Genomic DNA, 60948 nt, shown 5'->3' on the forward strand with positions numbered 1-60948 from the left:
GGTGAGTTTTCGAAAAAATCAGAGCCTCTTAATAACTTACAAGCAAACTCGGGAGAGCACGCAATAACCAAATAAGTAATCACATGTATTCTAGGCAAATAATACTTCTGGGTTCACTTGAAAATGTATGCATGTTAATAATTCTAACTGTAAGTGTATTATACTTGGGGCCTAAAGAGATTAAATAAGCATGAGACTAGTCAAATGTTGTAAGACAAAATTGACCAAAATGTTGCACGGAGAGGTGAATAAGAAAACTGAGAAACAAAATTTTCAAGTTGCTTCAAGAATTAACAAAGGATGAAAGGAACTCATTTTTTAAACTGGTGACTGGTCTGGATACCTTCTCCCAAGGAGTGATTCTTATCTCAAAGGAAAACAAAGTTACATCTAAGTGGGGATGTCCCTTACTAATTTCTTGAAATAATTAATATTAATGCCTACAAAAGTGATCTTCTAGGAGAATTTTTAGTACATTCTCATTTCAATGATGATGACTTGAGTTCTTTCCTGATCCCAGGATAATCCTTTTAAAGAGGGGAAGATGATATGGATCATGGTGTTCCAAATGATCCAATTGGACTTATTACACGATCCAATGCCAAGAATATTCAACAAACATTTATTCTTCATCTACAAAATTGGATAGGCTCGATTCAACATCCATTTCTTGTGTTACAAGCTGATCCTATTAAGGAATGACCATTTGGAGCTTCAAAAGTGAATATTTGCCCGGACCATATAGACGAGGTTGTTATAAATAACACTTATTTATTTATTATTTTACTTCCATAAGTTTTTTTTAGTGGGCAAAGGTGGAAAGTTTCTGTCAAAATGACCGTAACTTTTTTGAGTGCATATTTGAAGGGCAGTGGGGAGTAACTTTCCAATCATGACCACCAACTTCTTTTTTAGTTGGAATTTGAAGAGTTGAATTTCCTTTCTGATGAGTCTATAAATACCCACGTATAAGTATGTAAAAGCAATTTTTTTTTTAAATGAATAAAATTGAGCTCACAATTTCAAGCTTTCACCCTTTGAGTATCATTTATTTCATTTTTATGTTTCAACCAATTCTTGTTGTAGATTGTATCTGAGTCATTCAATTAAGTCGTGATCAAATTTGATTTTGGAATGACTCAATTTAGAATAAGGTTTCAAACAGGGGTGTATATGGTTCGGGTTGGGTTGGGTTGAGGGATTTATTTGACTCAACCCAAAAGTTCGGGTTGGTTGGATTGGTAACCCAACCCAACCCGAAACTTTTCACAACCCGATCGAACCCAACCCTCTATTTTCGGGTTGGGTCCAGGTTGGGTTGTTAATTTTTTTTTAAAGTTTTATTTATCCACAATTTATAATTTTTCGGATTCAATTTTATATAAAATATTTTAAAAATTTACAAACAAACACAAATCAATTCATATTTATTCAAAAAAAAAAATTCAATAAAAAACAACGAGCGAAAATTGTAACATATTAACATCGTTCGAGTGAAAATTGTGACATATTAATATAGTTCAACATGTCATAAAACTAAAGAATGCTAAGTACCGATATTTCTTGAAAATGAAAAAATAGAAAAAATATAAAGATATATCATGAAATTAAATAAAGAATAAAAATGATTAGTTTAAAGATATTGTATATAACCAAAAAAAAATATAAAAATATTTTAATTGAAATATATTTACTTATACGTGATTTGATAAAGATAGATAGCCCTAAACTATTAGAAAAATTATATATATATATATATATATATATATAAATTGTGATATAATAACTTAGTACAAATAGAAAATAAATATATTAGAACATAATTCGTGAACATTCAACTAACCAACTAACCAGGTATAAAATTATTGGTTTATTTTAAATATATTTAAACTAAAATTTAGAATTACTTGTTTATCTTTAATCCTCATCCTCAGTTATATATATAATTTATGAACATATAATGGTTTGTTAATAAGGTATTTTTAAAATATATATATATATATATATATATATATATATATATATATAAAAGAAAAAAAAATGTTTTTGTATATATATAAATTATGAAAATATAATCCTTCATTAGTAAGGTATTTTTTAAAAATATATATAATATAAAAGAAAAAAAACATGTATTTGCATATATAATATATATAATATAAAAGAAAAAAAACATTTATTTGCATATATATAATTTATGAAAATATAACTGTTTGTTAGTAAGGTATTTTTAAAAAATATATATAATATAAAAGAAAAAAAAATATTTATTTGCGTATATAGTTTATTAAAATATAATTATTGGTTAGTAAGGTATTTTTAAAAAATATATAACATAAAAGAAAAAAAAACGTATATATATAATTTATGAAAATATAATTGTTTGTAAGTAAGGTATTTTTAAAAAATATATATAATATAAAAGAAAAAAAAAACATTTATTTGCATATATATAATTTATGAATATATAATTAGTAAGTTATTTAAAAAAAATATATATATATATATATAAAAGGAAAAATAACATATATTTAACTAGATTCCAAACTCAAGCGTGAGTTTTTTAGACCAGCCAAAGTACCACTCTAGCAAACTTATTATAAATAAATTTTCTTAATATATTTTATATATTTAAATTTTGCTCGAGTCAACTCGAGGGTTTTACCCACGAACCCGAAATCGAACCGATTCAGTTCGGGTTCAGAAAAATGAACTCAACCCTATCCGAAATGCTAATCCACCCAACCCAACCCTTGTAGTTCGGGTTGGGTTGGTCCGGGTTGTCGGGTTGCCGGGTTGAATACCCCTAGTTTCAAATATTGTTTCTAGATCTTTGATGTTATGAGGAAATTTAATTCTACTCTTATCTCTTAGTTGATCCGAATATTGTATAAGGAGGTGTTAGTTTCTTTGATTCAAAGGTTCTTTCTTCAACAAACTCTTAGATAGTTGGGCTGAGAATTAGAATTGTCTTATCAATAGGCCATGTTATGGTTTTAGAGGATAGGTCTCATCACTATATTGTGTGATTGCATTACTAACCCCAATAGTGGGGTGACTAACTGAGTATTTTTTATGATACTCGAGCCATGTGCTACTCTTGTTTTTTGGGTAAAGGCAAAGCTCCCTTGCATGGATGACAGTGAGTGCTAAAACAACCATGGAAGTCAAGATAAGGCAATAGTATACCTTAATTTTCATTTAATAGTTAATAGGTGGATCTTCAATTTCGTATTCAAAGACTGTTATTTTTATTTTCTTGTTTTAAATTAAATGTGTAAGTCCATGGCTTCATTTTGAAATGTTTTATTTTAATTTTTTTGTATATGTTATTTAAGTCATGCATGTGGTGACGTCTCAAATTTAGACAAGAAAATTAAGGGCATTATAGTTGGTATGAGAGCCCTAGGTTTTTAGGTCCTTTAGACCGGCCTACGATGTAGGCCAAGCATACTTCCATGATCCTCCAAAAGACATATCGTCACTATGTTTATTATTTTTAAGATAATAGTTTGTTTAGTTAAATGATGCATGTTGTTGATTGGTTATGATAATGCAAAGTTAGACGTGTTATGTCAAGTATGTTAATATGATTATGATAATGCAAAGTTGTCATGACTTGTTTGATGTATTTATGAGATTGAGAAGAAGAGTATGTAATGTATGTAAGTTGAGTATTATAGACTTAGTACATTATGTGCTGTATATAGATTATGTCATCTAGAGGTCGGGAAATAAGGCATAGAGGATGACCCCCTACTAGAGGTAAAGGTAGGGATAGAAGAAGTCTGGTCTATAAGGGATCAATCAATCAACCTGATGAAATGGGGCCACCCCATTGCCCGTGGCACCCCAGGCTGCACCAAATCCCACTGGGGAATTATTGCAAGCAGTTATGCAAACAATAGTAACAATTCAACAGGGTAACACTTCACCGTCAACCAGAAAGGCAATATACATATGAGACTTCAGGGGGAATGACACTCATATCTGTAGTGGGACTATGGAGGATCCATAGTGGCACAGTTTTAGTTGTCGTCAATAGATACAGTGTTCGAGTTGATGAATTGCTCAAATGATCAGAAGATACGATGTGCAGTTGTGATGTCCCACATTGGTTGGGGAGGAGAACAAACCACAATTTATAAGGGTGTGGAAACCTTCCCCTAGCAGACGCGTTTTAAAGCCTTAAGGGGAAGCCCAAAAGGGAAAGCCCAAAGAGGACAATATCTGCTAGCGGTGGATCTGGGTCGTTACAGCAGTATTCATGTTGTGAGGCAACATAGAGTTATGGCAGGAGTTTACCTACGAGTTTCTTAGTTGTGAGGGAGGTGTAATCTCGTGGATGGACTTCAAGAATGCCTTTTCGGAAGAACATTACTCGGAAAATTCTCAACTCCACAAATAGCAAGAGTTCACACAACTGATTCAAAAAGGACGTTCAATCACTACGTATGCAAGGGACATTATGAGAACGAAACGATTCGCTCCAGAGTTGGGACAAAAATGACGTTATGACCAGATTGACCCTCATGACCAACCTCAGGCCTGAAATTGCGCTGGATAATCTTGGTAACTAGGAAAGGGGTCCAACCAACGTTATGACCAGATTGACCCTCATGACCAACCTCAGGCCTGAAATTGCGCTGGATAATCTTGGTAACTTGGAAAGGGGTCCAACCAGCATGAATCTTGGGGAAATAGCTCAAAGAAACTTCTTGACAATGGAGCTCTCCTCCACCATGTCGCCTAATTAACAGATCCTTGACATGTTCCACACCCATATGCATTGTCGAGTCCTTCTCTACAAACATGAGAAGGACGTACTCTAAGACTGTTTGGCAGATGGCGGTCATGCTGCGTAGTTACTCTTCGTGAGTAATGGGTACTGGATAGTTACATCCCTTCCTTCCCATATGCATTGTCGAGTCCTTCTCTACAAACATGAGAAGGACGTACTCTAAGACTGTTTGGCAGATGGCGGTCATGCTGCGTAGTTACTCTTCGTGAGTAATGGGTACTGGATAGTTACATCCCTTCCTTTCCGCTCCTTATCATTGTCAAATCTCTCCCGTGACTTTGTCTGTGTTAAGAATCATGGATCGCCACAATGGTATGATATTGTCCACTTTGAGCATAAGTTCTCATCGCTTTGCTTTTTGTTTCCCCAAAAAGCCTCATACCAATGAAGATGTATTCCTTACTTATAAACTCATGATCAATCCCTTAATTAACCAATGTGGGACTCCTCTCCCAACAAGCCTCAATAGGAGCCCTCGAACAAAGTACACCCCCTTTCTTCTACACTTGAGTCACTTTTCACTGCACTTTTGAGACTCACAACTTCTTTGTTTGAAATTTAAGGATTCTCTCCTCTCCCAACAAGACTCAATAGGAGCCCTCGAACAAAGTACACCCCCTTTCTTCTACACTTGAGTCACTTTTCACTGCAGTTTTGAGACTCACAACTTCTTTGTTTGAAATTTAAGGATTTTACAGACTTGGCTAAGTTAAGGGCATAACTCTGCTACCATGTTAGAAATCATGGACCATCACAGTGTATGATATTGTCCACTTTGTGTATAAGCTCTCATGGCTTTGTTTTTTGTTTCTCGAAGATGCCTCATACCAATAGAGATTTATTCCTTGCTTATAAACCCTTGATCAATCCCATAATTAGCCGATGTGGTACTCCTCTCCCAACAAACCTCAAGATGTGTAACCCTTCAACGCTCTTGGCAATCCTACTATAAAATTCATGGTTATATTCTCCCATTTCCATTTTGGCACACTAGGGGTTGCAACAATCCCATCATTCTTTGTCTAAGTGCTTTGATTTGCTGACATACCAGACATTTAAATCTTGATACAAGTTGGTACCACAAGGGTGCAGGACGAACGAGAAATTATGTGCCCCACCTAGTATCTCATTTTTCAGTTCTTCCACTATCGGCAGGAACAAACATCATTGGCACAGTAATCCTCCATTAAACGATGTGGAGAAGCCATCCACGGATCATGTCGTTACCTCATTAAGTATTTTTCCTAACCCAGGGTCTCCTACTTGTTGAACTGTGCGTTGGATTGTCAGTTTGACTAGTTGCGCTCTGATTCCTTCCACCACCATCGTTATCCCAACTTGTTCAAAATTTATCTGTACCCGAGGCTCTATAGTGATTAAAGCCAATGAATGAGTTTTTTTTCTACGTAGGTCATCTGTGACTACATTAGCCTTTTCGAGGTGGTATTGGATGTCGATGTCATAGTCTATCACTAGCTCCAACCACCTTCGTTGTCTTATGTTCAATTATTTCTGAGTGAATAAATACTTTAAACTTTTGTGGTCAATGTAAATCTAAGTTTTCTCTTCATACAATGTGTCACCAGATCTTTAACGCAAATACTATCGCCACTAACTCCAAGTCATGCGTGGCATAGTTCTATTCATAATCCTTCAATGGTCATGATGCTTGTACAATGACATTTCTGTGTTTCATTAACACACATCCTAGTCCCTTCTTGAAAGCATCACTGTAAATTACTGTAAATTACATAGTTTCTCCTGTCGTCGAGCATCGTGAGTACTGGTGTAGTCATTAGTCTACCCTTCATATCTTGAAAGTTCTCTTCTCCCAAAAGTTAAACAAGTTTTTAAGAATTACAAATAGCTTGATTTAATTCAATTGTAACTTACGTTATAAGTTTTGATATGATTAAAACATAAAATATTTTTATTTTTCTTCATAAATTTACTAATAGAGAAGATAAATATTTGACAAAATAATGATATGTAACTTGATCTTAATCTTAAGTGACTTGTGTATTCCTACTCATGAGAGCATACATTTGGGTTGCATGGGTAAAATGTTGAATCAAGAAACCTAGTACTAATGATGTTTTTTAAAACATGCCCACGTTCCAAGCTCCTTTGATCAGCAACCAATGTTTTTTTAGAATATGGAATTGAAATCATTGTATTTAACCTCATTTTCCTTCAACTTACCCCTTTAAACCTCAAACAACTCACCAATGAAGTACGTTGGTTTTGACTCTTGCACGGAAACAAATAATTTAAATATAAAGAATAACTTGAGGGGAGAGTTTCTTTCTATTCAAGAATCTTAAGCACAATGTTTCCCATTCTTTTTGTGGTTAAAAGGAAGAATCAACCGTATCTTTTTTTTTTTTGTCTGTCTGAGCCACTCATTGTGTGTGAGTAAGAGGTGTTTCTTCTAATCTCTATCGCCGTTGCCATGAAGCCTCTCCTCATGAACCTTAAGATGACCAATAACCTCATCAATTGACATGTTCTTAAGGTCACCAAACTGTTTGATGGAGGTAACAATCTACATGAATTTCGGGGGACAACTTGAAGCAACCTCTAGATTTTGGTGATCTCCTCAACCTTGTTGCCAAGAAAATGGATGTTGATGATGATCAGTTCATGGCAAAGTATTCTACCAACTCACCATCCTTCAGGCGGATAACCTTGAACTTACTCTTTAGGGTTTTCACCTTGGCTTCTTTGACCCGTTCCACACCCATATGCATTGTTTACTATGTCTCCCAACACTTTCTTTGTTGAATAGTTTTCTACCTATATGAGAAGGACGTTCTCATGGATTGCATGGTACTCCTTAATGTTGTCACCATTCTCGATGGGTCCCACATGCCTTATGGCTATAAGTTAACAGCATTTTTATGGACCATGTTGGGTAGGTACGAGTAATTGGCATTGGAGAGTTATACTCCCCTCCCCTCTTTTCTGCTCTTTATCCTTGCCACATCTCTTCCGGTGGCTTTTTGTGGTGAAGACATTTGTTATGATATGTTGGTTTTGATGGTTGATCCAAGTACACTAAAACAAATAACTAAAATAAAAAAGAACAATTTGAGGGAGAGTTTCACAACACTACCTAATTTCCTAAACTTTCTCCACTTAATATTTACTAATAATTCTCCTAAGAAAAAACACTTACCATTTTTCTGAACATGCTCGAGTTAATAACTACTCACCATTCTCCTAAAATTGTTCCAAGTTAATAACTTATTTTACTAAACTAAGCTTATTGGCTCACAAAATCTACCTAATTGATTTCTTACTTACCCACGTGTATCTGAAGATTCCTTCACCATAGCTTCACCATAGCTACTGCCATAACTGTTTTTTTCATTTTTCGATTTTTTAGAATATGCATGATTTAGACTTTACAAGGGTAATTTGTATGAGAATGCAATTTATGATGTGAAAAATGATTGAAATGGCCTTAGTATGAGAATTTTAAAATGTATGTTTTCTCAATTATTTCCATTATGTTTTAGGTGGTTGATGGTTATTATCTCTTCAGTGAGCTTGCATGTATGCTTTTCGAGGATGCGTTATGTGCTCTAGATTATTGATGGACATTATTGCCTAACTTAGTTAGCTTATATACTTTAGAGAATGAATTCTTTATTATAAATGATTGATAGCATTATCTCCCTAAGAAAGCTTACATGAATATACTGAGTTAAGGATAGAGAACTAGAACTAGGATGGTTTTACCTTTGACCTAGGTGAAAAGTTTTTCAGTAGACTTAGAACCCTAGGATCGTGAGCAGCAATCAGTGGTAAAGACCTTAATGTTCCCAAAAACTAGACTAGCTCGTCTAGAATGTCCTAATTATGTGAGTTGAAGAATTAAACCATCTAGATGCCCTAAGAAACAAGTAAATCTCCATGTCATCCAAGAAAAGTTAAGAAAGTTTACAATGCTAGCAGCATGAAGGGTACATTGGAACCCAATTTCCTTCTATTTCCATCGATACCTTTAGTAGCACTACTCAGTGACCTAAGTCAAACCTAGTAGTGCTCCTGCCACGCGGTAGGTATCTATAAACACATACTATCGAGCTTGACCAAAATCACATAAGATGATGACATGTGTGGCAACATGAGGGGTTACAGTCGTGTGGAGAAACCGGTCAAGAACCAAAACCATAATTCCATAAATCCGTCATGAGAATGGAAGAGGGTCTATCTACCAAGTATTAACTAAATTCTTAACAAAAATTAATGATAGAATAAAATAAATGATTTTCAAACTTGTAGGGTCTAGAGTCCCTGGACTTTTCTTTTATAGGCTTATATTTCTTTGTTTTATTTTTAAAATTAGGTCACATTGTTTTATCTTTATCAACTTTTCTTTCTTCTAACATTATTTCCTTCTATTCATTTTTTTTCTTTAATCATAAAAATCTTCAAAATCTTCAAAATTATTTGATTTCAAATAAAACAAAAGGATTTTCTAAATTGAAAATAATAAAAAAGGAAGCCTTGGATTTTCTTCCTTATTGAAATGGCCCATCTAATTTAAGGAAAAACCAAGAATTAAAGGCAAGAGAAAGGAAGTTGTTTGCCAAAAGCAGAGCCCTTCACATTGTGACAAATAGAAGTTGGTTGGCCACCACCATTGAAGGTGAGGTTAATGTCTTGCAACAGTATGCCTTGGCATGGAAAAACTTGGCTGCATTCAAAATTTACTGCTACTTGGGTTGCTGAAGTCCCCCATATATCTTCATATCTCACATCTTGAATCTGCACTTTTGAGTTACTCTGTCGACCACAAACAACATTCATTGTAATACCATTTTCAGTTTTACTAAAACCTACTGATATCAAATTTGAATATATATACCATTTTATGTTTGTCACAGTCAAGACAATATTTTTGATCAATGATGATAGGATTTTTTACGTCTTTCATTTGGAGATTGATAAAAGTGATCTTGCTAACCACGCTAGAAAATGAAGATGACCATGTTTTGATCCTCACACCGTTAGTCGTGCCAACAAATGTGGAGTTTCTCACTGTGACTTCAGAGACATCTTCTTCATTTGGGTACTTCCCGAGGCTACCGATGCTAATTCCATGACCTGGACCACACTGGACGTCTGTTATGTTGATGAATTTACTTCCATGGTCAAGAGAGATGCAATCGTCTCCAGTGCCAATCATTGAATGCATAATGTTGACACCACTTGAGTTTGAAACGTGAATTCCATCTGTATTGGGGCTGTCTGCTGGAGCTATCACTGTAACGTGATCAAACGTGACATTACGACATCCATGCACAGCAAAATGGAACAACTTGCTATTGGACGATGTTATCTTTGCAATTCTCGCCGTGTTGACATTAAAAAGTTTCATAGTCTACATTGAACCAAACATTATATCATGCACAAGTATATTTTGGTGTACATTTAAAATAAATGTAAAATGATTGCATCGAGCAACCTAACAAATCTAACTTTTTTTTTATTATTATTTAAACCTCAAAATAGACTTACAATTGGACGTTTAGAAGTTTTGGATGACCAAGTTGAAGAACCACCGCCGTTCAAGTTGTCAGGACCGTCAACAAAAAAGTTGTCGACTTGATAAATACTCAGCCAATATTCACCGATGGGCGAAATTCTTGGCAACTGGAGCCAACAATTCACCTTTAATATTCAGACCAATGGATCCTTTACATGGACCTTCAAGCACCAACGGCAAAACCAGAAACCTCCCTTCAGGTACTAAAACTACACCACCTCCGTTATGTCGACAAGCTTCCCTCCATGCCCTACTTAATGCCTGTACAAACCAAATAATCTAATCTACTTTCAACAAAATACCTTAAATTTTAAATTTTATTATTTGAAAATTTAAAAAAAGAATTTAAGGCTGAATTTACCATAAATAATATAAAAATTATATTTACACATGAATAATCCAAAAAAAAAAAAAAAAAAAAAAATTGTTTTAAAAAATTGTTTTATAATAGCCGTGTTTCCAAGAATTGTATTCCATTTCGAAAATGGTATTTTTAAAATAATGTTTCTAATGCTTTTAATTTTCAAAAACTTTTAAAAAAATATAAAATGAAAAATAAAAATGTTACAAAGGTATGAAACATATACTAATATTGTAAATATGAACAAAAAGTTGTTTGAATCGAGCATACACTTTTACCTTCGTGTTATCCGTTTTTCCATCACGAGTTGCACCAAATTGGATGATATCGAACACTTTAGGTTGGGAATAACATTTAGGAATGAAAAGTAAGATGATAATGAACACTAAACATCCCATCTCCGATAATTTCAAATCCATTTTCTCTCTTTTCTCTAAGGTAATTGATTTTTTGTGTTTACTTTTCTTTATTTTTATAACAATATTTTAACAGCCAAAAAAAGAAATCTCTCACAATTGAGATTTTATTCTTCTATTGCAAAATTATGACTGTGTAATTAATGTCAATGAAGTTTTTAAGGAAAAATATCACTCTTTGTCTTCCTCAAATTCTCATCACGAGATTACTAACTTGTCTAGCTAAGTCAAGAAATCGCAGCCATAGCAACAACATTGGAAATACATAGAACCTCTAAAACTAGAGCACCTCCATTATTTGTATATTCGGCTCCATGTCATACTTAAAGCCTTACAAAATAAATGTCACGGCCTAAGTTTCGAGGTTTTGATTCATAGATCGTGATATGACTTACAAATTAAAAGTTTGAAAACAAACATCAAAACATTTAAAAGATGAAACAAAACATTTACCAACTAAACTGTTGTTAAAAGTTTATTATAAAATAAAGACCAAGGAGCTGTACACAAAAAAATAAAGGACAATAACCCCTAACACATAGGACAACGCCCCACGATGAATCTTTTTGTGACCGCATAGCTCCTGAACATTTTCCCACCTTTGCTATCAATTTGTAGTCCCCTAAAAAAGAATAGAGAGTTTTTAGTTAGTATAAACATACTAAGTTAATATACTACTTGTAGACTCTAATCACATCCTTGACCTAGTAAGTTATCACGATCTTTCATCTAGACTTTAGAAAGTTAGGGCCTAGGTTCTACAACTATGTGGGAGGCCTTAAAGTTTCAAACAAATGCTCTTGCTTGACACAAACCAAATCCAGGTCTGAACATCATTTTCTTTCTTTCATCAAACCCAATTGGGGTCGGAAAGTTATTCATCTTTTATGGCATCATGGATCTACTATACCATATATCTAAGTTCTTTAAACTTAGCTAGCTTACATTTACATGAGAGTGAATCATCGTTATCCTAGATCTGGGAGACGAGACCTCATCATAATCATCATCAAGCAAGAGAAGTCACAAGATGAGATGAAGAGGATTCGAATTGAGGTTGTAGCCAAAGGTGGTACCGCGTAGATAGCACAGATGACCGTGCAACCCACCCTACAAAAACGAGTTATTGATGCCCAGAAGTCTAACGAGCACCTCAGCAAAGGGTGGAATCAGACAGAAACAGAGAGACAATGGGGTATTCAATCTCTTCAAACACGTGCTTGTTGTGGCAAAACAGCTTGTGTGTTCCCCGAGATGAGAAAATGCTTAAAGACATCATGACTAAAGCCCATGATACCTCTTATATGTTCCACACAGGAAGTACGAAAATGTATCAAGATCTGAAAGGATGCTATTGGTTGTCAGGGATGAAGAAAGACATAGTGGATTTCATAAGTCGATACTTGACTTCTCAGTAGGTGAAGGCCCCAAGACAGTGCCCAACAGGATTGCTACAACCCTTTAATGTTCCTCAGTGAAAATGGGAAGCAGTTTGTATGGATTTCATCTCGGGTTTGCTAAAGACCAAGCATGGTTCCAACATAATTTGGGTAGTTGTAGACCAACTAACCAAGACATCTCACCTTATTTCAGGAAAGTTCACGTATCGAATGGATCGGTGGGCTCAGTTATATGCCAGAGAGATAGTACGTCTACAAGGAGTACCATTCTCTATAGTGTCAAACTAGGATACCAGGTTCACCTCACAATTTTGGTAAAGTCTTCAGAAAGTGCTAGAAACTCAGCTAAGGTTTAGTACAACATTTCATCCTCCGTTGGACAAACAGGCTGAAAGGCTGAATTAGATCTCAGAGGACATGTTGCAAGCCTATCTCATGGATTTCTCTGGATGCTGGGACGAACATCCACCTCTTATGAAATTTTCCTACAATAACAGTTATTAAGCAACCATCCAGATGGCCCCTTCCAAGGAACTATATAGGCATAGGTGTCGAACACCAATATTTTTGGGATAGGTAAACACGCTGCAATTATTGGGACCAGAGTTGGTTCATGTCACCAACGCAACGGTGTAGAAAATTAAGCAGAGAATACTTACACCGCACAGAGTCAACAGAAGAGCTATGCAAATTTGAGTAGAAGAGACCTCAAGTTCAAATTGGGTGACCATGTGTTCCTGAAAGTAGCTCTTATGAGGGAGGTGTTGAGGTTTGGGAAGAAGGGAAAGTTGAGCCCAAAATTTATATACCCTTTTAAGATTCTAGAAAGATTTAGGTCCGTGGTTTATAGGCCTACCACCAAACCTCGCCGTTGTGCACATTGTGTTCCACTTGTCCATATTGCGAAAGTACATGCCAGACCCTACCCATGTGGTAAGGCATGAAACGATTTCCCTTCTGAAAAACTTCTTTGAATTCCCTGATGATGTACAGTGAAGAGACTGTTTGCTCGTTACTGCAGTCTGTCACACTGGCTAAGAATGTGCATGGACCACTGCGAATCATCTTCCTAGCCTTTAACGTTGTGATGACACTTGTGGTTTTCTTAGAATTGGTTCCCTTGTACGTAAAGCTCTCCCCTAACGGGAGTTTGAGATTCACCATCCGATCCTCACAATCTATAAGAGTGTGATTCTCACTTAACCAGTCCATACCTAATATAACATCAAAGTCTTACATGCTTAATACTATTAGTGTAGCATCTATAACTCAGCACAATAGTGCGACACTACCTTCCTAAGGGTTCAAACTTTAAGTGGGCTAGCTCAATAAATCCCTCCTAGATAAATGAGTGCTTAGAACCAAAGTCAAATAGTATCAAAGCCAAATGACCAAAGACGAGTAATGTACCTGTCACAATTGCGTCAGGTTTGTCGGCTCTCTTGGTTGTGGTTGCATGGGCTACAGCTTGCCTCTATTGTTGTTGGGCTCTCTGACCCCTCTGATTCTGTCCAGCAAGTCGATTGCCAATCTGCTGCAAAGCCCTCAACTTGGCCACCTTTGTAACGTACCTCTGTTCCTGCTCAACATTCCTCCTTGTAAGGGCGCTGACACTTGAGACAATTAGTTCTGCCCAACACTGGGGCTCTTCCTCAGTTATCAGGATGGTTTTGATCTATCCTCTTCCCCTCGACTGAGGTGTTGGGTGTCTGTGCTGATCCTGACAATATTTTTTCAATGTGAGACATGTGAATGAGGATCGCCACTCAGAGAGCTTCAACATAATCGAAAGATATCTGGGCTACCACATGACCCTTTAGTTCTTCCCCTAAACCAATAATAAATTACTCAACCTTCAACATCTCTGTGACATATTATGGAGCAAACCTTGCCAGCCCGTTGAACTCTAGATCATATTATTCCATAGGCTTGTCTCCCTATTTCAGTTCTAGGAATGCTGCTTGCATCTTCATCCTGGCGACAACAGGGTAATATTTCAGAGATACACTTCTTTGAACTGACACCAAGTGATTGATTCTCTATGAGGTGCAATAATCCTTTGAGCGCCTTTCCACAAGAAGTGCGTCTCTCCTTTCAGCATATAATTGCCACAAGGAAGCTGATACTGAGCTGGACAGTTCATGTACAGGAAGACGTTTTCTACTGCCTCGAGCCAATTTTCTCCTGTTATAGGGTCTACCTTTCCGTCATCGAAGAAATGTGTGATTGTAACTTTAGTCCCTTAGGTACCGAGATTCTACTGTCGTGCCCTCTGACTCTTTGGGCTAAATGTTGAAGTCTGATGGGCAGCTAGGGCTGTAGCATTAGGCTAGTGTGAGCCTTGTTCTCCATGGAGGTCTTCATGAGCACATCCAAGGTAATGGTCGTTGTCCGTTGGTTGGGCGGCACTTCAATGCATGTGGCTGGCACTCGTGGGATAACCTCAAGAATGAATATATCATGACGTAAAAGTTATTACATTGTTCCCATATCATAATACATACATAACATATCATAGTCATATTGATTCATAAACAATTTACACATATGAAATTTATGACACGCGTAGAACCACAGAGCACGTGTCAACATCAGATATAACCATATCGATAGTAAAATCACTTACTTGCTTAGCTTCGGCTAGTGTCACCAATTTATCCATAATACTAGTTCGGTTTTGTACTTTGTATCCAAGTCAACTTATATGAATCCATGACATCAATATATTTTCGATGAGTAGAATCTTATTATTATGATTTTAAAAAGAATTTTCTGTTTTACCGGTTGTTCAACAAATATTCTCTCTCCCCCTCTATCTTTACTCCTGCTCTATGTTATTTGGTTTGTTTTATCTCACAAAATCAGTTTGTTTTATCTCACAAAATCAAACAAATATTCTTGAAAATTTATCTTCCCTCTTACTCTAAATTCGGTAAACAATATATTTTGGCCAATTTTTTTAATTGTTCTTATTTCCACATCTTAATTTTTTTTTCCTTTGTGTATTCATTTATTTTTCTTTTAATTTGGTTAATAGTCTCATCATTGATATTCTTGGTTGTTACATGCTTAACTTAATTTATTATAATTCATATAAAATTATTGGCCCTTAATTTCTAATCCAAACTAAATAATTGTAATATTTAAGAAAGATTTAAAATATAATCAATTGTGATTTCCTAGAATCAGTTGTGATTTCCTAAAAGAGAAATTTGGATAAAGAAAGAAGATCTCATATATACCTTAATTGTAAGGACCCAAAATTTTCTACTTAATTTAAGGTCGCTACCATATACGTACCATAAATCTTGAATGCGGAAGACTTCATTTAAATTCCATAAAACATAACCTTTGACTTAAAACACAGCCATGGACTTACGTGTTTCGAAAACATCTTTAAAACGACACAACAAAAGACTAAATAAAATGAACAAGGGTTCAAGTTAAAAACATCCTAGTCTAGCCTAAGTCTAAGAAAACAAATACTACTCCCCTATGCATGTGCCATGATCTCGAGTTGCGATGTCGTCGTTAGCCGTACAGGAATGCCTTGCCTTAACCTGAAAAAGTAAAGTAGCACGAGGCTTGAGTATTTCTAGAATACTCAGTAAGTGACCCTCTATCGGGGTTATGCAACAATCACATGCAATGAAATGATGGGACCTATCTTTCGTTTTGTTTCATTTCGTTTCGTTTTCCCTACGGTGTAATCCTAACAGGTAATCGTGGACGTGTACCATATACTCTACACGCAGCCCATATGTGCGAGTATGGGCTCACCAGCTAGTTCGCACACCGTTGGGCCACTGTCCCTAGCCGGTGGGCATGCTCTGGGAGCCCTTATACCGGGACCCGTTAAAACTAGAACCGTCACGGCAGCGCTATGCAAAGCATAACGATCGTTGTCCTGCCATTGGATGTACGCGTCCGTACCCTCGTGATGGGATAGGGGTATCCCCCCAAATGCATGAGCACACAATATGCATGAGGTCCCACTAGTCCTACAGTTATCATTAATGAACATAACCCCTGTCACGTTTTCATGCTTACATGTCATTCTCATTCTCATTTCCTTACATATCATACATATTCCTAACGGGGTTATGTTTCATGCAATTTACCGTATTTCATGTCATACAATTCATGCAATTTACCGTATTTCATGTCATACAATTCATGCAGTTACATTCAAATATTCATACAAACAAGCCATAATCGTTCAAGGACCACACATCGTTACATGCATTACAATCACATCAGACTAAAAGCATACATTCACGTTCACATAACTACGTACTTAAGCACAATAATCTAGCATACAATGCATCATATCATAAACAAGTCATAACGTAAACACTTCATAGTCATATCGTTCTCTAACTTACCATAGCCTTAACGTTCTTATACCTACCACAGACATATCATTACGTAACGTACCTTAGTCATGTCATCACCAGAACGTATCCTAACGCCATCGTTCTATCAATCTATCACAAACCTATCCCTTTCTACCCGTAACCTAACCGTATTCTTTCATCAATCTCTCCTATCCATAGCACTCCGGTATGTAACCTAACCTTAACGTTTCATGAACGTATCTTACTCCTATCGTTACATTTTGTTTTGTGCATCCTTCTCATATCCTATCTCAAACATCTCCTAGAGCACATCGTACCATAATTATTATCATACAATCCACATATTATAACATAACATAACATATAGGAAACATATCGATCCACAGACAATTCACACATATCAACATATATGACACGTGCAGAACCACAGGGCACGTGTCAACATAAAAAATAACCATGCCGAAAGTAAGGTCACTTACCTAGCTCGCTTAAGTCATTGTCACAAATATATCTTTAAAGAAAGTTCGATTCCGTCCTTTGAAATCCGAGTCAACCTATATGAGCTCATGACACCAGTTTCAAGTTTGAATTCTATATAATTATTTCCCTCATTTACTTTGGCCTCTGATATTTTCTGTTAGACAAAATTGAAAGAGCTCACTACCCTCTAATAAAAGTTCTGGTCTTTTCTATTAGACAAAATTTAAAAGAGCTCACTACCATATTTTGTTTTATTGTTAAATACTGTTTAACAAATCTTTCCTCAATCTCCCTCTCTCTCTCATTTTTTTGGATTCTGTAAATAGGTTTTTCAATTGTGTAAACAGATATTACCGCGGACAATTTTAGTTTATAGATCTACCACCTAAAATTTTATTGAATCTAACCTTATAACCTTATTTTGTATAACTAAAATGCTAACAAAAATCTAATAATTGTTGGTTTATAGATCTGCCACTTAAAATTTTATTGAATCTAACCTTATAACCTTATTTTGTATAACTAAAATGCTAGCAAAAATCTAGTAATTGTATATGAGATTTGATTATTACATACGGTAGGATAGGAAAGAATATTTGATCCTAAATTAATTTCTTATAACCATAACTAAATTAATTTCTTATAACCATAGGAGAAGAAAATCTGATATAGGATTTTACCGTAATAACTGACAAACTCTGAATCTGCAATCTGTTGAAAGCCATTCTCAAATCTAACCATTTTTTTTTTCAATTAGCGTAAGATGGGAGGAGAGATAATTGTGGGAAGAGATGAGAGGTTAGTGGAGAGAGGTGGGATTTTTTTTTTTTTTTTTTAATTTAAATTTAAATTAATTAATTAATTAATATTATTATTATTATTTTAACTATTTTTTTTTATAATTTTTTATTTCTTTATTTTTGGGCTATTATATTAATAAACAATCTCTTTTCACTAGATCTTTTCACTAGATAAATCTGAGCAACTGCGTAAACAACATTTTAGTTTTTATCCGTGTACTCTGACATTTTTATTTTCTCCCATTTTATTTTTGTTTTCTTTGTTATTTTTGCTTTTATTAATCACTTATTTTTACTTATCAATAAGTAATATCTTTTTAATTTTTCAGTTATTTAGATTTAATAATTTTGAGTACAAATTAAGTGATTATTTTAATGTCGACCAAAGGAAGGGAAAGAAATCTAATTTTTATTTAGAAATAAAAATCTAATGAATTCAAACGTGTATTTTGACCAATAATTTGTCATTTTCTTTACCAAAATCACTATAAACGAGAATGAAAATTTATTCTATTTAAAGAAATTTGTGATAAATATTTTTCTATCACATAAAATTTTATTGTTATTTTTTTCTTTGTTTAATTGAATTTTAAATTTTTTAATTTTTTATTTAATAGATACTTGATTAAAAATAAAAGTTAAATATTTATTAGATGCACAATAAAAACATATATCTTATAAAATATTTATTTTTAAAAAAGAAAAAAAAATCTTATATGAATTTGTGCAGTTTCTGTATTTGTCTCATGTATTTTTGAAAATATATATATTTCTCTTTTTATTTATTTATTTTTATTTTTATTTTTATTTTTTGGTAATTTGACTTTGAAAATTGTCAAATTACAAATTTGAAGTCATCTCTAATTTTATGTTTTATTTATTATATTAAAATCTATAGTATATTGTGAAACAATATGTATAATATGAACAAAATTTAGTGTTTTATTCGAATTTCGAGGTACAATTGAATGTAGATATCATGAACGTGAGGTGCTATATATCAGGCTGAAAAACCCGAGCAACCACTCCCCTATGGCATCCAGCGGAGTTGGAAGATAAGTATTTGACAAAATAATGATATGTGACTCAATCTTAATTTTTAGTGACTTGTGAATTCCTACTCATGAGGGCATATCATTTGAGTTGCATGGGTAACAATGAGTTCTATTGTTGAATCAATAAACCTACTATTGATTTTTTTTTAAAACATACCCTCGTTTCAAGCTCCTTTGATCAGTAACCGATGTTTTTTAGAATTTGGGATTGAAATCATTGTATTTAACCTCGTCTTCTTTCAACTCACCCCTTTAAACCTCAAATAACTCAGGAATGAAGTAGGTTGGTTTTGACCTTACACCAAAACAAATAATTTAAATATAAAGAATAATTTGATGGGAGAGTAGGAATCTTGAGCAATGGTTTCAGTTATTTTTGTTGTTGTGAATGTAGAGTGTATTTAAAGACTATTGTAGGGATAAAACACTAACAAATTTCGGAGACTTTTCCTTTAATAACTACACCTAATTCTCCTAAAATTTCAATTATGCATTATGCAATTTCTTCCACTACTCTCTTGTGCACATAAACTTATCCTTATCATCGGATGTTTTTAAGTAATACAAGTTCTTTAGAATTTTTTGGGACACCGTCCCAAGTAAGTTGGATGAACCAACTAGGTATTCAATAGAAAGGGTCTGAAGAAGTTGTAATTGTCACCATTGTTATCATTGGATTGTTCTTTCTTTTTATGCTTGCCTCTAGGTCTCTTTGGTTGAGATGACAAGTTTGACGCTATTTTTCTTATGCCCTAGTGACCTTCTTCTAGGTCTCCTTTGTTGAGATGATAAATATGATAAAGCACATTGACTTGTAGATTACTCTTCCTTGACTAAAGTAGCCTTCGAATTCTTCATAGCTCTGTTCTTTGATTCTTTCTTCTCCTAAACCGCTGGTTTCTTCTTCCATTTCTTTGCTACCAATGCTAATGGAGGGTTATGAAAGATGTTAATGGTCTTTCATTAATATCTTATATAGACAGCTTTTTGTCGGTTTTAGGACTCTGTTTCTGTTGAACATCTTGAGGAACAAGTCAACTAACTTCACTCTCCTGTCTTCTTCTGTCATTTGGCCAAGGCTAATAATATTAGTCTTCAAGTTTGTGATGTAATATACTTTGGTTACTAGACATTGATCTCCATTCTTGCATTGGACCAAGATGGATCCTTTGCCTTAGATCGGTGCAATTGATCTGTTGCCAAACTTCATATTTCAATGAGTTTCTTATAAAGCTCTTTGAACTTTGCTCAACCTCTGGTCATGTCAATGTTTGCTTCATTGTCTAGGTACCACATGTTGGTCTCCTCTCGATATTTTCCATCTCCAAGGATGTTCACGATAATCTTCTCTTCATTGAGCATCAAGAGGTTGACATCTTCTCAGTCAATATTAGTGCAAGCTCTTTGTCATGCATGAATATGAGGTTTGCTTCTTCATTGCGCTCCTTGTTGCAGCGTCCGCTACATAATGCCTGCATTTTCCACAAGAGTAACACTTGATCATGTCTTGTCCATCAAGGAGTTGATATTGTCATGAGCATGGGAGATATTATCACAACCTCTTGTGCCACCACGTCCGTTGCCACGAATGTAACCACACCCACAACCTCTATTTTCCTCATGTGGCCGCTGCTCCCTTTATACTGAAAAGGAAGAATCAACCAAATCTTTTTTGTTTTTTTGTTTGTGTGAGTAAGAGGTGTTTCTCCTAATCTTTGTCACTATATCCATGAAGTCTCTCCTCATGAACCTTAAGATAACCAAGGACCTCCTCAATTGACATGTTCTTGAGGTCATCAAACTGCTCGATGAAGGTAACAATTTTCATGAATCTCGGTGGGGACAACTTGAAACAACCTCTTGATGATGGAGATTTCCTCAACCTTGTTTTCTAGCGAATGGATGTTGATGAGGATTGTTGTCTAGTTCATGGCAAATTATTCTACCAACTCACCGTCCGTCGTGCGGATAACCTTGAACTTACTCTTTAGGGTTTGCAACTTTGCTTCTGTGACCCATTCCAAACCCATACGCGTTGCTTGCTACATCTCCAATGCTGCCTTTGTCAAATCCTTCTCTACCAACATGAGAAGAACGTTCTCATGGACTGGTTGGTAGATGGTAGCAAGAGGTATCCTATCCTTACGCAAGATGTCCTAGGTCAGAAAAAATAATTGTCACCACTATTTAGGAAGTTATGATCTCTCTACGGGCGGAAGCATATACTCTCAAGCGAGAGCAGCTCTGTGTTGCCCTTCCTGATTTGCTTGGCCATCTTAGTTGGTTAGTTGGGTTCTCAATGCTCTTTCTTGGACAGTAAGCCATGTGGCCCTCTTGGTCACACTTGAATTATGCTCAAGTCCTCTAGGTTTCATGATCTACAACCCATATAAACAAAACATACATGTCATTATATTACAAGGTGTTTGGGTCGCAATTGAGTCACCCGAAATAGTAAATAATTGCAAAAATAAGATGGCTTTAGCAGCTATTTATCAAAGTATTGGAGAAGATACGTTGCTACAGTTGAGTGCCAAGAAAACGGCCAAAGAAGCCTGGATCATGTTGAAAAATATGAATCTAGGTGCGGAAAGAGTGAAAGAAGTTAGAACGCAGACTCTATGGCGGGAGTTTGAAGCGTTGAGGATGGGTGATTCAGAAAGTATTGATGAGTATTCTGGAAAACTCACCATTATTGTCAAAAAATTGAGAGGCCTCAGCAATGCTGTGGATGATATCCAAGTAGTTAAGAAACTTCTACGATCCAACTCTACAAAGTTTCTTCAAATCACTTCAACGATTGAAGAGTTCAGTGATCTCAAAACGAAATCCATTGATGAGATTATTGGATCACTCAAGGCACATGAAGAAAGGTTGCAAGGGTTTGGAGAAAAAGGTGAAACCGTTCTTCTCACTCGTTCAGAATGGAAGGGACAAGAGAATGTAAAATCCTCAAAGAAAGAAGAGAAGGATCAAGCTAGTTCCAGAGGAGGCAGGGGATGGGATCATGGAAGATAGAGAGGTCGTGGGAGAAGTGACTGACATCGAGGAGATGAAGGAGAGTCACAAACTCAAAAGAAGAAGTTCGACAAAAGTAAAATTAAATGTTACAGGTGTCAGCAGATGGGACACTTCGAATCAGAGTGTTCCACAAAATACAAACAACACAACTCGATAGAGATGCAAAAGGATGAGGAGTCTTCATTGTTGATGATAGAGGCGTGTGAAATTAAAACCACACATGACAAAGAGCCTAATTTTGTGATGTTAAATGAAACTATAGTACTGCCACCAGCCAATATTGGAGATGAAAATTCCTGGTACCTAGATACTAGAGCAAGCAACCAAATGTCAGGAGAAAGGAGGGTATTTTGTGAGCTCGACACATCTGTTGTTGGAAAGGTATGTTTTAGTGATAACTCTGTAATAGACATTTGTGGTCTAGGAATAGTGCTCTTCAAATGTAAAACCGATGAGCACTTGATCTTATCGCAAGTCTATTACATACCAAAACTCAAAAGCAATATAATAAGTTTGGGACAACTGAACGAGAGTGAAAATAAAATTGTCATAGAGGACAGTGTGATGAAGATATATGATAGGGCCAGGAGCTTCATTATTATGGTGACCAAAAAATCCAACAAATTGTATGTAGCAAAGTTGAAGCTTGCAGATCAGGTGTGTTTAATGGCAAATATCAGTAACAATGGTTGGATCTGGCACGCGAGGTATGGACACCTGAATTTTCACTCTTTAAAGCAATTAAATGACAAAAGAATGGTTGAAGGGTTGGCAAAAATCACCCAGGTCAATCAATTCTGTGATCGGTGTTTAATTGGAAAGCAGCATAGGACTCCTTTTCCACGAACAACCACATATCATACGAAGGAGTCATTGGATCTCGTCCATGGAGATCTATGTGAACTTATTTCGCCAATGACTTATGAAGGTAACAAATATTTTATGTTACTGGTGGATGATTTCTCACGATTTATGTGGTGTTTTTGTTGAAAAACAAGAATGAAACATTGGTTGTATTTAAAAAGTTCCTGATCAGTATGGAGGTAGAGAAAGGCAAGAAGATTAAGAGTTTTAGAACTAACCGTGGAGGAGACTTTGTATCTACTACTCTTAAAGACTATTGCGAGAATGAAGGCATGAAGAGATTTCTTACTGCACCATTTTTACCACAGCAAAATGGCGTAGTATAAAGGCGTAATCGAACGGTTGTAGAGATGGCCAGATGTATGTTAAAGAGTAAAGAGATGCCTGCAAAATTTTGGGGAGAAGCTGTCAAAACTACTGTGTATATTCTGAACAGATCGCCAACAAAAGAAGTTGCAGATGGTACATTATTGAGATATATTCAAAGTATTCAAAATTGAGATATGATTTAAAGTAGTTGAGATATGATTAAAAGTATTCAAAGCATGAAGATTTTACAAGATTGTTAGTAGATTTGAATTTATTTAGGATTTCCATAATTTGCTATTTCTGGTTAGTGTATAAGCGTGTAAATATTGGAATTGTGGAACTCTTTAACCATTGTGAGAAAAGAATAATAAAGCACAGCAGCTTTGATCTATTCCTATCTCTTTCAATATCCTTTTCCAACAAATTTCGTATCAGAGCCATATTCCTGTCAACACGAGGGTGAGTGATTATTTTTTTTTCATAAAAAAAAAATGGCAGTAGCTGGTTTTGTTGTTTTTTTTCCATCGGCCTCAACACGAGGGTGAGTGATTATTTTTTTTTTCATAAAAAAAAAATGGCAGTAGCTGGTTTTGTTGTTTTTTTTCCATCGGCAAGGGGAAATCCCTTTCCACAATTTGTGTGAGAGAAAATGGTTTGAAGGAAAGAGAGAAGAAAATTGTTGGAAGAAAATAAAAAACGCCTAAAAATAAGAGAGAGAATTGAGATTTGACTTTGGTTAACCAGAGGTGATTTTACTCTCTCAACAGATTCACCTCTTTAAATAATTAACTTATCCTCAAAATTTTCTAACTAAATCTATGTCACTTACTTCAAAATGTCCACCTAGAAAGTTGGTAATCCATTTGACGTGTTTGTCAAATGGTAAAAGGAAGATATTCAATCAACTCATTAAAACATGTAAAAGCTAAATAAGGAAACCTTAGGCTTTTATCTAACAATCTCTTCCTAAAACTTGTGGTATATCTACCTTATTATTTGAACTCCGATCTTTGAACGAAGGTCCTCAAATTTTACCCGTGCTAGAGACTTGGTGAAGATGTCTCCAAGTTGTTCCTCTGTTCGGATGAAGTCAATCTTGATAAGCCCCCGATCTGCACACTCCCTAATGTAATGAAACTTGATCTCTATGTGCTTGCTTCGGTCGTGCAAAACTAGATTTTTGATCAGGGAGATCGTAGCTTTGTTGTCCACATAAAGCATTGGTGGATCGTCTTCTTTTCCGATGAGTTCCTCCATCAGTCGCGCAAGCCAGATCCCCTGTGTTGTTGTCGTCGAAGCGACAATGTACTCTACTTCGCAAGAAGATAAAGCAACTACCTTTTGCTTAGTTTATTGCCAGCAGATTGCACCACCTGAGAAGAAGTAAATCATCCCGCTGGTGCTCTTACGATCATCATCGTCGCCAGCCATGTCACTATCACTGTAGCCGACCAGCTCAAGCTTCTCCTTTCCTCTCCCTGCGCAGTATCTTACACCGCAGCCTCTGGTTCCGGCTACATAGCGCAGGATGCGCTTGACAGCCACTAGCTGCTCCTCCCTAGGTGCTTCCATAAACCTACTCACGTATCCAACGGAATAAGCAAGTTCAGGGCGAGTGTTTACCAGATAGCGTAGACTTCCGACAATGCTGCGGTAATTGGTGGAGTCCATTGCCGTCGTAGTGCCGGCCTTCCTCAGCTGGAGTCGGGCCTCCATTGGCGTTCTTATAGGGTTACTGTCTACTAGTCCAGCAGTGTCCAACAACTTCTTTGTGTACGCACTTTGACAGATGGTGATGCCGGCAGTACTCTGTTACACTTCGATGCCGATGTAGTAGCTGAGTACGCCGAGATCGCTCATCTTGAAGTTCTTTGACATCTCCCTCTTGAATCTTCCAAGGACTTCCATGTCGCCTCCAGTGATTATGAGATCGTCGACGTACACTCCCACAATCAGTCGCTGCTCGTCGTGGTCGTGTGTGTACATGCCATGCTCAGAAGTACAACGCTTGAACTTCAGTGACAGTAGGGTCACTACAAGAAATAATAGATACGATAGCATACGAAAAATGCTATCGTAGACTTTTTATAGCGTTTTTCGTACGTCGTGACAACCCATGTTATTAAAAGTCTAAGACTTTTTATAGCGTTTTTTATAGCTATAATAGATGCTATAATAGAGTATAAAATTATAACTGATATACATTGTTATAAAAACTTTTCATACCGCTTTATTAAATTTATAATATGTTAAATATAGCTAAAATATTATGCTATCTTTAATTTATTATAACATTTTTTTAATGCTATAATATAGTATTTATAGCTTTAATCTTATGCTATAAGAACGTTATTTGATCATTTAATTATTTAAATATCATTTCATTAATTATATTTTGATTAAATAAATTCATTTCTAAAAATTCATTTTTAGCTAAATCCACACCTCAATTACTTTGTTTCACATTATATACTATAATTTTCATTCACAATTGAAACTTCATCATCTATCTACATTACAAAATGAGTATTCAATAATTTCATAGTATAAAAAAGTTGTTCTAAACAATACAAAATAAATTATTCTCCATTATTTACATTGATGTTCGATTATCTCGGACCGCAATCATGTCATGCCTTTATATTGCAAGTCTTGTAAGTATTGTACCTCTATATGTGTAGGTCATGGGATCCTTATTGTGGTATTCTCATACTTTATAATTCATTTGCTCTCTCCTTTGTTGTGATATTCAACAAGACGATAAGTAAAAACAACAGAAGCAAAAATCAAAAGTAGGTATGTCAGCACGATACCTGATATAGGAGTCTTCACATTCCCTTCACATTCCTTGTGCAGTTTCTAGTATTGAGGAGTTTCTCCAGGTCAACAACCAAAGTTACCATCTACTGAGCATGAAACACTATTTTAGATAGCAGAGGGATTGATTATATATATAGCAAATTTTCCAATTTGCCTTTTCATTGATTCCAGATTCTCTTCCCCTCTAGTCACTTGCACATCTTCTCGACTTATCAAATGGCATGCATCGCCTCATGTTTTCTCTGCGTCTCACAAAGCGGGTCCTATCATTATACCTCGATCTATCTTGAACTCACCGTGATTGTGGCTCCACCCTTCTTTGTCTCTCTGACAACCTTTGAACGATCTCTCCATTTACAAACAACTCAGCTGCACCCAACACAAATAGTGACATTAATACATCATAATAACTCAAATCATTTATCAACTGCTAACGAGCTGGAAGTTAATGACACACGAGCACTCAAAACTAGACATCCTAAACCAACCAAACTCAACCAAATGAATAGAGAGAGCTCTGCTAAAGGAAAAATAATAAATATCATTTTCACTTAATCCTGCAATTTCATTCATTAAAAACATGGTATCAATAAAATCACGAATTCAGATTATGCATAACAAACATGGTATCAATAAAATCACGACAATATCTAGTAACAGAAAACATATGAAACAATAAAAGTAGTAATTGTTACACGAAGCCAAACAACAAGAACGCTCAATTAGAATTGGAGTCGAAGTGCAATTAGTATTACTTTTCCCATAGGAAAACAGTAATGATTCCCTGTACGAAGATGTTCATTTTGTACTGAAACTAACATATAAATCACAAACGTACCGGATTGAAGGCTGTGCTATGGATGGTGAGGAAAGTTAGCTGGTTGACTTTAGGCCTGAACACAGCAAGTTGAGGACTTTGAATGCCAAAGCCAGACGCTTATCGCAAGGAGAAAACTGAATCTGATCCTGAAAGAATGGTTCCTTCGACGAAAACGCTGCGCCAAAAGTAAATCTCTCTAATCTCTGAATCTTCGCATCCAAACAAGGACTGTATACATCGTTCCTATCCATCCCTTCCGCAACCAAAATCAGCACCATCGTAACTAAAGTCTCTATCACTACGGTCCATCCCTTCGGCAACCAAAATCAGCATCAGCGCCATCGTAACCAAAACCTCTGTTACTATGGTCCACATCGCAGCAATATTCACTTATTCTCTTCACCATCTACAACCATAAGAAAACACATAAAAAAACTGAGGATCAACGGAACCCTGATTGAAATAGTCGGTGATTAAAAAAAACAAGGCGTGCCCTTGTACAGTTTTTAGGGTTTGTGAAAACAAATGGTAGCCGTCCGGTCTTTCCTTACCCGTTTTTTTCTTTTTTTATTTTTCTTTTATTTATTATTATTATTATTATTATTTTACTTTTAATAGCGATGCACACAAAATGCTATTCTCAAAAGCTATTAAAAGGTAGGTTTGTTGTAGTGGGTACTGTCGAGCTTCGCATTCCAGGCTCGTGGTGCTTGCTGAAGCCCGTAAAGTGCCTTGTGTAGGAGCAGTACCTTACCGGGTTGTCGTTGTATAAGAAGCCAGGTGGTTGTCGGACGTAGACGGTCTCCTTTAGACCTCCATTCAGGAAAGCAGACTTCACGTCCATGTGGTGGACCTCCCAAGAGAAATGTGCCACGATTGCCGGCCTTGTGCTTCACAACTTCTCCCTTTGAAGACCCATTTGTCCTGGCTGTCCCGGCGGCATATCCTCCAAACTCCATATCTGGTTCTCAGTGATGGATGTCATCTCCTCCTGCATTGCCTTCAGCCAGCACGGGTTTCTTTCTGCTTCGGTGAAGGTGTTCGGTTCATCTGCGCGGATGGCATGCAGTTCGGTTCATCTTGTTCGAGTTCGTGCGGCGCCAGTTCAGGTGGTTCACCTCCTCCCACTAGGTCTTCCATCCTCCGGTACCTGGCCACCAGATCATATCATTGTGATCGGCATCCAGCGTCAAACACGTTGTTCCACTACCAGAAGATGATGCGTCACAAGACACGTGAATTGATGTACTCCAAGACACGTCACAAGTTCAGGGGGTGCAGCTGCTGGCGGCGGTGATGGTTCTGATGTTGGGCTCCTCCTTCTTCCCGCTCAGTGACGATGTACTCCACACCGTGAATTGATTTGGGTTGTGATTTGCGTCAATCACGTCTTCCATTCGAGGCTTCGCGTTGGTGAACGAACGATTAGGAGGTAGACTGCCGTCATTGCCGCCTCTCCCCAGAATATCCCAGGCATCCCCCGACCGTCATCAGCAATGACCTCGCTGTCCCGATGATGACCTCTCTTCCCACAATTCGAGCACTAGATCGGCCCCGCCATTGGTCGACTCCTTCTATATTTCCCCATCTTTCCTCCGCAAGATTTCCATGGCTTCTTACCGACTTTGCGGTTGAAAAGCCCGTTTGTCACCTCTTCTACCGTTAGGTCGTTCACTGATGCTCCCACCGAGAGTGGTGATGCTGTTGGCGAGCCCCATGATTTGTGTATTTTCACGCTTTGCATTTTCTTCAACTCGAACCTTAGATCTGTGTGTTGTTAGGTCGACGCTCTAACCACTTGAGTTATTCAACTTGACTGTTGATAAAGTTGGCTCTTCCGTAATGATATACCACCGATGGATTGAACCACGTTCTGATACCACTTGTTGTTTTTTGACCATCGGCAATGGGAAATTCCTTTTCACAATTGGTGTGAGAGGAAATCGTTTCACGGGAAGAGAGAAGAAAGTTGTTGGAAGAAAATAAAAAACGCCTAAAAATAATGGAGAGAGAGAATTGAGATTTGACTTTGGTGAAGAGGGGGTGATTTTACTTTCTCAACATATTCACCTATTTAAATAATTAACTTATCCTAAAGAGCAAAGAGCAAAAGTGTAGAGGACAAAAAGTACAGAGCAATAGAAAAAAGGTTTTTCATAATTCTTTGTCTCCTTGTCTCGCCCCTCTCAACATCTTATTCACAGTTTCGTGAGTGTTATTTAAAAAAATTAGTATTAGAGCGAGCTTTTATTTCTACAAATTGGTATCAGAGCTGATGGCGAATATAATGGGACAAATGCCGCTACCACGATTAACGAAGACGAACTACGAGAATTAGAGCATCCAAATGAAAGCTCTTCTCAGTTCTCAAGATGCATGGGAGGTGGTTGAAGAAGGTCTTGAAGAATCGAAGGATACCACGGGTTATATGGTAGCGCAAAACAAGGCGCTAAAAGAATTGCGATCAAAGGATAAGGCAGCATTATACATGCTGTTCTGGGCTGTTGACGAGTCGGGCTTTGAGAAGATTTCCAGGGCAACTACTTCAAAAGAAGCGTGGGACACTTTAGAAAAGGTGTTCAAAGGAACCGACCGAGTCAAGCAAGTGCGTCTCCAAACTCTGCGTTGTGAGTTGGAGAGTATGAAGATGAGGGAGTCAGAAAATGTATCTGACTATGTTAGGCACGTATAGACCGTGGGAAATCAACTAAATCAAAACGGAGAAATGTTACCTGAGACGTGGGTTGTGGAGAAGATCTTGAGATCGTTAACAGACAACTTTGAGAATGTTGTATGTGTGATAGAAGAGTCAAAGGACCTAGCGAAGTTTACAGTCGACGAGTTTACCGGTTCTCTCGAAGCACACAAGCAACGTAAGAAAAAGAAGGAGGAGAGATGCAAAAGATTGAAGATGGTCATGTGTCATTTGGAGATGCGTCAAAAGTGGAGGTCAAAGGCCGAGGTACGATAGATTTCTTGCAAAAGAATGGTGTAATGGGATCAATCCAAGATGTTTATTACGTACCAGACCTTAAGACCAACATATTGAGTATGGGGCAACTCACAGAAAAAGATTACTCAATATTCTTAAAGGACCGCCTGCTACACCTAAAGGATAAGCAAGGGCGTTTGGTTGCTCGAGTCAATTGATCCTCAGTTTTTACACGATCCACTTTAATCTCTCTTTTTTTGCACACATTCACGAATGAAATGGAACCTCATGTCTATATATTTGTTGCGATCATGATGAACTGGATTTTTCGCTAATGCTATAGCAGACTTGTTATCGATATTTAAACGAACTAGATTTACTTCCTTCCCATGCAATTCCTTTAGTAAACGTCCTAACCATATTCTTTGACAAGCAGTTGACGTCGCCACAATATACTCCGCTTCACAGGACGAAAGTGCCACCATTTTTTGTTTCTTTGAAGTCCATGTAATTGGATTGTCATATAAGAAAAACAATGTCCCTGTAGTGCTCTTTCGATCATCTATATCTCCAGCAAGATCACTATCACTATATCCGATTAAGCGATTTTCTACTTGCTTTGCCTTCACATAATGACATCCAATATCAATAGTTCCTTTCACGTACCTGAGTATCTGCTTCACAGCTGCCATATGAACCATAGTCGGAGCTTCCATATAACGACTCATAACTCCAATGGAATATGATAAGTCAGGTCGTGTGTTCACTAAATAACGAAGACTTTCGATAATACTCTTATAAAGAGTGCAATCAACAGATGTACAATTACTCACTTTGCTTAGTTTTGTTTTCGGCATCATAGGAACATGACACGGATTACAATCCATCATTCCAAGTTTTGCCAAAAGCTTTGCCGCATAACTCGACTGAGATAACCTGATTCCATCAACATCTTGTTTAACTTCTATTCCCAAATAATAAGACAGCAATCCTAAGTCACTCATTTCAAACAACTTCTTCATTTGTTGCTTGAAGCTTAAAATATCATCCTTGCTTGACCCGACAATAATTAAATCATAAACATAAACTCCAACTATCTGAATTTTATTTTCCTTCCAACGTGTATACATAGCATGCTCTAAAGGACACTTTTGAAATCCAAGAGACTTTAAGCAATTATCCTGTTTTGCATTCCAGGCACGCCTTGCAACATGTGCAAATACCTCATCAAAGTCCACTCCATATTTCTGGACAAAACCCTTTGCGACTAACCGGGCTTTATATCTCACAATCTCCCCATCCGGATTTCTCTTCAACTTATATACCCATTTCAACCCGATTGCTCGATGTCCATTTGGTAGTTTTGCGAACTCCCACATGCCAATTTTTCAATAACAGACAACTCTTCTAGCATTGCTTGTTGCCATTTCTCATTATCTCTTGCTTCCATATATGAATTTGGCTCCTCAAGTGAAAGAAAACACATCCCAGCTTCTTCATCCAACTCAATAGAATCAGAGTAAATTTCTCTTAATGATCGAAATTTTCTTGGACTTGATGAGATGTATGAATCGTCTCTTGGTGATGAATTGTCTCTTGGTGATAAATCATTTGCTGGTGATGAATCGTCTCCCAATAGAGTCCCTGATGATTCTCCCCGCTCTTCTCTGCTTTCGTTTCTCTGGCGACCTGTTTTTCAATAGCACCGCCATTGTTTCCATCCTCCTTCTCCTTCTTCTCGCCGTCACAGGTGACCTCCTTATCTTTTATCTCTTCTTTCGCTACCTCCGTTACCACATTCTGGACCTCCGCCACAACGCCATCTCTCTTCTCCTCGGATTCAAACTTCACAGCGCCAACGATTTTCTCGCCATCGCTCTTCTTCTCGCTTCTCTATTTTTTTCTCCGATTCAATCTTCACAGAGCCATTGATTTTCTCCTCATCGATCATCTTCTCTGTTTTTTTCACAGACGCAGCCTTCACATCTCCACGTCCTTTTATTTCTACAAGTGATCCATCTCCAAACTTGACCGTGCCGGTCACTGACTTGTTCAATTTCGAGAACCAACTTCGACAACCAGTCATATGATTGCTGGCTCCCGTATCTAGGAACCAGTGTTGTTTTTCTTCTCAATTTCTTCCGGACAACCTTCTCTTCATAAAGAGCCATCTCCGTCAACTCTGGTGAACCGAGAGTTTGGACTTCACAAACTTATGCTGTAAGTAAGGCTGGCTCATCCTCATCACTTTGCGTCTCAGCCAAGTGCGCCTGATCCTCCCATTTCTTCGATCTACAGTCGGATGCATAATGGCCAATCTTTTGACAATTATAATACTTCACCTTCCGACATTCTAAGGCTTAGTGGCCTCGGCCTTGACAATTTTAGCATCTTACCTTGCTCTTGTCAGCCTTCTTCTCTTGATGAAACGAGTCGTTTCCACGTCCATGACCAATCCCTCTCCAGCGACCACGGCGACCTCGCCTTCGGCTATGGCCTCCATTGTCGCTACGTTCTTTTGCTTTCCATTCTCCTTGAATCAATAAGACATGCTCAACATTCTCTTTGTTGCCACCGATCCGTTCCTCGTATGCTTTAAGACGACCGATGACTTCATCCATGGTCATCATCTTTAAATCGAAAAATTGCTCTATTGCCGATGCAATATGAAGAAACTTAGGAGGTACTGAGCGGAGAATTTTTTTCACTAAGTATGCCTCTTCAAACTTGTCTCCAAATGTACGTATTTTATCAACAACTCCTGTCAACCTTGCTGCATAATCATCAATAGTCTCGGACTCCTTCATATTCATAATTTCAAACTCAGTCTTTAGAGTTTTTATCTTTGCCTGCTTCTTTTGCTGTCTCTTTCTCTGCTAACAAAAACAACATCCATGTAACAGTAAGGGTTTCAAAAAGGCAAAAAAAAAAAAAAAAAAAAGGAAACTCCTTAAATCTCGCCGGAAATCATGGGATTTTCGGTGAGGCATGCCTTGCCAGCCGAGGCGTATTAATGCGTATTAAACCCTAGGTACCTTAGTAGCCGTCTTTTCCTTTTTGAGTGACTGTCATACCTGTGAGGGAGGAGCCGAAGGGTTTAGGTGAGGGATCAAAAACCTCACGAGACTTCAGATCGGGTTCAACAATGCCGCGAGCTTTAGGTAGGAGCAGGCGCTATTGTACGTCGGGCAAGGAGGGACAGACGCGCCACTGGTGATGGACAAACGACGACGCTTCCACAGGTGACATCAGCCAAGCCCGCGATTAGGGCTATTGAGGCGTTCGGGCGAGGAAGACGAAGCGGCGGGCGCGGGTCGACCCTCGGCTGGCGTGCAGCCCACACCTCGCAGGCCGCGCTCAGACACCACCATTGGGCCTCGTTCCTTTTCGGCCCAAACCAGAGGTGCGCCCAGAAACCCTCGTTAGGGTTCTTCGCAGCTCGTCGGTTTCGGCTCCACCAGCGGCTCGGCTAGGTCGGCTCGGCTGTGCGGCTTGGCGGCGCGGCTCAGTGGCTCGACATCCGAATAGCATACCGGTTTCTAGGTTTTTGACCCTTCTGGAGCCATTCCCACCCTTGTTTCAGCCATCTGAGGTCAGTATAACTCCATTGTGATAAAATAGATTGTGATAGGGACGTACCTTGGTAGCTAGGCATAAGAGCTAGTTGTGAAAGGGCTCTAAGTGTATCGTGTTATCTTATAGGAGGTAGTTAGGCGCTGGAGTTAGCATTGTGGGTGACTTCGGCCAAGGCCAAGGAGGTAAGTAACCTTACTGTTGGCGTTAGTTATGTATGTATGTTGGTGCGTGCCCTGTGGCCCTTGCATGCACCATATGTTGTTGCTGTATGCTAGGTTAGATGTTTCTTGCCGTGAAATGCTATGCATGCTTTGTTTATGTATGTGATTCTTGCAATGAATTGCTATGCATGCCATGTTTATGAATATGATGTTGTGACGCATTTTGTCGCCCTGTATGTATGATGAGCTTGATTGACAAGTCATGATTGTAATGAGAACCCCACATGCCATGAATAAGATGACTAGTATGCTAGGATATGCTTGCGCAATGTGGACCCGGTTATGTTATGTTATGTTATGCTTGCCTAATGTGGACCCGGTTATGCTATGTAATGCGGCGAGGGGATGGAGCGTCGTATGTGTAATGCCATGGAGGTAAACCTTAAGAACCTCATGCACGCTATGGTTATGTACTTGGGGCACTCCCCATTATGCTACTGATGGTATGGATGCGTATATTCGATATTGTGTTCGCCATGATATCATGCAGGCCCTTCTTTGTCCATGGCGTCCGGTATTGTATGTCATACATACCCGACCAAGCCAGGCCTAGGGAGTTCGCTTGCGAGCTCGCCTGGTGGGCCCACAGTCACACATGTGGGCCATGTGTGGGAAATTACCATGCATCCACCCCCGCCCGGACAAGGCAAGGGCCCAAGGCCATGGGAAGGAATGGAAGACAAACCCCTCTCTCAGCTTCGTTCTTCTAACACTTTGCGACATGCATGGGTATTATGTGCGACATGTATGTGTGTTGTGTGCGTCATGTATGTGTATCGTGTGCGGCATGTAGGTGTATTGTGTGTGAGTGCTTGTGTCCGGATGTATGAATATATGCTTAACCCCAACAGTGGGGCGACTTACTGGGTATTTTATATAATACTCAAGCCACGTGCTACCCATATTTTCTCGATAACGTTGGGTATTGGAGTGATACCAGACCTTCCTTTGTTGCAGACTTCGACGACTCTCCTCTCTCTAGTGTTGTTATATTTCTCGGCATGATCTTTGGCATGTAACCACTCTCTGATACCAAATGTCAGAAACACTCATACAAGAAAGAGACAACACACAGAAAAAATAAGCAAAACCAACTTCATTATACTTCAACTTGTTGCACTGTACATATGGAGACAGAAAAAAACTAAATAACTGCTAATAACCTATAATAACTTTCCAGCAACAACTGCTAATAACTTCCCTGTCTATTAGCCACAAATACTAAAACTGTAATAAAAGATTAAACAAACTAACAAGAATTATCGGAAGGAAGTCAACCCATAAGTGTGAAGTGGGTATTCAAGAAAAAGATGAATGCTCAAGGCAAGATTGAGCGGTACAAGGCGCGACTTGTTGCGAAGAGATACAAGAAAAAGGCATGAATCGACTATGACGAAGCGTTTACTCCCGTTGCTAGAATGGAGACATTCCAATTACTTATTTCACAAGCAGCTTAATTCAAATGGCCGATTTTTCAAATGGATGTCAAGTCAGCATTCTTGAATGGTGTGCTTGAAGAAGAAGTATACCTCGAACAACCTTCATGGGTACATGAAAATTGGAGAAGAGAAGAAGGTACTAAAATTGAAGAAGGCGTTTTACGAGTTGAAACAAGCACTACGAGTACAAGCAATGTCCCCATGAACATTCACTTTACACAAAGAAGAGTGGAGGTAATGTGATACTTGTCGCTCTTTATGTCGATGACCTCATCTTCTCAGGCAAGAATGAGGAAATGATAGAAGAGTTCAAACGCACAATGACATGAGAATTTGAGATGATAGACTTGGGCTTGTTGAAGTTTTTCCTCCGTTTGGAGGTTAAACAAGGAGAGACAGGTATTTTTATATCACAGGAGAAATATGCAAAGGAGATTTTGAAGAAGTACAAGATGAAAAATTGCAACCCGGTATCTACACCAATGGAACCAGGCACAAAACTCTCTAAGTACGATGAAGGAGAATGAGTAGATGCAAATAGGTACCAGAGCCTGGTGGAAGCCTTCGCTATCTTACATGCACAAGGCCAAATCTTTCATTAAGTGTCGGCATAATAAGTCGGTTCATGGAGGAGCCAATTTATTCACATTGGAAGGCGTTGAAGTGAGTCCTACGATACATCCAAGGAACGGTGTCACTTGGGTTACTCTACGAAAAAACAGAAGATTACAAGTTAGTCGGTTACTCTGACAGTGATTAGTGCGGAGACAGATGATCGGAAAAGTACATCGGGTTATGTATGCTTCATGGGCAACACAACATTTACTTGGCTTTCAAAGAAACAACCGATCGTGACACTCTCGACGTGTGAAGTTGAGTATGTAGCAGCATCTTCGTGTGTGTGTCATGCAATATGGCTTAGAAATTTGTTGAGTAAGATGGAGATAAAGCAACGAGGTGCAACCGTAATACAAGTTGACAACAAAACAGCAATTGAGTTGGCCAAGAACCCAATGAACCATGAAAGAAGCAAACACATTGACGTTCGATTTTATTTTATCCGAGATAATGTGAAGAAAGGAAACGTGGAATTACTGCATGTGGCAAGTCAGAATGAAGTTGCGGACATCTTTACAAAACCGCTACCGAAAGTACTTTTTGACAAATACAAGAAGATGATTGGCATGACAGATGGCATGAGCATTTAAGTTTATGGAGGAGTTTAGTTGGAATAAACTTAAATGAAAATGGTAGTTTTATTTTTTGTTAATTTTAGTAAGCTTTGAAACTTAGTCGTGGAAGGAAAAGGCCAAAACGAAAATTGAAAGGTCAATAACTATTTGAGAAATAGTGAGAATTATTTCAGGAAGAGTGAGTTAGAAAATTATGACATAATGATAGTTTTAGCCTTTAGAAAACCTATAAATTAGTTTGTTTTACCTTGTAAAAAAAAAGCAGAGCAAGTAAGCAAAAGAGCAAAGAGCAAAAGTGTAGAGAATAAAAAGTACAGAGCAATAGAAAGAAAGTTTTTCAGAATTCTTTGTCTCCTTGTCTTTCCCCTCTCGACATCTCCTTCACAGTTTCGTGAGTGTTATTTTAATGAATTCGTATGAGAGCGAGCTTTTATTTTTACAAATTTTGTGCAGAAGTTGTAGCAACATCTGTTTATCTATTAAATCTCTTACCAACAAAGACTGTTATAAATCAAACTCCTTATGAAAATGGCATGGAAGGAAACCATCTATAAGTCATTTACGAGTTTTTAGTTGTGTTACTTATGCTTTGAAAGATCCTCAAACTCGTCAAAAGCTTGAGGAAAAATCTGAAAAATGCATTTTCATTGGCTATTGTACTCGATTAAAGGCATATAAATTATACAACCTCTTTAGTGAAAAGATTTTAGTTAGAAGGGATGTAATATTTAATGAAAACGTGAGTTGGGATTGGAGTAAAGAATAGGAGCAGCAAAAGATTACAGTTAAAGTTTCTCCAAATGAAGAGACAAGGGTCAACTTCAGTGCATCTCCTAGTGCCTCCACTGCAACACAAAATTTGTGAAATTCATCATCTTCAGCATCATTAAATAGCAACTCTTCGCTTGAAGAACTTTCGGATGAGACACCTCCAAGGAAGTATGAATCTTTAGCTGACATATATGCATCATGTCAATTTGCTCTTACTGTTTCAGACCCTATGAGTTATGAAGAAACAACAGAAAAAGAAGAGTGGAAGAAAGCCATGGTAGAAGAGATGCAGTCCATTGAGAAAAATGGAACATGAGATATGGTTGACTTACCAAACGAAAATTTCTATGGAAATTTACAAGAAGAGGTCTATGTAACACAACCAGAGGGATTCATAAAGAAAGACAAAGAAACAAAGGTATACAAGCTGAGATAGACATCATACGGGTTAAAGCAGACACACTTACGAAAGCTTTGTTAAAAGAAAAGCTCTGTACTTGACATCTGCAACTTTAAATCAAGGAGGAGCGTTGAGATATGATTCAAAGTATCAAAATTGAGATATGATTTAAAGTAGTTGAGATATAATTCAAAGTGATCAAAGTACCAAGATTTTAGAAGATTGTTAGTAGATTTGAATTTATCTCGGATTTCCATAATTTACTATTTCTGGTTAGTGTATAAGCCTATAAATATTGGAATTGTGGAACTCTTTAAGCACTGCAGCTTTGATCTATTCCTATTTCTTTCAATATCTCTTTCCCAACATACACCGTATCAAGCATGGTTTGAAAAAGATACCGAAGGTTCATCACTTTAAAATCTTCGGGTGTCTTGCTCATGCCAAGAATATATATGCACACCTTCCCAAACTTGCTGATATTAGTGTGAAGACAATTATGTTAGAATATGAAGATGGAACCAAACCTTACAGACTATTGGATCCACAAAATAATAGAATTATGGTGAGCATGGATGTGTTGTTTGAAGAGGAGAAAAAGTGATGTTTGGAAGAAATTAAAAACGGTGATGATGAACAAAGAGGAACTTTCACCGTTCAAATTTCAGAAAAACATAGTAGAATAGAGGAGAGGAATATTGAGCAAATCGAAGTTGATCCAAATGAAAGACAAAGGGAAAATTCGTCCTCAACTTTATGAATGCCAGACAATACCTCAAATGCATCATCATCAAGCTCGTCGATCCCAAAAAAATTCAGGTCTCTAAAAGATATTTATACAGAACTAAACGAAGCAGTGGGCCTTTGTTTTCTTTCTATAGAGAAACCAACCTCATATGAGGAAGCTGCTAAGAATGAAAACTAGAGGAATGTCATGAAGTCTGAATTCTCTCCATTGAAAAGAACAGAATGTGGGAACTCACAGATTTTCTGAAGAATCATATAGCAATCGGCATCAAACGGATTTTCAAATTAAAGAAAAATTCAGATGGAGAAATCATGAAACATAAGGCGAGACTCGTGGCAAAGGGATATGCACAACAGTTTGGGCTAGGTTAGAAATAGTGAGATTAATTATTGCTTATGCAGCCATTAAGAACTGGGAAGTACATCACATAGATGTGAAGACAATTTTTTTTGAATGGCGAGTTAGAAGAGGAGGTGTATGTTATTCAGCCAGAAGGGTTCATTGACAAGGAAAATCCAAACATGGTATTAAAACTACGTAAAGCCTTGTATGGATTAAAATACGCTCCGAGGGCCTAAAATTTTAAACTTGATCAATGCTTGCATTCACTTGGTTTTGTTAAATGTCCACATGAATATGCTCTCTACAAGAAAATTAATGGAGTTGAAGCAATGATAATCGGCACATATGTGGATGACTTAATCATAGCCGACTCAAACAAACAAGTTATAGCTTAGTTCAAGGAAGAGATGCACCAGAAATTTGAGATGAGCGATCTTGGACTTTTGAGCTATTACTTGGGTATTGAGGTACGACAAAGAATTGAATCAATCACTTTATGTCAGGTCGGATATGCAAGAAAAATCCTAGAGAAGCTAGGAATGGGGGAGTGCAATCCTTGTTCGATTCCAATGGAACACAGAATATAGATGAGCAAACATGGGAATGGAGAACCTGCGGTTGACAAAACACTTTATAGAAGTGTTATTGGAAGTTTACGCTATATGGATAATATCCGGCCCGGCATAGCCTACTCAGTTAGTGTGATGAATAGATACATGGAGACACCAACAACTTCACATCTCACCGCAGTAAAACAAATATTGAGGTATGTGAAAGGTACTCTAAATTTTGGTTGTGTTTATAAGAAGCTGTCGAATGTAGAGCTCGTAGGATTTAGCGGTAGTGATATGGCTGGGGATATTGTTGATAGAAAGAAAACAATTGGAGTGTGTTGAGGATAAACTTAGATAATAAAATATATATATATATATAAAATAAAAAAATAAAAAATAATAATAAAAAAAAAGGTAGTTTCTATTTTTTGGGTTTTAAAATTGAGGGCAAAACATTTATTGCAGAAGTAATGGTTTTATGGGTTAGGAAACGTGGGATTCAGATGGCCATTTTTAGCTTTAGAAAAATTATAAATATGTTTTGTTTGTCATTGTAAGAGTTATAGAGTTAAAAAAGAAGTATAGAGCAATAGAAAAGTTTTGTTTGTCATTGTAAGAGTTATAGAGTTAAAAAAGAAGTATAGAGCAATAGAAAAGGGTTTTGAGAATTCTTTGTCTCCTTGTCTCTACCCTCTCGACACATCCTTCACAGCTTCGTGAGAGTTATCTAAATAAGTTAATTTCAGAGCGAGCGTTTATTTTCTACAAGTTGGTATCAGAGTGAATTTTGTTTCAACAAATTGGTATTAGAGCAACTTTTAATTTCAACAAATTGGTATCAGAGCCGATGGCGAACATGATGGGACAAATGCTGCTACCACGATTGACGAAGACGAACTACGAGAATTTGAGCATCCAAATGAAAGCTCTTCTCGGTTCTCAAGACGCATGGGAGGTGGTCGAAGAAGGTTTCGAAGAACCAAATGATACCACGGGTTATACGGCAGCGCAAAACAAGGCGTTAAAGGAAGCACGATCCAAAGATAAGGCAACATTATACATGCTGTTCCGAGCTGTTGATGAGTCGGGCTTTGAGAAGATTGCAAGGGCAACTACTTCAAAAGAAGCGTGGGACACTCTAGAAAAGATGTTCAAAGAAACCGACCGAGTCAAGCAGGCACTTCTCCAGACTCTACGTGACGAGTTGGAGAGCATGAAGATGAAGGAGTCAGAAAATGTATCTGACTACATTACACGTGGACAAACCGTGGCAAATCAGCTAAATCGAAACGGAGAAATGTTACCCGAGACGCGGGTTGTGGAGAAAATCTTGAAGTCATTAACCGACAACTTCGAGAATGTTGTCTGTGCAATAGAAGAGTCGAAGGGCCTAGCAAAGTTCACGGTCGATGAGCTCGCCGGTTCTCTCGAGGCACACGAGCAACGTAAGAAAAAGAAGGAGGAGCCACTCGATCAAGCGCTTCAGACGAAGGTATCAATAAGGGATGGAAAAGTACTCTATTCACAAAAAATTTTAAGGTAGAGATCGTGGAAGCTGCGGGAATGGTCGAGGTGGTCAAGGCAATAGTTACGAAGAAATCTATAATCAGAAGAGACTATCGAGCCAAGCAGATTGGCGTGGAAGAGGATGCAATCAAGGATGCGGTCAAGGATACAATTCCAACATCCAGTGTTACAAATGTCAGAAATATGGCCACTATGCAAATAATTGTAACTCCGACAGATGTTACAATTGTGGTAGAATGGGTCATTATGCGAGAGATTTTCGAGCCAAAAAAAAGGTGGAAGAAACCATCAACCTAGCCTTGGATGACGCAACAAATGGAGGCATTCTCTTAATGGCCCAAAATGAAGAGCCGAACACAAAAGGAGACGGCGGTGCGAAAGACGATAGCGACAGTCGTTAGGCGATAGAAACTGTTGAAAATGAGGTGATGCACAACAGATGTGGCAAAATCCTGATAGCGAAGACAAGAAAATCGAATAAAGATGAACAATCGAATAATAGAGAGCCCAAGCTCGAAGAGAGAGAGCTCCAATGGCTGGAAAGACAATTTGAGGAAGAAAGAAGAAAGAGGATGAAAATTGAAGAAGAAAAAAAGAATTAGAAATAAAAGTTGAAAGGTTAGAGAAGGAAGTGGCTGAGCTGAGTGAGAGTTTCTTCTATCTCAGATAGAAGAAGGAAAAGAATGGGAAGGTAATCTCTGATCTTATGAAGAAAGTTGAAGAAGGTGGGGAGAAATTGAATGGCTTGTTAATGAAGATTGAGGCTCTAGTGGACGAGCTAGTGTGGGAGGAGAAAGATATAGAGATGCTGACTCATCAAAGAGACTCACTCGACGTGAACCTGAATCAAATCCAACAGGAGGCAGTGAATTTACGACACACGATTGAGATACTCACTCGTGATAAAGCCGAAATGGAGGAAGCAAAAATGCTAGCTGTAAATGTCGTTGTGGACTTGCAAAGGGAATTAAGTAAACTGAATGAAGCCATGATGTTTGAGTCAAGCGTGGTTGAGAACGGGAGAAATGAAGAGTTGGTGTTTCAGATGGACTATTCTCGAGAAGATCCAAATGAAGTCTCATTAGAGAAGCACAACCTTAGTTTGCCGCTCGAGGACAAGGAGAGAAAATTGAAGAAACCACGACTAAGCTCGAGAAAACGAAAACAGCATAGGTGGAACCATTGAATGGAACATTTAAGTTTATGGGGGAGTTTTGTTGGGAATAAACTGAAGAAAAAAAAAAGGAAGAAGTAGTTTCTATTTTTTGGTTTTGAAAATTGAGTGAAGAGGCTAAAACATTTATTTTAGGAAGCAGTGGTGTGAGAAAATGTGGGAGTCTGATGGCCATTTTTAGCTCTAGAAAACTTATAAATCAGTTTTGTTTCTGGTTCTAATAGTAGAGCAAGAGTAATAGAGTTAAAAAAAAGAAGTACAGAGCAATAGAAAAAGGTTTTGAGAATTTTTTGTCTCCTTATCTCTCCCCTCTCGACACCTCCTTCACAGCTTCGTAAGAGTTATCTAAACGAGTTAGTTTCAGAGCGAGCATCTATTTTCTACAAGTTGGTATCAGAGCGAATTTTGTTTCAACAAATTGGTATCAGAGCGGCTTTTAATTTCAACAGTGTTGTACTATTTGGTAGTAAATCCAATAACCTGAGTATCGTAGAAGCAGAAGGTGGTGGCTTTGTCGTCATGCGAGGCTGAGTATATAGCCGCAATTATTGGAATGTGTCAAGGAGTATGGTTGGGTAGGATTTTGAGTACCATCAGTCAACTGCAAGTAAAACCCAAGCTTAATGTTGACAACAAGTCAACTATAGCGTTGGCTAAAAATCTTGTTTACCATGATCAAAGCAAGTACATTGATACCAAATTTCATTTTATTCGCCAATGTGTGCAAACTGAAGCTATTGAACTGGAATATGTGAACACAAATGAACAATTGGCGGATATTCTGACAAAGCCGTTAGCAAGCCAACAGTTCTTGGAGTTAAGAAAGAAGATTGGCTCCGAGAAATTCGATTCAACATAGTTAAATAAGTTTAGAAGAGTGACGATGGGTTATAAACTTGTTTTTTATTATTTATTTATTTTGCTTCATAAGTTTTTGGTTAAAAATAGTTGAGTATTTATTTTATTTTGTTGTTTATTTTTCCATAAAAGAAAGTTGGGGATATCGTGAAAGAAAGGGTAGAAAAGTGGAACTAATGTTTAGGGAGTGAAATTTGTAGGAGTGGTAGTTAATTTGTAGCTTTTTATTATATAAGAAGGTGTCAAGTTAGCAAAACACCACAAAAAGAGATAAAATTAATTAGTGTGTCTACTCCTTCCCCTTCAGTTATTTTCTTTCAGTTTCATAGTGGATACTAAGGGATTGCACATATCTTGGTTCTCATTCGAAGAACCAATCCATAGATTCTGTTAATGATTTTTAAGTACATAAAAATGGTTTTATCCTAGAACTTTTGTCCAGATTTTAAGTTCTGAAGTTCTTAGTTTTGTCATGGGTTCTGAGTTATTGATCATGGTTCTTCGTTCTTGGTTTTGTTTTTTATCCTTTAGACACCTCCTAGGGAGACTTGTGGCATCTTGTGAACAACTCGATCTTGACCTATATTTAAAGTTCCATGTGTCTTCCATGATATGGCCTATGTCAAAGGTTTCAAGCATCCCCCGTCACAACTTGAGTCATTATACATGTGCCTAGGGCTTCAATTATTTCCAGCGACATAGTCTAAATACCTAAATCTAAGGCTTCACGTGTTTCTCGCAACACAACTTGCATGTCTATGTCTAGGGCTGTAACATAGAGTTCCGACGAGGATTAATTTTTCAATTTGTTCTCTTTTAACTTCAGAGATTTTATTGAGAGTCTTACAAACTGAACTTCAAGATGACATAGAAGAATAAAAAATTTAAGATAAATCTGAGAAACTCAAGAAAAATACAAAAGAAAATGGTGAAAAATTAGGAAAATTTGTTCATAGTCAACCAGAGGGATAAATGGTTATTTCGACCATCCTTGCCTAATTAGCCGTTTGGTTAAATATTAATTAGAGGATTAGTGAAGAGGGAAAAAAAGAAAGATGAAAAAGGAAAGAAAAGAGAAGAAAAGTTAGGGCTTGGAAGAGAGAAACAAAAATCACATTGAAACAACGGTTTGGAGTTAGAATTTTGCTTGAAATCCTTAGGTAAAAGTTTCTAAGTTATTATTCTCAAATTTTCCTTAGATTCGAGAGTTCTACTTAGGTTTAAGTTATGATAAGGCTTCAATAGAGTTAAATTCTGCATTAATTGTTCAAGTTATAGGTATGGAAGCAACCTTAGGTTAAGTAGAAAAATTTAGGGTCGTTACAATCGAAGACTTTGTAGAGGAGATTGTTACGTTTGAAGAGCTGGAGTGAGTAGATTAAAGATATCCATAACTTTCTACATATTTCTTCCAAGTAAGTTTGCTTAACCTTTTTGTTTTGTTTGATTCTAAATAAAATCAAAGCCGCTTCCAATGTTTCCATTACGCAAATGAAGCGATAATTCCCAACAGTAGTTTCTTCATTTTCGTCTAAGTCTTGGTTTATACCGAAACATGTTCTAATATAAAGTTTCTTAACATTTAGAATCCATTTAGGTCTTAAAGACATCACAAGGTCTTGGCAGAGGCTCTTTGGTCATTATCCACCTTAATCTTTGTTTAGAACCTAAACCTATTTTAATTACTTTGAAACTTTGCATAATCCTTAGAAATCATAAAATTGAGCCTCTTGTAAAGTTTTATCTCATTTAGAGGTCATCTAGGTCATAAACCATATGTACTTTATTATGGAGGCGTTTTGGTCATTTTACACCTAGGGTTTAGTCCTAGTTTAGCCCTTTAACACGACAAATTTTTTATTAATAAGGTCATATACTTTTAAGTTGGGGTTCACAATCTATTTATGTAAGAATTCAAAAATAAAAAAAGTTACGTAGTAACCGGAAAACGCGGGTTTCCTGGCAAGCGCCGAAGAACCCGCGCCTCCAACAAACCTACAACCATACCTAAAGTTCTACACTTCAGCAAACCCTCAGACCTCACCTGCAAGGAAAGGAAACACGAAATGAAGATATAAAGGATAGAAGACGAACGGTTTTTGTAATACCCGAATTTTTATATAAATAAAAAAAAACATCATAGGGACAAAAGAGACATTTTGCCCCTACTCTTACCCAAGGGGTCGGGTTGTTTGGGCTCTACGAAGAAAGAGAAAAGAAAAGAAAAGAAAGAGAGAGAGAAAGGAGAAAGGAGAAGAAGTTAGATAAAAGCCTGTTCGTTCTTTACACGTTTTAATTAGTTTGATTAAATATTTTCCTTTGACCATTTGACAAACGGATTACCAATATTTTCCTTCGAGATTTCTTGTAGGCGTTAAATCTGAAGTTTTTGAGGTATGTAACTAAAATAAGATTCACACAGATTTCTTGAAGTTCTTGGAAGAGAATCGGACGATAGAATATGAGATCTACAATTTTTGTGAAGAAACTTTGTTGATCTGCATTACGGATTGAAAGATAAGAAAATTCGAAGAAAATAGATCAAAAACGCGAAAATGCTAACATCTGGAAATTTGAAACACACGCAGGAGAGAGAAAGAGACCGCCACGCGTCGACCGGCAAACGGAAGAGCGCGACAGAGCCGACGTGCGTCACGTGGCAGCGTTCCACTCGTGCTCTGATTCGGGTTGACCCGTACGCCCACCGAGCCGGTTCAAAAACTCGCGGTCCAACCCGACGCTTCCCGCCAAACACTGCGCGCCACGTGTCGCGCTCAGAAAATTTGAAGGTAAGTCCGCGGCCATTGGGGTTCGAAACGCGGCACTGCACGCGCGTGTGCCCTGCGCGTGGAGGTTGCGTGTGTGAGCGTGTGCCGGCGCGTGTGGGGAACCTGCTAGCGCGTGCACGGCGCTTGGGACCCCATTCTCTCACCCGTTTGACCTCCGTTTGCTTGTTTTTCGCCCAGATTTCAACTCTGACCCTATTTTTATGTGAATTAGGACCTATCAAGGAAATTCCATAATTTTTGGAATCTTTTCTGGCATTCGAGCTTGGAAAGGCACGCGTCAACCATGTAAGTAACCATTTGGATTCCCACAAGCAGTACTTGTGAGAACCGCTAGGAACAAGCATGCATGCTTCCACCCATTAACTTAGCTAGCTGGACCTAGTATATTAGTATGAAAACTGCGAAAAAAAGAAATGATTAAGGAAAGCTAGATATGAAATGTTTATTAAATCTGTTTGATTGAGATTCTGATAAAGTATGTATGCATGAGGAGAATGGGAAACTTGTGAAATCTGCGCTCTAAGTAAAGATGAACGTTATCTTCCCGTTGAGCATGTTTGTTAATATTGCATGAACTACTGCGTATTAATTCTTATGCATGATGATTGATTGTGTTATCTTTGTTGATGAATAGGAAGAAATTATGAGCTTAGATTAGGGTGCTTGTGACTAAGTAGACTAGACGAGACCCTAGATTGGGGGATCTCTAGAATACCGTGCAATTAGACTCGTGAAATGATTACCGGCGGATCCAGAGCCCAGAATTTCAAACCCGACAGGTTTGTGAGACTAGGCATGAGAATTCTAAAGATACATGAATCCAAGTCTAAGCCACCAAGTTTCACCCTAAAAAGAATAATAGGTCACCACAGTAACTGTAGGTAGCCCGCTAGAGTTGAGCAGTGTAGAGAGTGTCATCAGAACCTCCACTTCCCTCTCTCCTCCGATACCATACCGTCGAGACAGAGCTCCGGTACGGTGATCGTTGAGCTTGGCAGATCCGGATAGGGAAGTGTGACAGGTGCCCAAACCTAGTGGTGATAGCTAAGGGGTCTTCTGAACAGGACTCCTGGACTGTAGAAACTCGTCCCTGAGCGGGGGAGGTGGAGCCACATAGGATGACTCAGTAGTTGACCGGCACACAGGGGGTCGCACCCCGTTTAGTGGATGTATGGTCCCGTGTGAGGGTCGTCAGCTAACCTCCACGGATGATGTTCAGAGAGAGTCACGTATTCAGATCCAGCCATACGATCCCCTCAAATTTTCTTATAAGGTCGCGCCTCACCTCAGGACACTGATCATTTCACTACATAAGATGGAAAAGTCTTTTAAGATACAGAAAAGAGAGTTGTAGCTTAGATCACTCTCTTTAGAAACCCGAGAAAGACCGTGGATACCTACCAAGATAAGGATGTGAAAAGAGCCTATAAATAGGCTGCTTACTAAGTTTTTTTATACTCACCCCTTTCTCCCCTTTTCTTTTTCAGGTACCAGTCAATACGGGGAGGTGTTTGAGAGCTACACAGTCACAGAGGGATGTTGTTCCGGAGCGTCAGTCCCTTGTAAGTTTTTGGAGTCTTGTATTTTTCTTCATAATTGTATTTCGAGTTTGAAATTTTTTATTTTAATTTTATTTAATTTTGGTGTCGTTGACTCCTTTTTCTTGTTTTAAATTTTATCAAATTTTCATCTCCAATTTTATCTTCTTTTATTTTTATTTGTTTTCGTTTTGTCTTTTTAGTCACGATTCGGCTTTTTTTCGAAGCCTCGAAAATCGGGTCGTGACAGTTTTGTCTCATCGGACATAAACGCCAGCGAAACAGAGACCTTCGATCAGTAAGCAAAAGACGAGAAAACACGCAGAGGATTAACACGACCTTTATTTTGGGAAGATGACGTCGAGCTCAACGAGTTTAGTATGGTTTCAGAATGTGTAATAATAATGCCGACAAGGATGGGTTTAAGAAAAAGGATAATTTCGAAAAATCTCACATTTTTGCATGTAGATAAGGTATTACAACGCCATGGAAGAAAGGACTAACGAGCCAAGGAACACCTTGATGCACACGAGTGATTACTACCAAAGGACATTACAGCTTTGCCGGCCAAGAGGAAGAATGAGTGATGAGGTAGGGAACGGGAGAACCAGATGGAGAGACGAATTCATATAAGATTTTTCTTTTTTAAAAATAATTTTTTTTATTAGATATAAACTTTATTGTGGATTTAATAAATATTTAAAATTTAAAATTCTTTAATTCACGTATTTATTAAATAAATTTTATGTATGATAGAAAAATATTTATCACAAATTTCTAAAAATAGATTTTTTTTTTTTTTTTAATGCAATTAGTTTTTGAAATGGTTTTCTAAATAGAATAAATCGAAAGGGATGAATTTGTGATAAAAATTCAAATAATCTATAAATATAAAAAAGGAAATGGATGTTTTATGATGATGAATGTAGGAAGACAACCCTAGTTAATGTTAGTGATGATGAATGTAGGAAGACCAATGCACCTACATCACTTATAGTAATATGTGAACGAAACTTTGGGTTGTGTCATAAAGATATTTTATAGATTAAAAATTATAGGGATCTCATACATTCTGTGTGTACATATACATCGGGCTACTTCCCCTTTTACAATGATGAGTACGAATAGGTACACTATAATGAGGATCATAATCATGCCTCACATGACACTTAGGCAACTATTGACCTCTAGACGTCGCTACATCGCTACATACAATTAGCTTGACTATGATAGGTGTAGGGGGTGCAACTTCGTAAACTCATCCTAAGAAGGGACAAGGGACCACACAGGTAAACTTTGTAGCATACGGGCAATCTCCCATATTTAGTTTGACTTTATGGTCTAGTAAAAGGTTGTTAGTTAAACTTAATGTCCAGAGAGATGATATCATAATGTTCTATGAGATGATTGTGATGAGGTCGCCTCACCCAAATCTAGGATATCGATGATTCACTCCCATGGCAATGTAAGCTAGTTAAGTGGAAGAACTAAAAAGTTAGTTCACCTAAAAAAAACTTAGATATGTAGTATAGTAGATCCATGATGCCATAAAAGATGAATAACTTCCAGGCCCTAAAGTCCACATGAAAGATTGTAATAACTTACTCGGTGTGATTACAGTCTACAAATAGATTATTTACTTAAGTATGTTTATACTAACCAAAAAGTACTTTTCTTTTTTAGGGGATTAATGATTGATGGTCAAGGTGGGGAAGCATTCAAGAGCTACCTAGTCGTAGATGAGGGTCATCGTGGGGCGTTAATCCTCTGTGTCATGGGTTATTGTCCTTTAATTTTGTACACTATTCCTTAGTCATTATTTTGCAATAAACTTTTAAACACTTCGATTTGTAAATGTTTTTGTTTTCGTCTTTTAAATGATCTGATATTATTTTTCAAGCTAGTACAAAATTTTATAGTCATGTGATCCTTGATTCAAAACCTCGAAAACTGGACCGTGACATTCGTTTTTGTAGACTTTTGAGTATGACACTAAGCCAATCATATACAAATAATAGAGGCGGACTAATTTAAGAGCTACTAGCGAGGAGGTTCTATATTTTTCCAAAGTGGTCGCTATGGATCTATTATAAATCAATGGAAATCTCTTAACTTTGCCCCCACAAATTTAGTAATTTGTAGAACTGTTAGGAGTTTTAGGAAGGAGATGAGAATTAAGAATATAAAAAAAAGATGTTTTTGACATAAATTTCAATTCCATGAATTGCAATGCAAGAATAAATCCTTAGTTGCCATTCCTTTTTTGGTGTTAAAATTCTGTTATAAAAATGAAGAAAGCCTCTTAGAGAGAAGAGAAAAATTAGTTTGAATTCAATATCGAATGCTTAGTGTTCTTTATCATCTTACTTTCCATTCCTAAATGTTATTCTCAATCTAAAGAGTTCAATATCATCCAATTTGGTGGAATAGCGGCTGGGAAAACAGAAAGCAGGAAGGTAAAATTTTAAAATTCAATTCAAACAACCTTTTGTTATGTATTTACGATATTCTTCCATGACATTTTTATTTTTTTTAACCGTACTTTTCTTTTAAAAATAGAATCTTTAGAAGCATTATTTTAGAAATACCATTTTTGAATTAGAATACAATTTTGATTAGAGTTTTTTAAGTTTTTTTTTTTTTTTTAAATTTTATTTATTTATTTATTATTATTATTATTATTTTTATCTATTTCATGTCTTCAAATATCCAAATCCAATTTTTAAAACTAAAAAAAAAAAAAAAAAAAAAAAAAAAAAAAAAAAAAAAATTGTTGTTTTTGGCTTATTCTTCTTAATAAAAGTAAATTTAAAATTTAAAATTTAAGCTATTTTGTTGAAAGTAGACATAAAAGGTTACTTGATTTGTATAGGCATTAAGTGAGGCATGGAGAGAAGCTTGTGGACATAACGGACATGGTGTAGTTTTAGTACCAGCGGGGAGATTCCTGATTTTGCCGTTGGTGCTTGAAGGTCCATGCAAAGTATCCATTGGTCTGCTTATTCATGGTGAAATGTTGGCTCCTGTCAGCAAGAATTTCTCCACTGGTGGATACTGGCTAAGTATCTCCAAAGTCGACAACTTGTTCGTTGATGGTTCTGGCAGCTTGAACGGCGGCGGTTCTTCAGCTTGGCCTTCCGACACTTCTAACCGTCCAGTTGTAAGTCCATTTTTAGGTTTAAGTGATAAAAAAGAAATTCATTTGTTAGGTTGATAGTTAAATGATGCTATCATTTTACATTTAAAAGTACACCAAAATATGCATATGTATAATCTAACGTTTGATTCAATGTAGTCGATGAAACTTTCTAGTGTCAACACTGCAAGAATTTCAAAGATAACATCGTCCAATAGCAAATTCTTCCATTTTGGTGTGCATGGATGTCGTGATGTCACGTTTGATCACGTTACAGTGATAGCTCCAGCAGATAGCCCCAATACAGATGGAATTCACGTTTCCAAGTCAAGTGGTATCAATATTATGCATTCAGTGATTCGCACCGGAGACGATTGCATCTCTCTAGGCCCTGGAAGTAAATTCATCAACATAATAGACATCCAGTGTGGTCCAGGTCATGGAATTAGTATCGGTAGCCTCGGAAAGTACCCCAATGAAGAAGATGTCTCTGAAGTCACAATAAGAGACTCCACATTTGTTGGCACAGACAACGGTGTGAGGATCAAAACATGGTCATCTTCATTTTCTAGTTTTGTTAGCAAGATCGCTTTTCTCAATCTCGAAATGAAGGATGTAAAAAATCCTATCATCATTGATCAGAAATATTGCCCTGATTGCAAGGAAGATAAAATGGTATATATATTCAAATTTGATAGGAGTTCTGTTTTAGTAAAACTATAAAGGGGGAATGATTCTAAAATAAAATGTGGTTTGTGGTTGACAGAGTAACTCAAAAGTGCAGATTCGAGACGTGAGATATGAAGGCATAAGGGGAAGTTCAACATCCCAAGTGGCAGTAAGTTTTGAATGCAGCCAAGTTTGTTCATGTGAAAGCATAGTATTACAAGACATTAACCTCTCCTACAAAGGTGATGGCCAACCAACTTCCATTTGTCACAATGTGCCGGGCTCTGCTTCTGGCAAACAATTTCCTTCCTCTTGCCTTTAATACTTTGTGTTTTTTTTTTTTTTTTTCTTTTTGTTCTTCCTTATAAGAGTGTCGGGTCAATGAAGGATTAGATATACATCGATCCCATCATACTTTCTTCCATTATCGTATGGATTAAGCGTTTGATGATGTTAGTTCTTGTTATTTTGATAACCGTGCAAAATTTATAGACACATTTCAATTGAATAGATTATCACTTTTTAGTTTTTAGTTTTTCTCTCTACTCTTATTTTAATACACAACACATAACTTAAAGAATCCCAAATGAATTGGCTTATTGGAAAAGAGTGGATAAGGTTTTTGCGGCGGGTTGCTTCCACCCTTTGATTGCACCGTTGGGTTCACACACAACAAGTGCCCAATCGTACATGTTTGTGTATTGAATGTTGAAGCTGGTTCAATGATTGGTTTGCGACTATGTCCTATCCAATTCAGCCTTGTTCTATGGTTTTCGGTTTGACCTCTTTCTAACCTATCAAATACAACATTTTAAGATAGGTTAATAAATATGGAATTTTTGTAGAGCATTATTATTCAGCAAAGTTGCTTCGCATTGAACCTTAATCTGGATTTGGCCATTTCTACAAGTGTTTCATGAATCTAAGCCAACAAAAATTCCATACAAAGTTGAATCCATATTCATAAATTATGTACAAAATTGGCCGGATTCATTTATTATAAACTTAGAAAATCATTTTTTTTTATTTTGAATCAAATACTTTTTTAAGATTTTGAATATTTATATGATTAATATATATATTAAATTCAAGAGATTGTATTAAGGAAATAATGTTAGAAGAAAGAGAAGATGAGAAGATAAACACTATGAACTAATTTTAGAAATACAACAAGTGGGAAATGTCATTGGTCCAAAACTATTCAACGCTCAACCATTCATGCTTGATGTTGTTAAAAAAAAAAAAAAAAAAAAAGTTTCATGGTTCTTCTACTTTCTTCGTATATCAATCTGTCAAATAAGCAATCTACTTGTAGGCTTTCATTACATCCAATTTAATAAGTTACTGCGAGCTTTTTTCTAAGTTCTAGAAAGTTTTGACTTAGATTCTAGAATTATCTGAGCTTCTTAAAAGGCTTTGAAGTTTCAGGTAGTTCTTTTGCTTGTCACAAACCCTAAGGATTTGGATGTTGTTCTCCTTTGTTGTCATATTTTGATGACTTTACTTAGCTCTAGGTTAAACTCTCTTTTCTGTTCTCAAACTTAGTAAGCTTACTTTGCCTTGTAGTGCGTACAGGTTGACAAACATAGTCGGACATTGGATTGTTTTTTGTCATAAGTCCTAGGTTGCGTGTACTTCTAGATTGGGAAGTTTTGTGGATGGCTATGACGAGTTTGGGCCACAGCTAGGTGCACTTACTTTCTAACGAATTATAGATCTAGGTTAATCCAACCTGAAACTAACTCGTGGATTCCTTCTTTCTCATCTTATTCGCTGAGTTTCTTCCTCATTTTCTCTCTCTATCTTCGTACACTCGCATCCGTTCTCCATCTCCTTTATGAAGACGGCTGATACACCCTCTGTTCACCACTAGCTTCAATTTGTCTCCCTCTATGATTGATACAACACGAACTACTACACAAGATGGTAGCTATGATATAAAATAAGGAAGCTTGAACCCTAGTCTCCATAGATTCTTTTTGGATCGAGTAAGAGAAACGAAGGCTTATCGTCTTGATTTCTTATCATGGTTCTCCGTTTCAATTTTCGTCTGACCTTCCTTCACCGCCCTAAAAAAAATATCACGTTAATGGGCCTCCCGGATGACAAACAAAATTCTCTCTCTTTCGAAGATGTGTGGATCTTGCTGACGTGAGGTTGGAAAATTTCTTGGTGGTTGAGGGTGTTGTTAACTCTGGCAATTCGGAGGACAATGTCGACGAAAAATTGGCCGAAGGTTTCTTCGAAGGAAAAATTAGCGGAAGTAAAAGGAGAGAGGGAGAGAGATTCACTGAGATTTGCTGAAGACTCGATATCTTATTTTCCTTCAGTTGAATGGTTTAAATAACAAATCTAATTACAAAAATAGGAAAACTAATTATACAAAGATAGAAAAGTGGACGAAGACTTCGCTCAAATTGACCAAAAAATGGCACCTAGAATTACGTTCTTCCATTGGCGTAAATTCAGATGTTTTGAGAAACCTAATGTAACGGTAGGGGTTTCAAAAAGGCAAAAAAAAAAAAAAAAAAAAAAAAAGAGGAAACAAACTCCTTAAATCTCGCCGGAAATCATGGGCTTTCCAGTGAGGCATGCCTTGCTAGCCAAGGCGTATTAATGCGTATTAAACCCTAGGTACCTTAGTAGCCGTCTTTTCCTTTTTGAGTGACTGTCATACCTGTGAAGGAGGAGCCGAATGGTTTAGGTGAGGGATCGAAAACGTCGCGAGACTTCAGATCGGGTTCAATAACGCCGCGAGCTTTAGGTAGGAGCAGGCGCTAGTGTATGCGGGCAGGGAGGAACAGACGCGCCCCCGGAGATGGATGAACGGCGACGCTTCCACAGGTGACAGCAGCCAAGCCCACGATTAGGGCTATTGAGGCGTTCGGGCGAGGAAGACGAAGCGGCGGGCGCGGGTCGACCCTCGGCATTCTGCGGTTCGTCTCGGCTGGCGTGTAGCCCACACCTCGCAGGCCGCGCTCAAGCCCACCATTGGGCCTCGTTCCTTTTCGGCCCAAACCAGAGGTGCGCCCAAGAAAAAACCCTGCGCCGTTAGGGTTCTTCGAAGCCCATCGGTTTCGGCTCCACCAGCGGCTCGGCCAGGTCGGCTCGGCTGTGCGGCTTGGCGGCGCGGCTCGACAGCTTGGCAGCGCGGCTCGGCGGCTCGACATCCGAATAGCATACCGGTTTCTAGGTTTTTGACCCTTCTGGAGTCATTCCCACCCTTGTTTCAGCCATCTGAGGTCAGTATAACTCCATTGCGATAAAATAGATTGTGATAGGGACGTACCTTGGTAGCTAGGCATAAGAGCTAGTTGGGAAATGGCTCTAAGTGTATCATGTTATCTTATAGGAGGTAGTTAGGCGCTGGAGTTAGCATTGTGGGTGACTTCGGCCAAGGCCAAGGAGGTAAGTAACCTTACTGTTGGCGTTAGTTTTGTATGTATGTTGGTGCGTGCCCTGTGGCCCTTGCATGCACCATATGTTGTTGCTGTATGCTAGGTTAGATGTTCCTTGCCGTGAAATGCTATGCATGCTTTGTCTATGTATGTGATTCTTGCAGTGAATTGCTATGTATGCCATGTTTATGAATATGAGGTTGTGACGCGTTTTGTCGCCCTGTATGTATGATGAGCTTGATTGACATGTTATGATTGTAATGAGAACCCCACATGCCATGAATAAGATAAGATGACTAGTATGCTAGGACATGCTTGCCTAATGTGGACCCGGTTATGCTATGTTATGCTTGCCTAATGTGGACCCGGTTATGCTATGTTATGCTTGCCTAATGTGGACCCGGTTATGCTATGTTATGCTTGCCTAATGTGGACCCGGTTATGCTATGTTATGCTTGCCTAATGTGGACCCGGTTATGCTATGTTATGCTTGCCTAATGTGGACCCGGTTATGCTACGTAATGCGGCGAGGGGATGGAGCGTCGTATGTGTAATGCCATGGAGGTAAACCTTAAGAACCTCATGCACGCTATGGTTGGGGCACTCCCCCGTTATGCTACTGATGGTATGGATGCGTATATTCGATATTGTGTTCGCCACGATATCATGCAGGCCCTCCTTTGTCCGTGGCGTCCGGTATTGTATGTCATACATACCCGACCAAGCCAGGCCCAGGGAGTTCGCTTGCGAGCTCGCCTGGTGGGCCCACAGTCACACACGTGGGCCATGTGTGGGAAATTACCATGCATCCACCCCTGCCCGGACAAGGCAAGGGCCTAAGGCCATGGGAAGGAATGGAAGACAAACCTCTCTCTCAGCTGCGTTCTTCTAACATTGTGCGGCATGTATGGTAATGATGTGCGACATGTATGGGTATTCTCTGTGACATGTATGTGTGTTGCGTGCGTCATGTACGTGTATTGTGTGCGACTGCTTGCATGTATTGTGTGCGACTGCTTGCATGTATTGTGTGCGACTGCTTGCATGTATTGTGTGCGACTGCTTGTATCCGAATGTATGAATATATGCTTAACCCCAACAGTGGGGCGACTTACTGGGTATTTTATATAATACTCAAGCCACGTGCTACCAATATTTTTCAGGAAAGGGCAAGGCTCCCATGTACGGATGACGATGGATGAGGCGAAGGGCCATGGAAATCTTGAGGAGGGTTTGTTGTGTCGTAGCGCCTGTTGGATTCTCTTGGGTTCTTAGTTTTGCGAATCGTTTTCTCTAGTCTCTGTTGATTACTTCTAGGCTAGGCTGTCGCTATTGTTTTCCTAGGTATGAACTACTTAAATTGATGAATGCATTTTCGTTATCGAGGCTGTTCCATGTGAACTCTTGTCCTGTTGTTTGGCGAGTATAAGGTAACGTCGCTAATTAGGGTGGAGAAAATTAGGGGCGTTACAGTTGGTATCAGAGCGCTAGGTCATAGATCCTGTAGACTGGTCTACGATGTAGGCCCAAGGCATTTCCATGGTCCTCCAGCAACCACACCGTCACCGTCAGGTATATATATATATGTTGTAAGGAAGAATCATTGTACGCTCTCTCGTCCTGATATTGATATGCTCCATGATGTGACAGATATATGCTTGTGTGTGTATTCGGCTAATGCCATTGCATGGGTATGCGACTTGTGCCCTTGTGATTAAGTGGAAAGAATAGTTTGTAACCTCACGGCTATTGCTAGGTTTAGATATGCCACCCAAGACGCGAGGAGGGAGTTCTGGGAGGCGAACCCCAGTTAGGGTTAGAAGCGTGAGGAGACGGGGTCCCAACCGCGAGGACACCGTGGAGGGGCCCGACGTAACGATGACGTGCCCGTGGCCAGCGACACCCCAACCCGCCCGAGACTCAGCGGCGGAATTAGTCGACGTATTACGAATCGTAGCACGAAACCTGTCCGGTGGCCAGCCAGCGAATGACTTCGCCTCCACCAGGGAAGCCAGGTGCCTGCGGGATTTTAAGCGAGGTGACCCACCGACCTTCAAGGGGACCTCTGATGACCCGACAGAGGCACAGTTGTGGCTGAGTTCCATAGAGACCGTATTCAGGCTGACAAACTGTCCTGAAGATCAAAGGGTGGAATGCGCAGCATTCATGCTGCGTACCGATGCTCAGGTATGGTGGCGCTCCACCCGGGAGCTTATCAGACCCGGGGGGGGGGGGGGGCGGAATCTCATGGACAGAATTTAAGGAGGCCTTTGCAGAGGCGTACTACCCAGAGGACGTCCAGACCCGCAAGCATCAGGAATTCACTCACCTGAAACAGAGAGGGCGTTCGGTTACTGCCTATGTCAGAGAGTTCGCCAAGTTGAAATGTTTCGCCCCGGACTTGGTGGACACCGACTACAGGACAGCCCGCCGGTTTTTGCTGGGGCTAGACAGGAAGATCCGTAATGTTGTGGAGGCGATAGCACCCACTACATATGCTGACGCCTTGAGGGTAGCAAGGGCCATGGAGGGGACCGGTGGATCGAACGAATCACGCTCATCGACTGAGAGATAGAAACGACGCCGTGACGAGGATGACCGTCGCAAATCCCGTTCATCGACAGAGAGACAGAGACGACGTCGTCATCGAGATGACCGTCGCGGTTCATACCCATCATCGACACCGAGAAGACCAGATAGATGGCGTGGCGACTCCAGGCGGGGCCAGTAAGGAAGGGAAAGCAGGTCGGGCGATAGACCCAAGTGTAACGAGTATGGGAAGAACCATTGGGGTTGGTGCTCAGCTCGCACTAAAGCCTGCTCGAGAGGTCACGCCAATGATGTCCGGGATCAGCAGAGACCATTGCGCATAACGGATGACCCCACTCAGAACCGTCCTTCAGCAAGGGTCTATGCCTCTACCAGCAAGGGCACTGAAAACCCGGATGCGGTGGTGACAGGTATGCTAGTTACCATTGGCCACCTTGCTTGGCATTGTGTGACTTTAGAAACCTTGTTGTAGGATTTCTTAGTGGGCACCCCGACAGGGGTGGATATTAGCGATGCGTGTAGGGTAAAGGCTGATCACGTAAATAGTATCTGAGGTCAGTTTAGATGTAGGCTTAATGGTAGCCGATAGGAACTGTACATGGTGTATTTTTGAATAGGTTGGTTAGCGTTAGGGGGGGGTGCATGCTAGCATAGGCTCTTACAAGAAAGGGGATGGCCTGAATGTGTCGGCGGATCGACTACAAGGCGCGGAATGAGAGAACGGCGAAGGATAAGTATCCCCGTCCGCGCACTGAGAACTTGTTCGACCAACAGAGAAAGCCACATGGGAACGGAGACGAGGCGAGGGAATAGCACTCCGAGTCGCTCTCGAATACAGATACTTTCGAGGACGAAAGTCCTCCTTAGGGGGAGGTGATGTAACGGTAGGGGTTTCAAAAAGGCAAAAAAAAAAAAAAAAAAAAAAAAAAGGAAACAAACTCCTTAAATCTCGCCGGAAATCATGGGCTTTCCAGTGAGGCATGCCTTGCTAGCCAAGGCGTATTAATGCGTATTAAACCCTAGGTACCTTAGTAGCCGTCTTTTCCTTTTTGAGTGACTGTCATACCTGTGAAGGAGGAGCCGAATGGTTTAGGTGAGGGATCGAAAACGTCGCGAGACTTCAGATCGGGTTCAATAACGCCGCGAGCTTTAGGTAGGAGCAGGCGCTAGTGTATGCGGGCAGGGAGGAACAGACGCGCCCCCGGAGATGGATGAACGGCGACGCTTCCACAGGTGACAGCAGCCAAGCCCACGATTAGGGCTATTGAGGCGTTTGGGCGAGGAAGACGAAGCGGCGGGCGCGGGTCGACCCTCGGCATTCTGCGGTTCGTCTCGGCTGGCGTGTAGCCCACACCTCGCAGGCCGCGCTCAAGCCCACCATTGGGCCTCGTTCCTTTTCGGCCCAAACCAGAGGTGCGCCCAAGAAAAAACCCTGCGCCGTTAGGGTTCTTCGAAGCCCATCGGTTTCGGCTCCACCAGCGGCTCGGCCAGGTCGGCTCGGCTGTGCGGCTTGGCGGCGCGGCTCGACAGCTTGGCAGCGCGGCTCGGCGGCTCGACATCCGAATAGCATACCGGTTTCTAGGTTTTTGACCCTTCTGGAGTCATTCCCACCCTTGTTTCAGCCATCTGAGGTCAGTATAACTCCATTGCGATAAAATAGATTGTGATAGGGACGTACCTTGGTAGCTAGGCATAAGAGCTAGTTGGGAAATGGCTCTAAGTGTATCATGTTATCTTATAGGAGGTAGTTAGGCGCTGGAGTTAGCATTGTGGGTGACTTCGGCCAAGGCCAAGGAGGTAAGTAACCTTACTGTTGGCGTTAGTTTTGTATGTATGTTGGTGCGTGCCCTGTGGCCCTTGCATGCACCATATGTTGTTGCTGTATGCTAGGTTAGATGTTCCTTGCCGTGAAATGCTATGCATGCTTTGTCTATGTATGTGATTCTTGCAGTGAATTGCTATGTATGCCATGTTTATGAATATGAGGTTGTGACGCGTTTTGTCGCCCTGTATGTATGATGAGCTTGATTGACATGTTATGATTGTAATGAGAACCCCACATGCCATGAATAAGATGACTAGTATGCTAGGACATGCTTGCCTAATGTGGACCCGGTTATGCTATGTTATGCTTGCCTAATGTGGACCCGGTTATGCTATGTTATGCTTGCCTAATGTGGACCCGGTTATGCTATGTTATGCTTGCCTAATGTGGACCCGGTTATGCTATGTTATGCTTGCCTAATGTGGACCCGGTTATGCTACGTAATGCGGCGAGGGGATGGAGCGTCGTATGTGTAATGCCATGGAGGTAAACCTTAAGAACCTCATGCACGCTATGGTTGGGGCACTCCCCCGTTATGCTACTGATGGTATGGATGCGTATATTCGATATTGTGTTCGCCACGATATCATGCAGGCCCTCCTTTGTCCGTGGCGTCCGGTATTGTATGTCATACATACCCGACCAAGCCAGGCCCAGGGAGTTCGCTTGCGAGCTCGCCTGGTGGGCCCACAGTCACACACGTGGGCCATGTGTGGGAAATTACCATGCATCCACCCCTGCCCGGACAAGGCAAGGGCCTAAGGCCATGGGAAGGAATGGAAGACAAACCTCTCTCTCAGCTGCGTTCTTCTAACATTGTGCGGCATGTATGGTAATGATGTGCGACATGTATGGGTATTCTCTGTGACATGTATGTGTGTTGCGTGCGTCATGTACGTGTATTGTGTGCGACTGCTTGCATGTATTGTGTGCGACTGCTTGCATGTATTGTGTGCGACTGCTTGCATGTATTGTGTGCGACTGCTTGTATCCGAATGTATGAATATATGCTTAACCCCAACAGTGGGGCGACTTACTGGGTATTTTATATAATACTCAAGCCACGTGCTACCAATATTTTTCAGGAAAGGGCAAGGCTCCCATGTACGGATGACGATGGATGAGGCGAAGGGCCATGGAAATCTTGAGGAGGGTTTGTTGTGTCGTAGCGCCTGTTGGATTCTCTTGGGTTCTTAGTTTTGCGAATCGTTTTCTCTAGTCTCTGTTGATTACTTCTAGGCTAGGCTGTCGCTATTGTTTTCCTAGGTATGAACTACTTAAATTGATGAATGCATTTTCGTTATCGAGGCTGTTCCATGTGAACTCTTGTCCTGTTGTTTGGCGAGTATAAGGTAACGTCGCTAATTAGGGTGGAGAAAATTAGGGGCGTTACACCTAACTAAATAAGGAACATGGCTTTTATTTAACAATCTCCTCCTAAAAGCTGTACCTTATTATTTGAACTCCGATCTTTAAGCGTAGTTCTTCAAATTTCACCCGCGCTAGGGACTTGGTGAAAATGTCTCCAAGTTGTTTCTCTGTTCGGATGAAATCAATCTTGATGAGCCCTCGATCTGCACATTCTCGAATGTAGTGGAATCTGATTTTTATGTGCTTGCTCCGGTCGTGCAAAACTGGATTTTTGATCAGGGAGATCGTAGCTTTTTTGTCTACGTATAGCATTGGTGGATCGCTTTCTCTCCCGATGAGTTCTTCCATTAGTCGCGCAAGCCAGATCCCTTGTGTTGCTGCCATCGAAGCGGCGATGTATTCTGCTTCGCAGGAAGACAAAGCAACTACCTTCTGTTTTGTTGATTGCCAGCAGATCGCGCCGCTTGAGAGAAAGTAGATCATTCCGCTGGTGCTCTTACGATCATCAACGTCACCAGCCATGTCATTATCACTGTAGCCGACCAGCTTGAGTTTCTCCTTTCCGCTCCCTGCGCAGTATCTTACACCCCAGCCTCTGGTTCCGGCTACATAGCGCAGGATGCACTTGACAGCCACTAGATGCTCCTCCCTAGGTGCTTCCATAAACCTGCTCACATATCCAACAGAATAAGCAAGATCAGGACGAGAGTTTACCAGATAGCGCAGACTCCCGACAATGCTGCGGTAATTGGTGGAGTCGACTGTCGTCGTAGTGCCGGCCTTCCTTAGTTGGAGTCGGGCCTCCATTGGTGTCCTTGTAGGATTACTGTCCACAAGCCCAGTTGTGTCCAGCAGCTTCTTCGCGTATGCACTTT

At 38.9% G+C, this 60948-nt stretch overlaps 3 protein-coding genes and 1 long non-coding RNA gene across 5 annotated transcripts; 3 read left to right on the top strand and 1 right to left on the bottom strand.

The window, feature by feature from the left end:
* Positions 1-9370: 9370 nt before the first annotated feature.
* LOC111810455 (exopolygalacturonase-like) lies at positions 9371-13747 on the bottom strand. The gene is made up of 4 exons (XM_023697163.1): positions 13400-13747; positions 10467-10619; positions 9678-10193; positions 9371-9595 (listed from the first exon to the last, which is right to left on the bottom strand). The coding sequence occupies exons 1-4, from the start codon at positions 13745-13747 to the stop codon at positions 9371-9373; spliced, it is 1242 nt and encodes a 413-aa protein (XP_023552931.1).
* Positions 13748-38033: 24286 nt separating this feature from the next.
* Positions 38034-47840, top strand: LOC147789535 (uncharacterized). The gene is made up of 2 exons (XM_087117336.1): positions 38034-47148; positions 47328-47840. Exon 1 carries the CDS (start codon positions 40086-40088, stop codon positions 40779-40781), a length of 696 nt encoding a protein of 231 aa, XP_086973462.1. The 5' UTR covers positions 38034-40085; the 3' UTR covers positions 40782-47148; positions 47328-47840.
* LOC111810460 (exopolygalacturonase-like) lies at positions 45353-51251 on the top strand. The gene is made up of 6 exons (XM_087117603.1): positions 45353-45586; positions 47074-47148; positions 47593-47715; positions 49997-50284; positions 50420-50935; positions 51027-51251. Exons 1-6 carry the CDS (start codon positions 45353-45355, stop codon positions 51249-51251), a joined length of 1461 nt encoding a protein of 486 aa, XP_086973729.1.
* A 2148-nt stretch (positions 51252-53399) lies between these two features.
* LOC111784767 (uncharacterized) lies at positions 53400-60025 on the top strand. 2 transcript variants are annotated; one of them, XR_015411722.1, is made up of 4 exons: positions 53400-54171; positions 54282-54337; positions 55491-55899; positions 59788-60025. It is a non-coding gene; the product is annotated as an uncharacterized LOC111784767 (long non-coding RNA). The 2 variants fall into 2 exon arrangements; XR_015411723.1 differs by lacking the exons at positions 53400-54171; positions 54282-54337; positions 55491-55899 and adding exons at positions 55939-58508; positions 58619-58674.
* The last annotated feature ends 923 nt before the right edge of the window (positions 60026-60948 follow it).

This window comes from Cucurbita pepo, chromosome 14, assembly GCF_057944985.1.
Source record: "Cucurbita pepo subsp. pepo isolate OVF chromosome 14, ASM5794498v1, whole genome shotgun sequence".
Taxonomy (NCBI): Eukaryota; Viridiplantae; Streptophyta; class Magnoliopsida; order Cucurbitales; family Cucurbitaceae; genus Cucurbita; species Cucurbita pepo.

Excerpts from the sequence above, each read along its gene's own strand:
- LOC111810460 (XM_087117603.1), top strand. The coding sequence starts at position 45,353 with ATGCTAACATCTGGAAATTTGAAACACACGCAGGAGAGAGAAAGAGAC. Across the intron at positions 47,149-47,592 it reads TTCCGGAGCGTCAGTCCCTT|ATAAGGTATTACAACGCCAT; the intron begins GTAAGTTTTTGG and ends TTTTGCATGTAG. Across the intron at positions 50,936-51,026 it reads ATTGCAAGGAAGATAAAATG|AGTAACTCAAAAGTGCAGAT; the intron begins GTATATATATTC and ends TGTGGTTGACAG.
- LOC111810455 (XM_023697163.1), bottom strand. The coding sequence starts at position 13,747 with ATGGACTGGTTAAGTGAGAATCACACTCTTATAGATTGTGAGGATCGG. Across the intron at positions 10,620-13,399 it reads ACAATGTGCACAACGGCGAG|GCATTAAGTAGGGCATGGAG; the intron begins GTTTGGTGGTAG and ends TGGTTTGTACAG. Across the intron at positions 9,596-9,677 it reads ACTGTGACAAACATAAAATG|AGTAACTCAAAAGTGCAGAT; the intron begins GTATATATATTC and ends TGTGGTCGACAG.
- LOC147789535 (XM_087117336.1), top strand. The coding sequence starts at position 40,086 with ATGGCGAACATGATGGGACAAATGCTGCTACCACGATTGACGAAGACG.